A 72,089-nucleotide genomic window follows, 5' to 3' on the forward strand; every position below is an offset into this window, starting at 1 on the left:
GAGGTCCTGCTTGCCATAGGGAGGGTTAGTGGAGAAGTCTCACCTCCTTAGCCTCACGGGGGTAGGGCTTCCACTTTGGCAGAAGGGACGAATTCCCTCGATTCGTCACACTTCACACCATAATTCTGCATACCAAAAGGGCCTTTCATTATATTGACAAGGGAAGGGGATGGGCTAATGTGTACAGAGGGAGCTCAGATGACCTGCAGGAAGATTCCACCATCTTGTTGCTCTCTCTTCATCTCGCTTCCTTCCTGTCTCCTCCACTTCCTTTAACACAAAGCACTTTTGGTGTGATGTCAGAAGGCAAAGTCCACTTATTCCATAAGCAGGGTTGGACCCTTAAAGCAGGCTTGCCTTGGTCCATTCACCTGTGGACATTTACCTTTAAAAGAAAGTTCTTCCACTCTTTTTCAGATTCACTTTGGAACAAACACCTGAGGAAGACTCTATTGAACTTCATCTGGGAAAGCTGACTTTCCAACGTCCTCCAGCAGTGAGGTGAATACGGAGTGTCCAAGGCAGAGACAAGCTATGTTCCCGACCCATCCCCAGGGCACATTGGGGTGGCATGCTGCTGGAACAAGAACTGCAGCTCAGCCAGCCACACTACTGCACATCATGGTGAAGGACTCCTAAACGTGTGGGCCTGGCCTCCTTTGCTGACCGAATGTTAAGTTGAAATTAGACAAGGCTAGTTACTGCACTTGATAAATCTAAGTTGTTCTGTGGTCCAGACTATCGGTGCTACCTACACCTTGTTTTACAGTGATAAATCGCTTTGTCTAGACGCAACACTGACCTGGTGTTATATGTTGTTCTCTCTCCCTTTCCTTTAGGGAATCAGCGCCCTACTTTAAAGCAGCGCTCCTTACACCTCAGACTACTGTATAAGTTTGTAGTGTGGTAAGCCTCACCGTGTTAATTATAAACAAAGGTTGAGAAGTATGCTTGACTTTGTTCTGAGCCCTACACAACCCACTTTGATGGTGTGTCCACTTCTCTTTTTTCTCCCCCCCCCCTTTTTCCATAAGGTTATAACTAAGTATAACAAGAAGGAAACCCTCGAGGGCTGCAACTCCAGGCCAAACCAAGTTTCTCTTTAAGGAACCAACATTATACAACTGCGTTTAATCTTATACTGTTCATCTTTCTGAAGCTATACCCCTGAAGAATTTCCCTGCACAAGATCCACAGATTTAGGGAAAGAAACATGTCGGGATGAAGAAACCGTGTGATTAAGGCACGGCCGTAATAGAGCATTAACAGCTTGTATTTATTAAAAATGTATTGAACAATCCGAACTTACCTAAGGATGAAGTACTAGGCAGCTAAATGTTAAACGTATATAGCTTTACTAGTAGCGTTGTTTGCTTTTTTCAGAATTGTTTGTAGGTTCTTAATGTGATTTTATGTAAATGTACTTTTTTACCCATTGTGTATGTGTTGATGAACTGTGTTAGTGTTAACATTCAGGTGGAGGACGTTTGTGGTGAACCCAGTGTTACCAGCTTATTGCTGAATTTATCACTTGTTTTTTTTCTCCTCTTTTTCCTTTTTCTAATTTGTGTCATACTTGATGTGGTGTTTCACGTAGGTAATGTATGTTAGACAATATTTTTCTATTAAATTTAAAAAAAAAGTTGTACATTGCAACCCCTTCAGGTTGTATATGTTTTTTTTAAAAATAAACTGCAATATGGTACAAATAAAATAAATATATATATTTTCTCAATTTGTAATGGTCCAGAATTGTTTTTTGGTTTGAACTGTGGAGTTGCACACCCTCTAGGGGCTATAGTGAGCATTTTTCTCACTAGAAAAGGAGACAAAGTGAGGTGCAGGATCTTTTTAGTAAATATTTTTCTAGTGTGTTAGGGGCACGGTCCTGACCTCATTCTAAAAAAAAACAGTCCTCATCCAGTTTTTAGGCTCCTTTGCTGGCAACCAGAGAATAAGGACTGAACTTGTCACTGGGATCCCACAGAGGGACTCATAACATCCTGAGAGCCAATTCAGCCAGGATCCCTGCTTTACATCGCATCGAACCAGTCAAACTGCTTGCAAACTGCGTTCAGTGCATTTTGAACCTCAGTACCTGCTGGTGCTGCCATTGGCACTTGATTGAACCTTCCAACCACTGTGCTTTCAATCTTGAACCAGCTGAATGCCACATCATCTCCTTGCAGGGCCCATCTCCTGCTTGGCTCAAATCAGCTGCTCATAGTCGGAACGAGCTCAAACCACTGGAGTGTCACTCATTGGCTCGAAGCCATTACTCAATGACTCGTCCTGGCTCGATCTCGAACTCCCACTTTACTGAACCACGCACCTGAGCGACAGGATCACCACTTAGAAATATTGCCAACCTTCAACTCGAACTGCAAGAACATCATGCATCGACTCCACCTGGGGGTTACCATGCTTCTCAAACTGGCTCAAACACAAACAGATCCTGGTGGGTACTCTGAACCCCATTGCCAAACACCACCCTAGAACCGCTCTGAGCTACTGCATTTTAACCGGCCTGATACCCGCTTGCTGCTTGGGCCAACAAGATCTGCCATACCTGACCTGAGCTGGATCCCCTAGCACAACAGCTTGAAGCCTGGTTCAACGTTGTCGAATCACCAAGATGGTACTATTGGCCCATAACATCCCTATGGTCCATTTTGGGCCCTAGAGACTGGTTATGTCACTTTGCACCTTTCTCCTCTAAAGGCATATCTTTCCAAAGAACATTGTGGTTATTGAATTGCCTTTCACCCTTGTATACTAGCCCAGAGTGCTGCATTTTCATTCTCTGTTGTATCTGTGTTCTATCAACAGGGGTGGGTTTGGAACATTTCTTCTATTTCATTGTCTTGCATGTGGTGGATTTAATAAAAGTATATTTATTTGTATAGTACCTTGATTGGACATTCCCTCAGGGCTTTAAGTGGGCTGGGGCTAGCCGGGGCTCATTAATATACTCTGGTAGGCCCAGCGGATGACGCTGGAGGCTAAGGCCTTGTTTTCTAAAGCCTGAAGCTCTTGCTGGAGAGGTTCAGGCTTTAGAAAAAAGTAATTTTCTTCCATAATCGTGGCTCCAGCGCACGCCAGGCACCCCTATAGCTAAGGGATAGGCGGGGGCAAGTGCCACCATTATGGAAGAAAAGGCGAGAAAAATGCCTTTTTTTCTAAAGCCTAAAAGTCATACTCCAGCACAAGGGCTTCAGGAAAAAAGGCCTTAGCTTCTAGCATCCTCACCTTTCCTTCCTTAATGGTGATGCCAGTCATCTCTTAAACTAAGAGTTACAGCGATCACTGTTGATCACTGCATCTCTCCATTAAATGTATGCCTGCCGAGGGGTTGGTGCCACCATTAAGGAAGACCAGGTTTGGCGCCGGCCCCAGCCAGGCATCCTTTTAGCTAAGAGATGTAGCGATCATCATGAATGCTGCAAGGGGATGCCTGGCGGGGGTTGGTGGCACTTATCTAAGTAGTCTGCTGCCTATTAGGCTATGCCCCCTTTTGGGCCACTCCCCCTTACAACTCTCCTGTCACCATTTCACATGCTACTTTGAAGCACTGCATTCCCTTTATTTTGGAATTTTGCACTTTGCCGTTTGGGTTGCCACTGAATCGCATTCACACCACTAGAGAGTAAAGCCTTCCCTCAGCCCACTTTACCACTAAAGGTAAAGGAGGTATCTCTCTTAACTGGACCTGTTTTACCTTTGATTGGTTTCACATTTTGTTTGTAGAAGTGTGAAGGCTGAATAAGTGGTTTCACTTCTACTCATCTTTGTACTCCGGCAGAGCAGAAGTCATTTTGTCACAGGAAGAATGAGGTGCAGCTGTCATGCTCCGCTCCCTTCAGTCTCGTTTGCGCCACTTTGGGGGCTAATTTGGAGTTTATTACCTATTGGGTTTTCCTTCCAACACTTACAAGACAGTGCTGTAGTGATTTAGGAGCTCTAAATCCATATTTTACCTCCTTTCCAGATCCATGGCAGGTTTTTGGCAGGCACAATACTGCTTTAATCAAAAGACTATGGCTCCCAGAATGCCTGGCCCACTGCTTCATCTTCACAATTGCAGGACAAGGTTATGTGGAGGATAAGGAGCACCTGAGGCTGATCCGTACTTGCAAACAGCGTTTGATCATGAGACAGCTTTAAATGGCTCAGTTTACTTCAGTCTAGTGCAGTTCATCGTTGCAGTGTTCTTGTTTGGGGACGGTCTCTTGTTTCTTGTTTCTGGTTTTTATTCTTAGTTTTTAGTTCCTAGTTCCTCGTGTCTTGGTCCTGGAGGCCTAGATTTTTAATTTAATGTGATTATTAGTATTTTCGGTTTCCTGGTTTTCTTTCTAGCTTCCTCTGTTTTGCAGTAAGCACTTTGCAATGCTTTCCTGTGCAGTTCAGTTTGTCTGTGTCATATATTTATTTGGCCTTGTTCTGTTCGGCAGTCATACTTGATCTTTTAGACACCCCTCATTGAGAGACTTACTGTTTTGTGTACCCTTTGCCTTTCCTTCCCAGGGTGGGGCTGCGGCTAGCGGAGGTTTTGGCTTATTTTGTTTTCCCTGCTCCGTTTCCTTGACTTCCTCCTGAAGTCTGTTCCCGGTTTCCCTTACACTTCTCTCTTGGTTCACTATTGATTATTTTGTGTGGTGTGCTGTTGTGTCCAGCTCCTGCATGAATACTTAGGCTTTTCTCACTATCCTGTAAGCACTATATTTACCTGTCCTTTGTCAGGAGTCTTATGTATTAAGTTACCGTCCCTTTGCTGTTAAAGTCTTGCTTGCTCCCTGTTTGATCAGCAGGGTTCATAGTTCTCACTGTTATTCCAGGGGGTGATCCTCTTCTGTGTCACTATTGTCTTTACTTTACCTAATATAATACCATCAAGGGTCTTGGTTCACAGATCCTGTCATCGCTTGCTCTCTATGGGGGCTTATCGTTGACCTTCAACAACAATTGTGGGTGAGTTGCTTGCTGACTTTCCTTGTAATCATAAGGAGCTTCAAAGCGCTTACCCCAAATCCCTTTTCATCATCATCAATCCACTTTATTCGGATTATAAAAAATCCATCAAACTACAAACACGAGTAATAAAAGAACACATGCAGAATAAAACAAGGTAAAAATAGAATTATTGTAAAACATGAAAGTAAACTCACACAGCAAAAATTGAATTCATTATTATCCCTCTCAGTTCAGGAGAATTAACCTACGAGATAAAAATCATAGCCGGTCTACATTGTGTACAGTGCATGTCGCGCAAAATCAATTATATCATGCTTCTCCTTATCAAGGTGTATGCTGGATAAAAAATACATGAGGTCTTCAAATTCTGCATTACATAACAAACAACTTGAGTCATTTACAGCCTCCGATTGCTCCGGGCACCACCTCCCAGTAGCTGAGTGGCAAGAAGTTAAATATTTTCCTCGTTATCAGTGCACGCTCATTTTTAAGATTAGGCCACAGTAAGTAATTAGAAATTGTGTTCGTGGACAAAATAGCATATGAATGGTTGGAAGGCGTTAGTAATTCTACTTGTTCCCGATCTGACTTCAGTTGAAGGTCAAGATTCCGTAAAAAACCTTTTTCTGTGAGGAGAAGTAATGTTTCATGGATTAAAAAAAACAAGTGGCTGCATTTACAGAGTCCAGGCATCTATTGATTTAAGAGACCCAAGGAATTAACAAATAATTTGACTCTGACTGTAAAATATGGTTAAGGAGCAAATGGGTCAGACTTGCTTAGGTGTCCAACCAGACTCTAAACCAGAGTTTAACCGGCTCCATCAGAATCACATCTTCAATATATGGCATAAACAAATCCATGTGGGCAGAGAAAATGGGGGACACATTTGGTACATCCAATAAACGTTTTAAAAGTTGGTCTTCAATTTGAAGACATTTTACTCCAGACACAGCCTACAATCCTGTACCGTATCTGGCAACTGCGTTGGCATTGGATGAGTGCGTTCTCTGCATTGGACTCAATGGTTGAGATTTATAACATTTAGTAAAACACAAACCACCCACCACCCCGACCCCCGATCCCTAACACATGCCTGTGACATTTTGATTTTTTGATGATCAATATAAAAAGGCCCCATTCAACCTTGGGTTGAACGTAAAGCGAAAAAAATTGTAACTTGCACAGAGCTTGATTGGGTCAACACCTGCTGTACAAAAACGGCAATTTAAAGTGTTTTTGGCCACATTGGCAATCCATGATTGCCGATCTTGACGGGCCATAAATTTAAGCTGTTATTAGACTCCCTAGTGATCGTGGTGTTCTTGCGAGCTACACTATCGTCCACATACTATAAGACCGGTAAAGGCATACCACCTAATGTCGGGATGTCAGGATTCTACTCACCAGGTAAATGTAAAGGTTTTTAACATACAATGAGAACAATAAAGGTGCATGGATACAGCCCTGTCGCACGCCAGCACCAAACCGGAAATCATGATGTACAATGGCCTTGACAAGGTCCTCGGGACAACCCATACAAACTAAAATAGACCACAGTTTGATCCTGTTGGCCCTATGAAATGCAGATTTAACATCCATGAAGCCTATATCCAATTTCTCTTTTTTGAGAAAAATAGCTTTAGGCATTGAGAGGTACAGATTAAGTGCCTGGTCATAGGTTCCTAAACCTTCCCCAAAACCTAACAGTAGGTGCCATAATACTAGTGGCTTCTATCCGGTATGAGGGGTCAGATATGCAAGAGTTTTCTCAATGTTTGCCATTTATTAAAATGAAAAGGGGGGCGTAAAATGCCTATCTTTCCCTATACTAACAAGGATGTCCCTACCTAGCAAACTTAACTAGATAAAGATGACCTAGTGTCCAAAAAGTCTCTGACCCTCACACTAATACATACAACAAACGTATACAAGGATTATTTGGCTGTGTTCAATTCAACAACATAATATAATCGTTCAAACCTATAGATTTTAGAAAGTACTCCTTGTGACCAAGGTTGGACTCCCTACCCCTTGATCAATTCAGATATACCCTTGGAAAAGTTTTGATTCACCTATGTTTGGTTCAGTTCAACACAAAACGTCTTTCCACTCCATTACGTCCTTCCGCTTGGCTCCAAAGTAAATGTCTCTTTTACAAACACTTGTTAAAAAATCAAGCAATTGTTATCCTCCACAGTATCCTTCTTGGTAAAGAAAATGTCTCTCTCACAAAACACAAGTTCATAACTCAAGGCAATTGTTTGTCCTCATGGTGCAAAGCAATTATTAGTGTATCACGCTTATTCTTCAAATTGAATATTTTTGTTAGGATAGCGCAGCAACTACCTTTAGTGATGCAACAGTTTGCAAAAATGATAATAGAGTAAAAAAGGTCTTTCCAGCACATCTTTTTGGCCACAAGCACACTTCTTCAAAACATCTTCTTCTTTGCTGGTAGACTCACCTGTCAGGACTAACTACTACTGATCCCTTTCCTGGTTTACTCGCCTGCCAGGAAGAAAACCTCTACAACTACAATTGGTCTTAGTGGCAATATTTGTCCCAAGGTTCTCCGAACCAGTATCCCATGTGAGGAGAGCTGAACAATGGCTACCTCTTCTTATAGTCTGACTCATGGCAATGTGGGTTACAGGTTTCCCCAAGTTGGTATCCCGTGAAAAGGGGAATTTCTCTTGTCGCCTCTTTACTTTATTTGTTTGGTATTCTATTCAAAATTATTGGTTACCTCCAAATGTCCTGCTCGTAGCGCCCCCGTGTCACCTTTAACTTCAGGCCAATTCGCCGGTATCCTTTATGCTGCTGCGGCAGACCTTCTGCGTTCTGTCCACTGTGTTGCCAGCTCCTGTGTAACTTCAGCAGTCTGCCCTACTCTTCTCTGGAGCCCTGCCAGCTGCATTGGGCCTACACGTCCTCCCACACATCAAAGCACCACACGTTGGGTTGGGAGCATGTTTCCCGTATGGCTGGGCTTCTACTCCTGTTGCCATCCATGATGCCGCTTCCTGCGTGCACTCTGCAATATCGTACACCTTCTCTTCTCGCGTCTGCATCAGCTGGTGCTCTTCCTTCTGTGGCAATCCCAGAATTCTGGACTGCTTTTGCCTCTACTACTCCTTCCGCATCTCTCCTAAAGGAGTCACCACTTCCCCCTGAAATCCATCTCCTCTCATGTGATCCTCCCTCATGACACCACACCCAGAGTTAGGATCAGGTAGTGGCTGCCTTCCCCAGGCCACATGATTAGCATTTAGATTTATAAAGTCACTTTTTATATGATGTCAATATATATCCTATTGCAGGTACTTTGATCATGCGGGTCATTGCCATACCTCTTATTTTGTGTTATAGGCGCTCCACATTCAGGATTTGGAACACATCCTCCTCAACCATTGCTGGGGACGACACAATTCTCACCTACTCCACACTTAAGGTATTTTTAGCAGGCAATATGGTTGTATTTTGGTTTGGAAGCACACTTTGAATTGTAATTTTCCACTCTTGGGACGTGTAATGAGCATGTTGATGTGCACTGGCCACTTTGGCGGCTCCTATAATCAGGGTACACTGGACTAGCAGCCTTTAAGTTCCTTTAGACTTGGCAGTACAACTCTTGATTGACCTTTGTTTATTCTTCTATTTATGTTCTATTTATGTACGTGACTTTAACGTGATTATAGTTGAAAGGACTGAAACGCTCTCTGTTCATGTATTTTTTACAGTTTAAACCTGCTTGGCTCAAGAAGAAGGGATATTGTTCCCGAAACGCGTCAGCCACTACTCAATTGTATACATGGACTACCATTACTTATCACTTTGTTGACAGTTATCTTAGCTCTTTTTCGGTTCAGAATCTAAGTGTGAACTGATTGTTCATTGCAAATTAAAAACCTGTTTGGTTTCTTTTTACAAAAACTTACAAGTGATTTTTCTCATTATTTATGTAACTCTAAATACAATGGAATGATTAAGTTGAATTTATTTGACATTGATGAACCATCATTTGATGGATTTTGAAAAGAGTGCAGGGGACGGGAGGGCTCCTACCTTTGGATCCTCGTTTCTTACCTCACTTACACGTTATAGTGATTCTGTGCCAGGATCACTTTTCCTCCCCCGCACCTGGAAAGAATATCTACATTGTTACACATTTAGAAAGTTTAATTTATAATTGAAACACTTGGTGTGCACCTACTTATCCCCTTTTTCTGCAGTTTATTGTGGGATCCATCAGACCCAGATACAAAGGTTACCTACAGCCACATAGAAAGTTCAGGGTAGTAAGACTGACTAATATGACCAGAATCCCGACCAGGTTGACCCCTCAAGCCAGGGGGTGCATTCTATATTGGGAGGAGGAAGTCGCACCAGACCGATTTCCAGGTGGAGATACGGCAGGAGACCTACGGAAGAATTGCCAGAAATTCTAGATTGGCCGATAAGCATCCCATTGACGTAGGAGCTGGAGTTGTTGATCGAGATTACCACAGAGAAGGGAAGGTAATCATTTTCAACTTGGCAAACCTGTTATATATTCCCCGGCCAACCCATAGCACAGTTCATATGCAAAAATCATCCCAGAAATAGAGGTGGAAACACTGGAGGCGATTGAATGAACGGATGCTGGGTTTGGTTAGAGGATAAAGGCACAAGAAGAGAAAACCCTGTCCAGTGAATCCCATATCTTGGATTTGAGGAGTTCACAAAAACACAAAGGAAGGATCTGTTGCAAGAACAAGCTCAGAAGAACTTAGAGTCAGAAGCTGAGAGCCAAACTTTAAAGAGACAACATATCATCGATAAGAGGGGATTTCATATTGAGTCACTGTAAATCCAAGAGGTGAGTTTTGGGATTTGACCTTTTTAAATCTGGCAGCAGGGCACCTGGAATTAGAAAAGACTCAGAAGACTTTCTTCAGATTCTACTGGCCTGGGGTGTACACCATAGTTAAGCAGTCAGTCCTGTTACAGTGGTCCAATCTTCCAAAAGACATCCCCGGATGATGACTCAGAATTCTGCTGCAACTATTACTGATACGAGAAGTTGCCTTCTTCAGAATCCGCTTGAACATATTCGGACCTTTGGAGCTCTAAACATCTGGCAAAGGGTGCATCTCGGTAATTTCTGACTATGCAAGCAGATATCCCAAAGACTTCCTTTTGAGTAGTAACACCAGTAAGGCCATCCTCAAGGTCATCATACCTTACTTCACCTGTGTAGACTTTTCAGCTGAAATCTTAACTGACGAACACAGCACTTTTATGTCTCAAAACAAATGGAAGACATGAAGATGCTGTTGAATATCAAAACCCCCCAGACCAATGCCCTTGGGGAATGGTTTAATCAAATCTTGCTGCATACTCAAATAAGGCTGATTGAAGAAGATTGGAGAATCTAGGACAACCTGATCCCCTGGGCTCTGTTCGCAATCTATCACACAAAATCCCAGGGATGTGTTGGATATCATGTGGGAAGAATCGGAAGGACTGGATAGCTGACAGTGATCACCCAATGGTGAAAAATACACAGGAGTATTTGAAGAAAGTGCAAAGACTGCCCAGGCACAGCAAGAAAATACTTATAACAAATAGGCTAAGTTATGTACTTTCCAAGTGAGGGGCAAGGTTATGCCATTACAAAAGAAACTACTGCCTAGGTGGCCCTGCCAATATGTTGTCACTAAAGTGGGTATCTCATCTACCAGGTACAGCAAATCGATTGCGGAAAACCCCCACAATTATATCATGTGAACCAACTGATGGCATAGGAAACCCCCCAGCTATCCTCAACTTGTAAGCCAATAACATCGGTGAAACATACTTACCAATCGAAAGTTCATGGAGTCAGTAGGCCCATTGGCCTTTCCACAACCAGCAATTCAGAACTCAGTGGATTAATACAGAGATTTACGGATATGTTTCCCATTAAGTCTGGACGAGCGAAGGAAATTGTACAAAAAATCGAGACAAGCCCAAGAAGGGTGATATCGCTAAACCCTAACGACTAACCGAAGCAAGAAAGCAAATAATGAAAGAACTAAAAAAGATGCTCGACCTTGGTGTAATCAAGAGATCTTACATCAAATGGTCCACACCGATAGTCCTTGTTCTCAAGCCTGAAAATATGCAGAGATTCTGCATTGATTTCAGGCGGCTTAATGAAATCTCATGGTTTGATGCTTATCTGATGCCTCTGATAGATATGCTGGTGGATACATTAGGGAAGATGAAATTCATTTCTATCCTAGACCTGACTAAGAGATACTGGCAAGTGACTCTGGAAGAATGCGTCAAACCACACACCACCTTCTCCACTCCAGAGGACCTCTCTGACTATACTGTATTGCTGTTTGGTCATCAAGGAGTGCAACCTACCATTCAGAGACTAACGATCAAGTGTTTGCCCGATGCCAGTCATTTACTGGAACCTATCTGGATGACATTGTTGTTTGCAGTACAAGTTGGGAAGACCATCTCAAGTACCTAACTGCTTTATGTAATCCGGTACTGAAGGTCCATCTCACTGCCAATAAAGCCAAATATCACCTGTGCCAATTCAGTGTATAAAATACTTGGAGTTTCAAGTCGGAAACACTCAAGTACTGCCACAACAAGTCAAAGTAAAGGGCATACAAAAAGCAGCAAGACCAATTACTGAAAGGAATGTCCATGCCTTCTTTGGCAGGATAGGTTACTACTCTAGGTTTATCTTGAATTTTTCTAAAACGCCAGACCCTTAACCGACAAACTTGTAAAGAGCCACACTAACATCAGATGGGATACAGGTGCCCAGGAATCCTTCAACCAACTGAAGAATACTCTCTGCAAACACACAAGCTGATCATGCCCGACATTACCAAGGAGTTCATCTTACATACAGACACTGCCTCCATTGGCCTGGGGGCTGTGGTATCACAGTTGCAGGAAGGGGAAGAGAACCCTGTAATGTTCATCAGCAGAAAGCTCTATCCCAGTGAGAGGAACTTTGCTGTGGTCGAGCTGTAATGACTAGCTCTAAAATGGGCCATGTTCAGTTTACGGTACTACCTCAGAGACTAACAGTTTAAAATCATCACAGGCCATGCTCATTAGTCTGGATGGCCTGAAATGGACACCAACCCTGTGTCCTGAGCAGGCTTTTGGCTGTGCAGCCATATTCCTTTCGAGTCGAGAATAGGGCTGGCTCCAAACAGGTATATTTGGACTTCCTATCAAGCTATCCTCGGGTCATTATTAGCCAGGAACAATAGCAGAACTTGGGAGAAAGGAGGGTGTGTGTGTGAGATAAGGTCAGTAATCTTGTCACCGGGATCGGTGATATCCTCGTCCGAGAACGTAGAATCCGATTCTCCACCCTCCCCTAACTCCTCACCTTCATCTCTTCTTCCTGTACCCTTCTTTCCTTTACTTCTTGGTCGCTCCTTTTTTTTGTGTAGGTAAGGGCGCCCACGGAAGGAAGCCACTGTGACACCCAAGAAGGCTACCCGGTGCCTCCTCCCGAGAATGCCGGGAAGGGGAAAAAGCCAAGTGGCACAAAAAACCCCTGAGCGACCTGCGTGACTCTCCTAACGAATGAGCTGGTATGCTGGGAGAATGCAGTCGGCTGAAGCTGAACTCCGTGGTAGATAGGTAGGTGCTCCGGAGGAAGGTAGTCAGTACGTAGTAAGGAATACCACAAGGGGAACCAAGTCCATGGGTGTAGCACACAGAGATAAGGCAGTCCAAATACAGGCCAAGATCCGGTACACGGGAAGTCACAGGGGAAAGTATCCGAACAGTAGAATCAGCAATCCAAGAAAACAGGCCGAGGTCTGGTACACAAGGAGGCAGGCAGAAGGAAAACAAGAAGGGGAAATAAGGTAAAAGAACGGGAAACAGAGATGAGCCGGGAGAAAGAAGGGTAGCGAGAGGGGAGGAAGGAAGTAGCAGAAGAAGGAGGGCAGAAGGCAAACAAGGAGTAAGAGGACCGGGACCCGAAAGATCGGAAAAACTGCAACAAGGGTGAGCGAGGGAACAGCAGGCAAAAGGCAGACAGCACTAACGGAGGGAACCGGAAGCTGCTGTATTTAAACTCCGGGCCGCGTCAGCGCGCATACGCACGGGCAATGCTGCAGGTGGGCGTGACGGGCTGCCAGCGTGTGCGGCAGAATAATGTCCGCGCCGCCAGCGGTTCCACAGGCGCCAAGTGCCGCGCGGCATGACAGTATGCCCCCTCCCAAGGGGCCCTCCCCCTGGTTTACCTGGATGGTAAAAGTGAAACTTGCGCAATAGGGTAGGGGCAGAAATATGGGAGATGGATTCCCAGGAATTCTCAGAGGAGGGGAAGCCTTTCCATTGTACAAGATATTCTAGTTTGCCTCTACGATACCTGGAGTCGCATATTTGAGCTACCTCATATTCTTCCGGAGTGGAATCCTGAGGAACAGTGACTCTCTCTGCTCGACGCCTCCAGGTATCAACATGAAAGGGCTTAAGCTGAGAAGCATGGAAGACAGGATGAACTCTGATCAGGCTGGCAGGGAGTTTAAGACGGAAGTACAATCTTGTAAGGCCCTAAAAACTTCGGGGATAGCTTGGATGGATGGGCCCAACGAGGTAAGTATCTTGTAGAAAGCATTACTCTAGAACCAACCTCCCAACCTGGTACGGGTTGGCGATGTTTGTTGGCTTGGGACCTATAGCGTTCCTGCGCTGACTGAAGGCTTTCCCTAGCCTTCTTGTGTATCTCTCTAAGGAGGGTGAGTGAGGAGTCTACAGATGGTAAATCGGTAGAAAGACAGGAGACAGGAAGAATAGACTGAGGATGGTAGCCATAATTACAGAAAAATGGACTGACCCCTAGAGCTGAGTGCACAGAATTGTTGTAGGAGAATTCGGCCAGAGCCAATAACGAGTGCCAGTTGTCTTGTTGGGAGTTAGTAAAACACCTTAAGTATTGTTCAAGAGTTCCATTTAGCCGTTCAGTTTGTCCATTGGACTGGGGGTGAAAACCCGATGTGAGAGCTCTTTCAATCCCCAGCCGCTCGCAGAGAGCCTTCCAAAAATGAGAGGTGTACTGACTTCCCCTGTCAGAGATGATCTTAGAGGGCACACCGTGCAATCTAAAGACGTCTTGGAGAAATACTTCTGCCATGTTAGCTGCAGTGGGAACTCCGGGCAAAGGCGAAAAGTGAGCCATTTTAGTAAACTAATCAACCACCACCATTATACATGTGCACCCCTGTGAGATGGGTAGATCCACAATGAAATCAGTAGAGTTTGTGCTCCAGGGGCCGTCAGGTACAGCACATGGTTCGAGTAATCCAATAGGTCGTTGACGAGGGGATTTACTTCAGAGGCAGATAATACAAGATTGAACGTAACGATCCATGTCCTCCCTCATTCTAGGCCAGTAGAAGTGACGACGAAGGAATTCCAGAGTACCTGTTCCACCCCGATGGCCAGCAAGTTTTGAGTCGTGACACCAGTTCAAAGCCATCTTGCGAAAGGCAGGCGTGGGTAGGTAGAGTCTACCCTTGACCAGGTATAGACCATCTCTAATCTCGTACGCCAAGTCTTTGGGATGTCTCTCAACTTCAAAGCGCCCTCCCGATTCTTCTTTTACCTGACTGAGGAACGTAGAAACCATTCCGATACTCCTGGGTTGGGGGAACATGTGTTCAGGAGGAGACTCAGAATCGGGTAAGTAATCGCAACGACGTGAAAGGGAATCAGCCAACACATTCAGCTTTCCTGGGATATAAGTGATGTGAAAATTGAATTGGGCGAAGAAGTGAGCCCATCGGGCCTGTCGGGTGTTGTATCACTCGAATTGCCTCAGGACTTGCAGGTTCTTGTGATCTGTCCGGATAGTGAATGGATACCTGCCTCCCTGAAGGAGATGCCGCCATTCCACACAAGCCAATTTCATTGCTAGTAATTCTCGTTCAATGACAGAGTAGTTTCTTTGACTGGCTTTAAGAGTCTTCGAGAAGTATGCAACTGGATGCTCTACTCCCCGAACCTCTTGGAGAAGGACAGCTCCTATGGCAGCTGCAGAGGCGTCGGTCTCCAGGATGAAGGGCAGCTCCTGGTCAGGCTGTTGCAGTATGGGTGCAGCACAAAAGGCGTTCTTAAGATCCCCAAAGCTGTCCTCGGCCTCAGCCGACCATCTGAACGGCTCAGAAGATTTCTTGAGAAGAGAAGTGATGGGCAGGATCTTCTGGGAGAAATTGGGTATGAACCTACGATAAAAGTTCGCCAGACCCAGGAATCTTTGAATTTCTTTCACTGAAGAGGGTGAAGGCCATTCTAGGATAGAAGACACCTTGTGGGGGTCCATTGAGATACCCTGACTGGACAAGATATAACCCAGATAAGGTATGGATGAAGCGGAGAACACACATTTAGCAAGTTTGACGGATAAGTGGTTGTTCTTAAGCCTATGGAAAACTTCCTTGACATGTTCCTCGTGTTCTTTGGGATTGTTGGAAAATACTAGTATATCGTCAAGATACACTAGAGTGGTTTGGCACAACAAATCGGAGAACAGTCTGTCCATAAACCGTTGAAAAACATAAGGGGCATTCACCAACCCAAATGGCATGACCTGATACTCAAAGAGCCCGAACGGAGTCCTGAAGGCAGTCTTCCATTCATCTCCTTTCTGTACTCGGAGAAGGTGGTAGGCGTTCCTTAAATCAAGCTTGGTAAAAATTGTTGCACCGTGGACTGCTTGTAAGATCTCAGTTATCAAGGGCATCGGATAACGATCCTTAACAGTGACTTTATTTAAGCCTCGATAATCAATGCAAGGTCTTAAGTCCTTCGAATCTTTTTTGGAAACTAAAAACAAGGAAGCTCCAGCAGGAGATTTTGAAGGTCGGATCAGCCCATTAGCCATGTTACCGTCCAGATAACCTCTGAGAAATTGCTTTTCCTCCAGTGACAGAGGAAACATTCTGCCAAATGGTACCAGAGCTCCCGGAGTTAGTTCGATGCAACAGTCCTCGGGCCGGTGTGGAGGTAGTTCAATAGGTATCTTTTCTGTCACAACTTCTGTGAACTCCCTTAGGTAATGGGGCAAGCAATGGACAGACTTGGTCTCACAACTATTAGAAGTCTTGACAGTTTCGAATCTTGGCTCGGGTAAACACTCAGATCTACAGAATGAAGACTGAAAATGTAATAGATTTTTAGACCAGTCAATGCTGGGGTTGTGCTTGCGTAGCCAGCAGATTCCCAGAATGATGGGGAAGTGCGCGGCTCTGATGATGTCAAACATAATCCTTTCTGTGTGCTGTTGTATCAACAAGGTGAGTTCCTCGGTGGTGTGGGTGATCATGCCTGAGCTCAAAGGCTCTCCATCCACTCCTTCAACCTTCTGGTCTTCCTGTTTGGCAATTCTTTTAAGACCTTTTTGTTTGGCCCAGTGAGTGTCAATGAAATTGCCGGCAGCACCACAATCCAATAGAGCTAATGTGGTCACCTCGATAGACTCTAATTTGAGGGTAACTGTGAGCACCATAAGACGAGAGTCCTCAGGGATTTCGGGAGATGACACAGATAGAGGAGCGTAAGGACTTGGACCAGCCCCCCGGTAGTGAGTCCCAACACTTACCGAGGGCAAGCGTTTCCCGACCTTCTGGGTGGTACCTCCGGACAGTCTCGTAACATATGAGTGGAAGCCCCGCAGTACATGCACAGGCAGCCGTCCCTGCGCCGTTTGCGTTCCTCAGGGGTGAGCGGAGCACAAGCTGTCCCAATTTGCATGGGCTCCTCTTTGGAGGAGCGTGAGAAGGGTACTGAAGGAGACGGGTGTGTTTCCAAGAGAGGGGGAGCATTTGTCTTGGTCTTTCTTCTTTCCATGCGTCGTTCGGTCAGGCGGAAATCGATCCTGAGGGTAGCCGTAAGGAGTTCAGCAAAGGATACGGGTCTTTCTATCCTGGCTAGCTCATTTTTTAAGTCTTCTCTCAGACCCCGCCGAAAGATTGCATATTGAGCCTGCTCCTGCCACCCAGCTTCAGCTGCCACCTGTTTGAATGTTGTAATGTAGGTTAGCAGATCCGAATTCCCTTGACGGATGTCAAGCAGATCTTCTGAAGCCAAGAAGGTGCTTTCGGTACGTAGAAAGGTTTGCTGCATCAAAACCTTGAAAGCATCATAATCCTGTAAGACTGGATCTGGCAGGTTCACCAACGGAGTGGCCCATGCCAGGGCATTACCTGACATGTGTGTTATCATAAACCCCACCTTGGCATGGTCCGAGGAAAAGGTCTGAGGGCGGAATGAGAAGTGTAAATGGCATGCATCCAAAAACTCTTTTACCCTCTTTGGAGTGCCATCAAACTTGCCCGACACAAGGGGGAGCGGTGGTAGATCGGTGGAAGGTTGTTCTCTCTCCGTCATCCGTTGCTGTAGGGTTGCATTGGAAGCCTTGAGATTCTGCATTTCCACATTTAAGCTCTGGACTGCTGCTACAAGTTCCTGTACTTGCTGTGGCGTAGCCATTTCAACTTCAATTTGGTGTTGCAAACTGTCACCGGGATCGGTGATATCCTCGTCAGAGAACGTAGAATCCGATTCTCCACCCTCCCCTAACTCCTCACCTTCATCTCTTCTTCCTGTACCCTTCTTTCCTTTACTTCTTGGTCGCTCCTTTTTTTTGTGTAGGTAAGGGCGCCCACGGAAGGAAGCCACCGTGACACCCAAGAAGGCTACCCGGTGCCTCCTCCCGAGAATGCCGGGAAGGGGAAAAAGCCAAGTGGCACAAAAATCCCCTGAGCGACCTGCGTGACTCTCCTAACGAATGAGCTGGTATGCTGGGAGAATGCAGTCGGCTGAAGCTGAACTCTGTGGTAGATAGGTAGGCGCTCCGGAGGAAGGTAGTCAGTACGTAGTAAGGAATACCACAAGGGGAACCAAGTCCATGGGTGTAGCACACAGAGATAAGGCAGTCCAAATACAGGCCAAGATCCGGTACACGGGAAGTCACAGGGGAAAGTATCCGAACAGTAGAATCAGCAATCCAAGAAAACAGGCCGAAGTCTGGTACACAAGGAGGCAGGCAGAAGGAAAACAGGAAGGGGAAATAAGGTAAAAGAATGGGAAACAGAGATGAGCCGGGAGAAAGAAGGGTAGCGAAAGGGGAGGAAGGAAGTAGCAGAAGAAGGAGGGCAGAAGGCAAACAAGGAGTAAGAGGACCGGGACCCGAAAGATCGGAAAAACTTCAACAAGGGCGAGCGAGGGAACAGCATGCAAAAGGCAGACAGCACTAACGGAGGGAACCGGAAGCGTTGCAACGCGTACGCAACCCCGAAGCTGCTGTATTTAAACTCCGGGCAGCGTCAGCGCGCATACGCACGGGCAGTGCTGCAGGTGGGCGTGACGGGCTACCAGCGTGTGCGGCGGAATAATGTCTGCGCCGCCAGCGGTTCCACAGGCGCCAACTGCCGCGCGGCATGACCAATCTGCCCTTGTCAAGAGGAGATGGGAACCCCTCTCTGCCTGGGGTGGGAGGCCTAACAGGTTGGAAGCCAGGGCCGATTCTACACCAGTGAAGGATGTCAGTTGAGAGAGCCCCATTTCCTGTCCCCCCCAAGTGCATTTATGTACATGAACGGTACCACTTTGTATCATCCCATGTCAATAATGTTCTTATAATTCCAGGCAACCACAGACATCAGAAGCCTGGGCGGACCACGCATGAAAATTTAACCCATCAGAGCCTCCAGGCAGACTATTCTAGATGTCTGTGTTCTCCGAGAGAGAACAAGGAGAAGAGCCACCAAGCAAAGAGCCACCAAGCAAAGCAGCAGAGGATCCGCCCACCAGCGAGGAATGCAGTGCTGCACCAGATTTCATCAGCGCATGCTGCCCTTGGCTGCAACCATGCTGCCCCACAAGAGAGACTCTTACAATGTAGCTGCACAGTGGCTCTTTGAAAAATCCAAAGCTCTGCAAGAACTTACCTTGGACTTGGCTGTGGCACTGGTCCCTGATACAAACAGCAACATTTCCCAATTTAAAGTGTCATCATTCTGACACAATGGACCTGCACAGCAAAAGGAGTGGAGCTTATCCCCATCGTTATGCATTTCAATACTTGTAACTCTTCATGTGCGGGGAAGCTAGGGTAAGATTGATTAGGGGTAGAATGTTATGCGAGAAAAAGGGAAGGATACAAAAGTGGAAACAGGAAGGTGTGGGGTATTCTGGTGAAGTCAGTGGATGATGGCCGATCAAGAGACCATCAGGAGGGAGGACTGTGAACTGTAGAGTGGAGGCATTTTGGAGAAATTGGTGAGGTATTTGTTGGTGAGAGCAAGTAGTATGAGGTGGTGAGTGTGCCTGCAAGGTGGCTGAGTGAGACTAGCACATGAAGTGTAGATTGAGTGGAAGATGATTGAGAAAGTGAAAGGAGGGTGAGTGAGAAGAAGGTGGGGTGGAATAGTTGTGTAGTGAGGGGAGTGTAGTAGTACTGTGGATAGTAGTAGGGGTGAGAATAGGGAAAGAGTAGTATGGTGTGGAGAGGGGAGCATAGTATAGTGTGGAGAGGGGAGCGTAGTATGGTGGTAGAAGAGGGAGTAGGAGGGAGTAATATTGCAGGATGGGGGTAGAGAGTCACAGGTAGAGGAACATCAGACCATGAAAGAAAGAAGACTGAGTGGGGCGTGAGTGTCTCAAAGGCAGAGCCCTACAAACCCCTTAGAATTAACCTGAACTGTACAATAGGTATAGCATAGGAAGTCCTGGACAGTGATTGGGGTCAAATACCTGGATGTTATCTTTCAGGTACCTTGTCTCAGGAGTGATGTGCCTGCGAAATCACTTCAAGAGAGCTGATTCATTGTGTGTCCAGGTTTTCTCCAACATTTATGTAGTAAGAAGATCCCAACCTCTTTCCTCCCTGAGGATAGGGTACTTGGGAAAGGGCAGGAGCTGGTTCCTCCACACCATGGGCTCACCTGACACTGAGCCGGGAGGTGGATGATATGAAGCAACTGTACCCGAAGGAAGCCACCCTGACGGTACCAGGATAGTTGTACAGAGCAGGACAGAATTGATTCAGGGCAGGAAGGGGATGGGCAAAAACACTGGGATGAGGAGGAGGATGAAACCAGCAGAAATACAGTTGGCAAGGATGGAGCAGAAACGCCAGTGCTGGATAAGGGTAGAAAGAGGGAACCAGCAGCAACGACACAGAAGAGGGAAAACAAGGGCAAGAGGAAGCAGGGAAAATGTCAAGTGGGGGGCTAGCAGCAAAGAGCATGGACATGGCATGTGCCAATCAGGATACTGACTTTAAGAGGCACGAGAAGCGGTGTTGTTTGCTGCTTTATAGTACGATCTGCATACGTGCCATGGCTCCCTGATACATCCGGTTTGTTGTTTCCCCATGCTGACTCCCGTTGTGAAGGCGACATGCCGTGACAGTCTTATGACATGTAGTGATCAAGAAAGTGACCATGTGTAATATATCCAGGATGTCCGCCGAGGCTCCCAGAGTCCATGTGCTCAAGACGATGCAGCAAGGTGTTTAAAGGCTAGGCAACATCACAGTGGATGCACACGCAAGCCTGGAGCGACAGGGCAGAAGACTTTGCCTCTGGGGGTTGTCAGCAGACTGCAGGCTTCCAGGGATACTGCAGGTGAAAGTGACATACTAAGGTGGTGCATGAACTAGCGAAGCAGGTTCCCAGGTACAATCTGATGCTGTGCAACCCTTCCAATCACTCATATAGTACAACCGTCCCCTAAGGAATTGTGAATCACAGATGGGAATGGACCTCGTATTCTGGGACACCCACTACATCCAACGGAGTTGGTCGTGAAGGACGTCTAACATAGGGATCTGGCACAAAGGGCTTCAGTAATGAGATGTGAATGACCTGATATGCTCGCCAAGCAGCAGATGACACTGATTTATATGCCACTGGAGAAATTTTGCGAACAACTGGAAAGGGCCAAAAAACGTGAGTGCAAATTTGGTAGGCAGGTTGCCGAGTGGGAGGTTCTTAGAGGACAGCCATACACGAGCACCAATGTGAAAAGTAAGTTCTGGGGTACAAGGTTTATCGGCTTGTTTTTTAAGCCACTCTTTGGTATCTTGAAGTACGGAAAGCATTTGTTGATGCATCGTTTGGATCTGACATGCCATGGCATCTGCTTTAGAAACAGTACTGCTGGTTATGGTTTCCATAGGTACAACTTTCAAGTGTGGACCAGATGTGGTTTATAGATGAATGCCATGAATTATTGTAGGCTATCTCAGCCATGTCCAAACAAGAGGCCCAATTGTCCTATGTGGCATTGGAATAGCAATGAAGTAATTGCTCAAGTGTCTGGTTGGTCCTTTAGGTCTGGCCATTAGCTTGGGGATGGTGTCCCAGACTAAGCCCACAATGAATCTTCAGATGTCTACATAACTGAGCCTCAGAATCGAGCAATGAATTGCGAGCCATGATCCAAAATAATCTTGTCAGGTAAACCATGTAACCAGTAGATGTCATGGAGAAAAGCTTCAGCCATCTGGACGGCGGTAGATAATCCTGTCATGGGTACAACATGGGCTAATTTGGAAAAGCAATACACCACAACCATTAAGCAAGTTTTGTTATTAGATTTGAAAGATCAACTATAGCAATATTATGCTATCGGTTGAAGTAGATCTACAGTTCTCTGTCTTGAGGTTTTAGACTGAGCACATACCGGACATGAAGCAACATAAGAAGCCACTTGCTTGGGTAATCCTGGCCACCAGAAATAATGGGAAACCGACAGTTGAGTGGCTTTGATGCCCCTATACCCGGCTATCTGAGTATCATGCAGACCCTGAATGGCCACTTGTCATCGTTCGGAAGTTGGCAAGTACAACCTATGGATGTCGAAGAATGGGTGCCATCATGAAAGCTCGCTTCAAAGAATGAAAAGCTTCCTCGACTGGTTTATCCCAGTGAAAGGGCTGATTGGCTTGCAACAGTCTAGTGATATTTAAAGAAATCTGAGCAAAATTGACTATTAAATCCCGGTAGTAGTTTGCTAACCCCAGGCATCTTTGAGTTGCCTTCCGATCACATGGGCTTTGCCAGTTCTTGATTGCTTGGTTCTTTGTAGTTTTTTTAATTGTATATATTTCCATCAAAAACCAATTGCAATTCCTTTCTATATAAATTGCATAAAAATAGGAAGAGATATCTCAATATAACAATAATCTACAATATTTACACACAAACATTTTGGCAAAGTCTTCCATATCAAGGAAAAGAGTTTTCTCAATTTGACAATAAATTACAATTTACAAAAGTTTCCAAACTACAAACAATACCGAATACACTCCGCTCAATTGCAATTGTACTTGTAAAGTGTTTTCTTAGCATAACCATGTATTGCAAAATATATAAAACAGCTATAGGTTATACCAATGTTAGGACAAATGTAATTTATTTCATTCGTTTTCATCACGTTCAGGCGAAACCTCATTATACGGTTCCATACATTTTTATTCAGATATTTTCTGAGGTAGTTCTCCATATCTCCCGGGCCCTTTTGGCGTGAAACCACTTGGGCATAAAGTTGAAAGCCCAAGGCTTCCAACCTGTTCTCTTCCCAGTCCACCCTCTTAATTATTTTCTTTGCCTTAACTGGGTTTGACATCAGAGTATTAACCGATAACCCTAATTTCTTCAGGACCATCTCGCAGACCTCTCGTAAGTCCTTACAAAACCAACTTTGTCAGTGTCTACCAACAAGTTATACAGAGTTCCATCTGGACTAATGTAACATTTTCTTAACAAAGCCAGTGTTTTCCATATATTGATACTAGCAATAGACTGAAGGCCTAGCTCATACCGGATGATCTGCAGAGCGATGCCCTTCGGCAGATTGTACAAGACCGACCTCTGAATCATACGTTCAATTAATTTAAATTCCATTATAAACCAGTTTGGGAAAAATTAGAGACCATAACATATGGCGGGCAACACTTTGAGGCTATAATATTCACGGCATGGTGAAAACGAGAATGTTCCTAACTTTCTATCCACGTGACGCAATTGTCTTATCATCCCAGCCGCTTTTGCCTTCAAATAGTTTCTAAAACATATTGTATTGTGGTTCGCTAGGACTGGATATCCTAAGTATTGCATATTATCTTTGATAGAAGTTACTTTTTTTTCGCAATAACATTGATACTTCGAGAGTGTTAATCAACGTCCTTTACAGATTCTGATTATCACCGTTTTGGATGGATTGATTTTAAGCTCAATCGAATTCATATACTCACCAAAAGCATCAATCTTTGCAAACCAATAGGTTTTGAGTCTTCCAAAATAAAGTCATCGGCGTATGCCGCCCAAATGATTTTCAGGGACACAATTTTGGGGGGAACACATCTGCCACATAAAGATTATACAAGGTAGGGCCCAAAATACACCCATAACATAAACCCTTATATGTATTGAAGACCCGAGACACCAAACCTTCTGAGTTTAGTAGATTTCCTTTGAGAAGGAAGAGCTGATAGTTGGACTTCTTGGCAATGTCCTTATTGTAAGGGAGGAAGGAAAGAGAGGAGATGAAGATGACTCCAAGGTTTCTGGCTTCAGTTGAAGGGGCTGGGGGAGAGCCCAAGGAGGAAGGCCCGAGTGAAGGGAAGAAGGAGGGAGCAGGGGTCCCAATGGGAAGTATCTCAGTTTTACAGGCGTTGAGGCAGAGATCATTAGAGGTGCACCAGGAATGGATGGCAGATAGGGAGTCAGGGATGAGGCAGGGTGCAAGTGGGTCAGCAGCGAGTCTGAAGAAGAGCTGTGTGTCATCTGCGTAACACTGGAAGTTGGAGGGGAAAGATGAGATGAGGCGTGCAAGGAGAGCAAGGTACATGTTAAATAGCCAGGAGGAGAGTATAGACCGCTGAGGAACACCACAGGTGGAGATGAAAGTAGGAGAGGAGAAGTGGCCCAGGATGAATTGGGAAGAGTGGTTAGTGGGGAAAGAGGACAGCCAATCCATTGCCCATTCCGAGATACCAAGTGTATCGTGGAGCCTTTGTGTGAGGATCGAATCTGGATGGTATCTGATGGGCGTGAGACAGTAACAAGAAAGTGCTGTTTTTTCAAACGTTTGAGAGTGTGTCGGATGAGCTGGAGGACGGAGCTGCTGGGGAAGGGAGAACTGAGATGTATAGAGATGGCCTGTGCCAGAAGGAGTTTGGTGATGAACTAGCAAAAGTCAGCACCACAGGGGATGGTGAGGTTGGCATCATGGAAGGAGACACAGACAACAGATTCAATGTGTAACAAAAGGCTTTTATTAAAGAAAATGTCAGGATGGTGTAAGGGGAGTCCCCTACCTAAAGAAACTAAGGATAGTCTGTGTCAGTGAGTTCAACTGAAAAGTCTGTCTGTGTCCAAAACATATGCTTGCCCTCACAACTAAGACAAAACCATGTGAAGGGATGTGAAGCATAAACTAAACAGTGTTCCAAAAGTAAAGTTCTGAGTTATTTCCAGCTCCGGCTTAATCTTCAACTTGCTTTCCCACCATGTCAACACGTTCATCACAATATTCAAATGACCTTCTCTTGAACTTAAAGTGTAAAGTTCCACACCTTTATAAATGTCAGGATACCCTTCCCCAAATTCAGTGTAATTCCAGGGTAGTGAGTCTCAGGGTTCCCTTCCCTAAGTTCAATATCAAAAAGATGATAAAAAAGAAGTATCTTGAAGCATGGTCTTTAAACTGATTTTCAGCCATTCTTCACAGCTCAGAGTTCCCTTCCCCAAGTCAGTTACATTATATTCTCATGTGCCTTTCACATACCGGGTTTCCTTTTATTTGAAACTCAACGGCTGTGTTCTTGCAGCGTCTTTTCCCTGCTGGGTCAGGGCCTCGCCATTGGCCCAGCAGATGCTCCTGGGCTCCCTTCTTTGCCCAGTGGAATGAGCATTTCTCCCGAACCCCTTCACAAGGGATCCCCACACCTTCTGGCTCCCTTCTCTGGACTTCTCCGGCTACCTGGAGACATGGTTCCCTTGCTGGTTATATTCTCACGGCCTTACTTTGCAGACTCTCTGCGTCTCGTTCTCCACTGACTGGTCCTGGGTAACTCTGGCATCTCAGCTGCTCTCCCAACTCGTTTGCCTTCCTTCCAGTGACTACTCCTTTATTCTCTCCTGAGACTTTTTCATAGGTTGCAGTTGGGTACACTGGATTTCAATTGCCTGAACCTATTAGTGGGACATGACTGTTCAGTGTACTGGTGTGCCTCTTTAATCATCTTCTTCGTCCAAGTACCAAAGTGGTGGGACTAAGTGGTGTTCATTACTCTCAGTGGCTTCTTCCTCGTCTCATTACCAGAGTGGAGAAAGGGTGCGATTTTCATTCCTCTAAGTTGCTTCTTCATCATCTCATTACTGTCATGTACCCCAAGATGGGAATAAAGGGGATATGCTCTACAGTGACCCCTAATGGCCGGGGGAGGGTTTGCTGGTTATTACAAGGACAAGGGGGAATACTGTGTTTTGTCCCAAAGTACCTCATCTCCACTCCTTCTCCTCCTCTTCTGAACACGCCTGAGGTGATAATATCTCCTGTCCATCTCAGAACCAAGAGGACATGAAGAACAATATCCCATAACTACCTCTGGTATAGGGGTTTCTTCCTGACAGGAGAGTGTGGAATACTGCGTATTACCTACGTCATCACCCCTCCAATCCCCAAGGACCCTCCATCAGGTGGTCCACCCTCGCTTGTCCTGCCCCAGGGGCAGTATCCAAAAGCGATGGCCTTTCTCTGGCCACCTGTATAGAGGATCCAAGGGGAGTAGATGTGAGAACGCCCTCAGGTTTCTCACAGGAGACAAAAATTGAAGGTCATGTTGGACATGAAGGGAGCATGTCACCTGGTCAAGGTAAGAAGAGAAGGAGATACCCCCTGAGAAGCACCAGGTGTTTGCCAGAGCGCCTGTGTGATTATGTTGTAGATGAATAAATGGGCACTCATGTGGAGAGGGTGGGGTATGCTCCGGTGTTAGTTGCACCAGGTGTTATTATGTTTGCTTTGTTTATTGTTATGGAAAATGAGGAGTGTTACGGTTCCTTTAAGAATGATTGCGCTGCAAGGTCAGGGTCTGCAACGAATAGAGGAATGTCATGCTCCATGCTGATGGCAATGCACGAGCGGACTCCAGGAGTCAACACCTGGCTTCTTGTTTCTAGCACACAACAAAAGGGATTAGCATGGTCATGGGCAGTCAATGGGTGAGCAAATAACCAAACAGGACTTACAAGCTGTGTCTCCCTTCTCATATGTCATTGTTAAGATGCATAGTTCCATGGCGCAAGGGAGAGTGTGCTGTGTGCCATGGAACACAGGGATAGAACGTTGGGCGTGGGGAGAGTGTCATTAGGGTAGTACAACACGGACAGTGGCGACTGCCATCGAGGCTGATGTACGGGCCCTAATAAAGGAGTCTGTGCACATACAACTAGTACGTTTTCCTTACCGGTACATTGTGGCAACGAGGCACCACATCGTGCGTGGGCCCGTGAAGTCGGAGGCAGGTTGGGGAGTGTGTGCTGGCAGATAAGTGACTTGGTCGGACAGAAGAGGTACAGAAGGTCCCATCTGCATGTGATTGAAGTAAGCTGGAGGGGGTGCTGCTGGCTGGGATTACTGTTGTGAGGAAAATGTTACGTGAGAAGAAGGAAAGGTCTGAGGGGTGTGCAATGCGTACACGAGGACGCCTATAGACCATAGAAGTAATTTCATTGGCTTGAACACAAGTACATTTGTCACCACTGCAATTCAACAGTCAAATAACACAAAATATATATATTCTGCAGATCATTATATATATTTTGTTTTAAGAATGATAGGGGGAGAAAGTGCGGTACCCACTCTTTTGGCGCCGCCGTTTAAATCAACCCACACCCACAGTATTTTTCAAATGCAACACGTTAACATTACCTGCCAACGTGCTGCATTTGAAAAGAATGATGCTTTTGAATTTGGCGTGAGGGAGTTTAGACGTGGCTGCAATGTCAGCCACGTTCAAACGTCCCTCACGCCAAATTGACGGCGCCGAAAAAAAGGCTTCTGGGAGCGTCGAACTGGCCACCGCGCCAAGCAAAACCGGTCTGCGCTGAAACGCCAGCGCCGAGATTAACTGTGGAATTGTGTCACAATGGCCAGCCATGAGCAAGCCCAGCTGCTGGCAACACCTGGCAAGCGCGCGATGTCGATCGGGGCGTTTGAGACCTATTTAATGATAATGATGTGTTATTTATATAGCGCATTAAACCAAAGCGCTTTACAGAGCACATATTTACATACAATATCACGCAACCGAAATTGGAACTCATTTATCGACCTCAGAAGGATGAAAGGCTGAGTTGGCCTTGCTGGGATTCAAACCCGTGCCCTGCAGATCACGCTCAGATCGCAGCAGCAAGCGCTCAGCCCACTGAGCTATCTTACCGCCTATATTTAGCAGCCCGAGCTGATTTGTTAATAAATGCACTTGGTTTGGAAGGGCAAACTGTTTTTTCCTCACTTGCTCAGGGTGCAATAGATGATGGGGACAGACGGTATTGATAAGAGGAGGCTGTCCTCGGGCTCCAGAGACATTATGCAATGCAGACAGATGGCATAATAGAAAGACACCAGTTTTATATTCGCCAATAAGATGCTGACGAATCAATTGGGGAATATGTGGCTGCGCTGCAGATATTGGCTGCCCATTTGGCCAGTTAGTTCATCAGCACAGAAGAGACATTGGACCATGCAATAAACATGGTGAAAAGTATGGAAGTGTCTGCTAGCGGGGTGAAAGTCATGGACAGACAAAGCGGAGACTCTCCATTATGTTCATATGTGAATGAGAAAGCGGTAGGGATGCCAGCAAACAGAGGGGGGGGTGGGCGAGAGTAGAGGTGGCACAGGTGTCGCACGCAACACTAGGACATGCTGCCGATGTGTGGGATCATTAAACACACAGTGTCCAGCCGGATGTGACCAGCAGTGGGCAAGGAATGTAGCGTATGTAAGTAAACACAGTGGCCATTTTGCAAAGACATGCCGCTTGGCCTGGGGAGGCCGTGTGCATTTTGCGGCTGAGGATGAAATGGACGACACTCGGAATGCAGAGATCATAGTGCTACTGGTTGGATCAGCGCAAGCACTAAAGTAAAATGGAAGATTACCGCAGTGTGATGTCAAGATTTGTGGCAGATCTGGAAATCCGGTAGCAGACTCCTTCACCACAGTGAGCATAATCTCTCAAGAGACCTCCAGTCATTTGTTTAGTGACATGAGACTGTCGAGAGCACGTATTGGAGTGAACTGAAAGATTGTCCAGAGGACGTTATTTCTTGATAGGATATCCACATTTATTTAGCATGATACATAATTTGTAGGAAATGAATCAATCATAAATTAGTCAAACCATTAAATTTCATTTACGTTGCAGGAGAGCATAGAAATACATAAAAAGCCATACCATTTCACTCCATTCACAGTGAGCCATTCACTCATTAAACCACATTCAGTGCCAAACATTCTTCCACTAACCACTAAAACAAAAATGATGGGACATTGTGTAGTGAAGCATCCTAGTTATCACTACAAAATAACCCTATTTCGTATACATTCAATGTTAAAGATCACAATAATTGTGCAACATGTGATCTGCTGCTGGGGTGGATCAAATCAATGTAGTCCAACTGATAACATCCCCAATTTTTCTTCTCAAAGCACGTATTGGCCATGATCAGTTTGACGCCGAAAGGATAACCTTGAAAGGATATTTTCACTGAGAATTGGAATGTATAGAATGATTCACTGAAGATAAAATCTATGTGGCCAGCAAAGGGATAATTGGCTGGGTTGGGGAGCATTGGCCCGGTTGAAGATGGTCCTGGGCGCTTACAGTGATGAGCAAGTGTTATCTGTGACACAGTGGTGTGATTTGGAAAAGGTCTTGCAGGATCGCAAAGCTTTTTTTGAAGACAGGCTCGGCAGTCTAAAGGGTTATGTACACCGTATTAGATTGAAGCAAGGGGCAGTGCCAACATGGCAAGGAGTCCATTTGGACCGCGTGGTGACGGAGCAGATAATTGAACCTATCGAGCCATCAATGTGGTTATCACCAATAGTGGTGGCCAGGAAGAAAAGTGGAGACCTGAGGGGACTGAAGGCGCCAATCTGTGTGGACTGTCAACAGTTGCCAAAGCTAGAAGATGTACTAACTAAAGTGGCAAATGCTATAGGTTTTTCAAGACTTGACTTGAGAGTGGCATTACTCCCTGACCCGAGGCCGCAGGCTGCTTTTGTAACACCTGAAGGGGCGTTTCAGTCCCAGCGGATGCCATTTGGACTGGTGTTGGCTTCATCAGTGTTTCAGCGAGTGATGCATGAGATGTTCAAGGGCATGAAAGGGGTGGTAGCGTTCCAAGGCGGTTTACTAGTGTATGGACTAAATGAGGAAGAGCATAACAGGATTTTGTGTGAAGCGTTATCCGGGCTGAAGCAAAGGGGGATGATGTCACAAAAGGCAAAGTGTGTATTTTTGAAAGCGTCAGTGGAATATCTGAGTCATAAGATCTCAGCTGAAGGGCTGAAACCAAGAGAAGGATTAGTTAGAGCCATTAAGGAGACACCAAGGCCACAAGATAAAGAAGAGCTGTTGTCATGAATGGGGTTAATCGAGTATATGCACGTTTTCTTTCTGGTTATGCCACATTGGTAGAGCCTTTGAGAGAGTTGTTAACAGGAGTGTTGCTAGGTCTGGAAAAGGTAATGTCTGGACTGGCGGGACTCGGGGCTAGCTATAGCCTTTTGGTTGTAGCCTCTGAGCTTCTATACAGGGCTACAATCAAAAGACCCGGGGCTATAGCACCCTCAGCCCCCCCCAACCCCTAGCAACGCCTCTGGCTGTTACGCATAGTGGAGAAGAATGAGTGGAATGAGCTGAGAGAGGAAAGTGTTCTCAGAATTAAGGAGTGCATTGTGCAGCACCATTATTGAAGGTCTTCCGAGAAGGGACACCCTGTGCTGTAACAGTAGATGCAAATGCGTGTGGTTTGGGTGCTGTGTTGGGGCAAATGGTTTCAGGAGAGGAGTATACAGTGGTGTTTGCCTCAGACATGTTGCCAGATACTGGATGTCAATATTCAGTGATAGAGCAAGAGGCTCTTGCATGCGTGTGGGCCGGGCAACATTTTGAGTCTTCTAAACCTGGCTTCAAACATGGACACATTTGTGTTACTGCACTGCACCAGAGTTTCCTTATCTGTATTTATCTGCCAAAATACAGAAAATGTACCAACAGACTAAATGCCGTACATAAGCATCATAAATAGGGCTGGATAGCTACACGAGTAAATCATAGGTCAATGACCAGAGGGCCGACTTAGCCTGATAAATCAATGCCATTTAAAATGGTGTAATAACACTTGATATTGCACTGCTTAGAAGCTGGATGAGTCGGACATGAAGGTCTTTATAAGAACCCAATGGTCCTCATTACAAGTTTTCCGGTCCGGAATTAACGGTGCCGGTAGAACCGTACTGGCCCTGTTTTACAGACCGGCAAACTATGAGTTCTGTGGGCGGGTGCAGTCCTACCGCCAGGTCTGACCTGGAGGGTGGAACAGCACCCGCCCGCAGAGATGCACGGAAACACTGGCACCATTATGACATGGTGCCGATGTTTCCACGTTCCCCATTCCCGTGGAGTCCTATGGGAAGGGGGATTTACAGAATTGCCGGCGATGGATTTACCGGACCACCGGGGCTGTAATGCCCCGGTAATTCCAGGAAGTCCGGCCCGGTAATTCCAGGAAGTCCGGCCCGGTAATTTACTATGTTTCCAGCGGCATCCTGCCAGTTTTACCAGCATGGCTACCGCCGGACTCATAATGAGCCCCAATATACATTTAGAATTTAAATGAGAGTATTATGGAAAGAACTAGGGTTACTTGTGTACTCTATTGGAAATACAATGGGGTGCAGATTGGCAATATTCTACATGGTGTACTGGTGAGAAACATTCCATGGCTAGCAATAAAGCCATGTGTAAATACCCAAGTAACTTATGTGATGATAAGCATTCCCCAGCCACATTCTACTGGCTCCCACCTCATTCAGGGAAGAGGCTGAATGGACCGTAGAAGTCAAATGGAGCATAACTACCTTGGCACGCATGCCAGACATGAATGAGTGACTGGCTCTGTGCCTCTGCCTATGACAAAATCCCCAACTCAGCGGAATATAGTCATGCAGTGTGGTGTTAGTATAGGGTGTGCTTCATGTGCAGTGGGTATATGTTGATCAAATTCACAGTTTTCATTTGGGTATGCATGGGCAGCCACTATTTAATGCATCTGCTAGAAGTCGTTGTTACCAATTTCTACCATGTCTAGATGGTGTCATTTGTTGTTTGACAGAGGTTGTTGAAAGCGTTGCCCAACATCCACAAAAGAGTGGACGTATTAGCCACTTTTATTTTATTTGAGCACAGGATGTTTTTTATGAAACTGCGTCGACCCAGGGTGTTTCAGTCCTTATAGTGGTGATTCGCACATCCAGGCGATCATTTTATTAGGTATTCTAGTGGGCCTTCATCAGAACAATTACTTGATTGTGGAACCTTAGTCTTTCACCTAACCCTTTCTGTTGGATCTGGAGGTTACTCAGACACTGGGGAAATAATTTCTTGAGATGGATAAGTATTCCATACGACCACGGGAGTTCTCCCAGTCTTATATCTTCCTCACTTAATGAGATGAAGCCTTTACAATGTTGCAATTCTGCTTGTTGAAAGAATCTTGTCATGTGGGAGCCGGTCTTGTCTGCTAACACTCTCTATCCATGGTCACTGCCTCTGCCTGCCACCTTCTTCGGTTCAGACCCCGCCGCAGTGTCTGGCTACCCTGCTGGCCTGGTGGCCTGGGGTGGCCTGGTTTGAATCCTGACTCCCACACCTGATCACACTGAGTAGTCCTGAGCAAATCACTTTACCTCCCTGCACCCAAACCCCCCACCCGCCCCTACAAATATTAAGCTTGGAAACTACCTCACTGATAGTATAGAAATATGGAGATAAATAAACTGTAATTAACTTAACCAGAACGTCCCCATGTTAGAACCAGGGCAGCTCCATTGTAAAGTACTTTGGGCATATGGTTATAGCAATGTTCTTTCTGAGGGATTCCTATTAAACAATCTTGTTCTGCAAACGAAATGATCTAAACCCTGTAACCTTTGTAGTAAAATTCTAGTTTTACATTTCCCATTTGACCTTAATTTGTGATCCTGGGCGAATAACTTGGCCTCCTTATGCCCCAATCCATCTGACATGTATCTGACAAATCCTGTAGCATTTACATATGAACTCAATGCGATTAAGGCACTAGTACATTGATAGAAAATTAAATTCTAAGACAAATGCCATTTTTTGGTCAATCAGTATGCAAGCCTTGTATGGCCATGGATCCTCTTGTCATTCAAGATTCAAACAGCCACACCAGGGGTATCCCGCTGTCCCCTCTGCCTCCCAGTGCCTGATGGACCCTCCTTACGCCCCTTCACTGGTCAACTTACCTGAGCCTCACATGGACTTGTCCACTTGCCTTCTCCAAACCAGCTGCCTGCTCGATCCCCTGATGCCCCCTCTGACCTTTCCCGTATTCACAACCGGGTCACCGCTGGCTATCCTGTCACCACTATGTTACATTAACTCAGTGCTAGAAATCTAGTCACATATCTCACCGTGAAAAAGGACGTAACTGTCTCTAATGTTGCCGTCTTTCCCTAGGCATTGGTGGTGGACCGGTTATCCAAGGAAAGGATGGTGAGAGAGAACATTTCCCTACTGCTCTTTCTGGCAATCGTATAAAGACTGGGCATGCCATAACCATTTACATGAATCACATTAAAAGAGATGCTAGGATGTATATGTGCTCCCTTTATTTCTTTCACTCTTACGCATTTACCTCTTAAAAGGGCACTCGACCAGTAGATGAGCTATTATTATATTGCCCAGTCAGTACCACCTATGTGGACCTTGTCCCACTCAATACAATGAGGGGGTTCTGTGATATCTATCCCACAAAGCTATTCTAGATCACAGTATGGGCATAATTTTCCCATATCTAGGAACGGTGTGGACCGGTTTCAGCAGTGTTAGCTGAATTACCGCTTTCTTCAGGACTGGAAAACCTTGGGTTGCTTAGTTGGTTCTCCTAAGGCTGCTGCCTTGCCTTTTACACTACCCCTCAGGTCAGGCGAAATCTGCAGGGAAGATAAAAGAAGAAGAAATTGTGTTCTTCATTAATATAATTTGTCCTCTGATACAGACTTCCAAATGGCCTTGACTTTCAAATGATCCACTCTATATAGAATTATTGTAATTAATAATGGAGATGTACCGCCTGTAATGCCTTCAGGTTTCTTGAATCAAGGGTTATATTCCCTTTCATATCCAATGTGTATCAATAGACAGAGATTTATCAGCCAACCTAGTGACAAAAAGATCAGCGATCAGAATGACCTACAAGGCAATACCCCATTGTGGGCAGTACCCAACATGCCATCACTGTTCATTTTCATTGCCAGCACTAGGCAAGTGCAGCATGTGCAGCTGCATGGGGCCTCGAGATCAGTTATTTATTTATTTATTTTTACATTTGTATAGCGCGCGCAAACCCTCAGGTATCAGGGCGCTTGAGAAAAAGAAACAGTTACATGAGGCCCATTGGCAACCACTTCTTGGCTAAGTTGCTAACAAAAGGTATTATAGTAATTCAGATATACAGACATGCATGTAAAATAAGAACACATTTTCTTTCATAGCTACAAAAAAAGGTGCAGTTTGGTGCGTCTTGACAGAGATTTATGCAAATAGCCAGGTTTTGAGTGCTCTGCGGAAGTCTCAGTAGGATTCTTCTGCTCTTAGTGTCATGGGGACCGGCACAGAGGCCGAGCCTCTTTCTCTTTTTGAGAAAGAGGCTCGGGCTCTGTGAATCTCCACTGCTGTAGTCAGTGGTTGATCCAGCTATAATTCGGCCGAGACGTTGCAATCCTGGAGGTGGTGCAGCAATTTTCCCTGATTGGGGCCATGTGCTGCTTTGCAGGGCACAAGTAAAGATGCATATGGGTGGACAGTGTAACTTTTTTCAGCGGGCGGACGCTAATTGCACTTTAAAAAACTAACTTTCAATACGGGAAAGGCACACTTTTGTCCTTTTCCCCTCACCAAAGCTTGTTAAGTCATCTCTGATGGGAAATATTATATTGTAAGGTCATTTTATTAATGACAATATAAGCTTTTTACAGATATAGACCGCTCCCTGCTGCAGAAAAGGATGCTTTTGTGCTTTCAAAAATGTGGCCAATTTCTTTTTTTCCAGAACAGACTTGTTCCATTAGACAACAAGACCTTGTGGTTGTCCAAGGTTGTAGGTCTCTTTCTCTAATGGGAACTAGATACTTCTCTGTGAATACGCTATTTCCCATTAGACAAGAAGATCTCTGCGTCTCCTTGGGTTAGGGATCAATTTCTCTAATGAGAAATATCTGCTTAATTGTGAATAGGCTACTTCCCATTAGACAAGAGGACCTTTCGGCTTCCCCGGGTTGGAGGTCCGTTTCTCTAATGGGAAATAGCTGCTTCATTGTGAATATGCTAGTTCCCATTAGATGAGAGGACCTTTCTGTTTCCCCCGGTTGGACGTCCGTTTCTCTACTAGGAAATAGCTGCATCACAGGGAATAAGTTAGATCCCATTAGGCGAAAGAACCTTTCTGCTTCCCCAGGTTGGAGGTCCATTTCTCTAATGGGAAATAGCTGCTTCATTGCAAAGAGGCTAGCTCCCATTACATGAGAGGACCTGCTTCATTGTGAATAGGCTAGTTCCCATCAAACAAGAGGGCCTTTCTGCTTTCCCAGGTTGGAAGTCTGTTTCTCTAATGGGAAATAGCTTCCTCACTGCAAATAGGCTAGTTCCCAGGAGACAAGAGGACTTCTGTGTCTCATTGTTTAGTGTTCCTTTTCTCTAATGGGAAAGAGCTGCTTCATTGTGCATATGCTAGTTCTCATTAGGCAAGAGGACCTTTCTGCTTCCCCAGGTTTGAGATTCATTTCTTGAATGGGAAGTAGCTGCTTCATTGTGAATAGGCTAGTTCCCATTAGACAGGTGGACCCTTACTGCTTCCTCAGTTTGGAGGTATGTTTCTCTAATGGGAAATAGCTGCTTCCTTGTGAATAGGCTAGTTCCCATTAGACAAGAGGATCTTACTCCTTCCCCAGGTCGGAGGTCAGTTTGTTTAATGGGAAACATCTGCTTCATTGTGAATAGGCTAGTTCCAATTAGACGAGATGACCTGTGCACCTCCTTGGTTTAGGGGTCAGTTTCTCTAATGGGCAATAGCTGCTTCATTGTGAATAGAATAGTTCCCATTAGACTAGAGGCCCACTCGCCTCTTTGGGTTAGGGGCCAGTTTCTCTAGTGGGAAATAGCTGCTTCATTGTGAATAGGTTAGTTCCCATTAGACAAGAGGACCTTGCTGCTTCCCCAGGTTGGAAGTCTGTTTCTCTAATGGGAAATAGCTGCTTCATTGTGAATAACCCAGTTCCCATTAGAGGAGAGGACCTTTCTGCTTCCCCAGGTTGGAGGTCCATTTCTCGAATCGGAAATAGCTGCCTCACTGCGAATAGGCTAGTTCCCATTAGACGAGAGGACCTCTGTGTCTCCTTGTTTAGGGATCCTTTTCTCTAATGGGAAATAGCTGCTTCATTGTGTATAGGCTAGTTCCCATTAGACGAGAGGACATTTCTGCTTCCCCAAGTTAGAGATCCATTTCTTGAATGGGAAGTAGCTGCTGCATTGTGAATAGGCTAGTTCCCATTAGACGGGAGGACCATTCTGCTTCCCCAGGTTGGAGGTCTGTTTCTCATATGGGAAATAGCTGCTTCATTGTGAATAGGCTAGTTCCCATTAGATGAGAGGACCTTTCTGTTTCCCCAGGTTGGAGGTCTGTTCCTCTAATGGGTAATAGCTGCTTCATTGTGAATAGGCTAGTTTCCCTTAGAAGAGGGGACATTTCTGCTTCTCCAGGTTGGAGGTCTGTTTCTCTAGTGGAAAATAGCTGCTTCATTGTGAATAACCTAGTTCCCCATTAGAGGAGAGGACCTTTCTGTTTCCCCAGGTTGGAAGTTTGTTCCTCTAATGTGAAATAGCTGCTTCATTGTGAATAGGCTAGTTCCCATTAGAAAAGAGGACCTTTCTGCTTCCCCAGGTTGGCAGTCTGTTTCTCTAATGGGAAATATCTGCCTCCCTAGGAATAGGCCAATTCCCATTAGACAAAAGGACTTTTCTGCTTCCCCAGGTGAGAGGCCTGTTTCTCTAATGGGAAAGAGCTGCCTCACCGCAAATAGGCTAGTTTCCATTAGACAAGAGGACCTCTGCATCACCTTGGGTGAGGGGTCAGTTTCTCTAATTGGCAATAACTGCTTCATTTTGAATAGGCTAGTTCCCATCAGAATAGAGGACCACTCATCTCCTTGAGTTAGGGGCCAGTTTCTCGAATGGGAAATAGCTGCTTCATTTTGAATAGGTACGTTCCGATTAGACGACAGTTGTTGAGCGATTCCAGTTTTTTTCTGGCCTCTTTGTAAGGACCTCAGCCAAAACCCTGGTCTAAGGCAGAGCCTCAGGGATTGGCAGTTCCAGAAACTCCATGATGTCCCCCACTTTCTTGTCGAGTACACAGATTGACTGAGGCATGTCATCATGTCCCTCTTCCTCAATGTCAGCAGAGTCTGGCAGTTCAGTGGGCAGTTGTTCTTGGGGATCCAAAGGCCTTGTTGGGTTTGGCTGTCCAGTGTGGAATGGCTGTCCGGAAGGGCCTGCTGTAGGTGGATTTGTGGGCATTTGCGGTAGTCTCCCCCTTTGTGTTGCCATATACAGCTTCCTTATGAGCACTGACCAGTGTACCAATGATTCAAAGCCGCAAGGCGCCCATTTATGAGTCGTGCTGCGAGGTACGGAGGTGGCCGGTACTGTTGCTGGAAAGGTAATATTCTCTTGCACTGAAACTTGTGGAGAATATGGCCCCTTTGCCATTGAGCGTCCTTCCACGGCTGAAACATGCCTCCTGCACGGTTACCGCATCCTCTTTACATGCATGCGCAATTCCGTCTTAGCAGAATTAGGGGAATCCTCTGGCTTCACTCTGAGCCACTCCACCAACAGGAGACAGGTGTCAGTCTTGCCTGTTTGGTTTGGGTCTCCGCACACCTAAACCACCCAAGGCTCCCAACGAGCCCTCTCGTGTGCACATAGGGCAGACAAATGTATTTTTTGCGTTACTTGTTCCTTTCTGCGGCATCTATGCAGGTAGCTGAATCTGCATCAACCTTGACTCTGCAAAGGGTGTGTCCTCCCCTCCTGGGATCCAGCTAGTGTCAGCAGTGGCTGGCATGCCAGTGACAGCTAGAATTGTCTTAACTCCTGTACCTGTGCTGCTTAGTTCAGAGTCAGAACGTTGGGCTCGCGTGCAGAGGAGCATGCCACCCCCACCCCCCGTGTACATACTCCTCAGCACAGGCCTGGTGTGGGCATCTGCCTGTGCAGTCAGGAGTTTTCTTCCTCCCGTCTTGGCGACTCACGGGTGCACCAAGTAAAGATATGCTGCAAGCCTCTTCCAGGAGCATAGTCTGGTATAGTGGTGCCGGGGGCATAGGCTAATGTTGGGGAGCAGGGATGATCATCCCTGGCCCCCAAGAGGTTTCAGATGAGGCAGAGGCATAAGAGCGTGTTATAGATGCTTGGGGAGGTTGTAGGGGGAGGCTGGTAGAAGTCACAGTATGGGTAGCTTATTATATGTTTGGGTATAGATTGCACTAGGAGTGAAATGCCAATTCAGAAAACAACAGCCATTTTAAAATTGAGGCCTAGCACCGCACTGCACCCTCAGCAGTAGGCCTGGGCCCAGAATATAGAAATAAGCGTGTGCATGTGGGTTCGGGTTGCAACGTAGGCAGCAGTGAGAAAGACCAAATCTGCAGAGATTCATGAACCTCTGATTGTTTCAAACAATTAGTATTTGTATCCCAGAAGGAATGCACCCTGCAAGGCCATGAGGGATCAGAGAGGTCCCTGTGGAAAGTTATTCCACAAGAAGGAGGGCACGAGCCTCTGACCTTCGCCATTTCAAAGTTATAGTGCCCAGACACCCCCGTCCCAAGACACCAGCATTCCAGTTTATCAGCCAACCCCAGACCATCAACCATAAAACTATTAGATCACCAATTTATCAGGAAGATGACAGCGAAAAGGCGGTTTCACCACATCCTGGATCCCTGTGATTTGTGCTGCAAGGTGCCAGGGGGTAAAAGTAACAAACCTAGAACCAGTGTGGGAAGAGTTGGGAAGGCGCTGACGTGTCTGGGATCGAGCTGTAGTTTGCAATTTATCATGACTTTAAAAGTATCCTCTGCACTCATGTCTGCAGTACCAGGTGCACATTAGGCCACAGATAGGGAATTGGTAATTGCCAATTATGAGCTTCGAGTCTAACATACAAAGAAGAACCCCACGTGGAAGAAGACAAACGGGAGTAGCTGGGACCAATGGACTGGCATCCCTTTTGGACCCTATAGGTATGGGTCGCACCAATCAGCCACCTGTATTTGTAACCTATATAATCTATGTCACTTATTATGAAGTGGGCCTTATTCTAAATGTGCCGGTTCGGAAACAACAGTGCTGGTAAGCTTACCGGCACCGTTGTTTCCGGACTGGCAAACTACAGGTTTGCCTGCCGCAGCCGCTGTGCCTGTCAGATTTAACCCTGCCGGGCACAGCGGTCACGGCAGGCAAAGCCATCATGGAAGCACTGGCCCTGTTAACAACAGTGCCGGTCCTTGCGTGTCCCCACTCCCATAGAGTCCTGTGGGACTCTACTGGAATGGGGACTTACAATTTTCCGTCGCCTTACTTTCCGCAACCCGCTGGTATCACCGGCACGGTTACCGCCGGACCCGTAATGAGTCCCAGTCTGCCTTTATAACTTGTTGATTATGCTGTTTTTGTCAGTGTGCTCCATGTTAGCAGAGTTCTTTGCTGGCATGTATTTGTTTTGGGTGTTATTAAACCTTGTTCTCCTTGCAAAAGGAATCCTGGGTATTTTTTACTAGCGGGTTGTATTTTTTCTAAGTGTGTGTGTTGGAGGTCTGCTAAAGAAATTGGTGACCCCAACGTGAGACCCAGATTTTTCCATGACAGATGGAAGATTCCTGGCTGCGCATGTGGAAGGGCAGAGCCCACCTGCACCGACCAGATCCAAGCGCGCAACCGGTAGTGGTATACAGGACCAGTTTTTACAGAATTCCTGTCTGCTCTTTGAAGCAGGCGCAGCTTCTAGAATGGTGCAGGCAGTCAATGGGAGCCTGTGACAGAGGAGCACGGGTGAACACGCACATGTGAGTACGCCTTCTGTGGGTGAGAACAATGGGGGAAGACTTTGAGAGAGGACTGGGACTGGGGAACCAGGGAAGAAGTATGTGGGTGCGAGAGTGAATTGAGAAAGCGAAGGCAAGAGGGTATTGTTGAGTGGTGTGTTGAGTGAGAGATCACATGGCAGTTTTATGTTTATTATTATTATTATTATTATTATTATTATTATTATTATTATTATTATTGTTGTTATTATTATTATTATTATTAGAGTGCATGAATTCCTGTACCCAATATATTCCGACAGGGGGACAAGATGAAGAAGTGGTTGTTGTTTTAACTTATTATTTTAACTTGTTGTTTTAGTGTTTTTTAATTCTCGTGTTGTGGTAGGAGGATGCCAAGGGAGGGTCTCTGAGAGGAGAGGGTGGGTGTTGTGTTTGCAGAGGATGATTATGGGTATGGAGTGAGGAAGAAAGAAAAGGGAGGGCGTTGCAAATTGGGGGCGACTGGGGGCAGGTGTGAACGACTAATAGGATTGTGCCAGACAGAATTGTGTTGTTTATTCATTTTTACTTTTTTTCATATTGTTAATATATTTTTATCTTTTTTGTGCTTAGAGCTGGTTTTCCATGTGGGTAGTTACACCGTTAGAGTACATGTGCAGTGTGTTGCCATTGTATAAGGATGACATTGAGACATACCTTAAGCAGTGGGTGGCAGAGACACAGGGGGGGATGTTTTGGCATGGCCGGAGCAGGGTACAAACAATAGAGGGATATTGGAACACATATAGATTTTCTGCTGCTAAAAAGAAGGGTAAAAAGCTTCAGAGGAGTAAAGAGATTTTGGAATTATGGAAAATGGTGAAGAATTTAAAAGACAGTGATGCGTGTAAATCCCAGAAGGGTGATTTTATTGTATTTAATTTTATTTATAAAGCGCAAAAAACCAGGCCCAGGGGCAACCGGGCGCATACTCTTAAACATGTTACAAAAAGCAGTAGTTACAGAAGTTACAAAAATATACAGCCAGTGATGGCCCGATTCCAAATACGTCAGCATCACTTGAGGGCAGACCATTACCTCTGCCCCCAGTGGGATGCTATCCCACCCTTCCCACCACTGGATACACTAATCCCACCTATGTGCCCCACCAGCCACAGCACCACCCCATACCACACTAATACTAATCCTGCTATACCAGTAAACGCTGAGAATAAGGGGGACTGGAAAACACAGAACGAGTTTGAGGAGGCATTGCAGGCGGTAAAAGCAGAGTTGACACGGTTGAGGACCCTTAGAGAGGAGGGAATAAGCAGGGGTGCAGAATAGACAAGTGGAGGGCATGAGACATTTTATTTAGGTTGAGGAGCGAGGAGCCGGAAGTATAGATTACGTGGTGGTGAGGTCAGATGGAGATACAAATAGGGAACTGCAGGAGGAAGGGTGGGATACAATGGATGAGCTAGTGGATGAAGAGGAAGTGCCAGCAGTTACCCCGAAAGAAGAGAGTTTGTGGGGCCTGCAGCTGAGGAACAGATTTGTCCAGACAGCGGTAGTACGGAAAAGAGCGAGTGACAGCAGGAGAGTGAAACGGGGATTAGGTACCCAGTTGCCATTACTGCATAAAGATCCCGGACACGCGCAGTATGATCCATGAGCCCAGATGGACAAAAACAACCTCATTAAAGCGCTCCCTGCCCTCACTGCAGGGGCTGCGAAGTGGATATATGCATTTGAAAAAACAGACAGCTGGTATCCCCTTGGCAGTGGGAGACATAAAAAGCTTGCTTGTTGCAATTATAGGAGAGCAGGTGGAGGACGTTTGGGTTAAAGACGGCTATCCAGGAGTACACATAGACAATGATACTCATGATGGGGCCCACTTCAATGATATCAGAGCGCAGGTGTGGCTCGCACTGTGGTGGGCATACCCCGACACACCAGATAGGCAGTCCATAATGCAATATACCATGGGGGATGGTGAGGACCCCGCCTAATACATTTTAAAAGTGCAAGAGATGTGGCAGGAAGAGACAGTGGTAAGTGGTACTGGTTGTTTCTGTTTTTTTTATTTGTTATCTAGAGCGGATTGCCCAAGGAAGTACAGAAATCTCTCCACAAGATAATACGTATAAAAGCAAAGGGGGGCTGAAATACAGACCATAATTGTGCACCATTGTAAATGGATTAAAGAGCGAGAGTAGGAAATGGCAAAGAGGATGCAGGCTGAGCAAGCGAAACTGGTGCAGAAAAAAATGGATGAAACTGTCAGTTGAAAGAGCAGTCGTGGCAGTGACCCAAATGGATTCCGCAGAGCAGGCAGTGCAGCGAGCGAACGCAAGAAATGGAGGGCAATGGAATGGTGGGACCCAACCACAGTACTCAGAGCGGTATCAGGGGGGACAACAACAAGGAAGAGGGGGGTTTCAAGGAGGACAAGGAGGCAGAGGTGGCTTTGGGGGAACGGGGCTGAGGGGAGGAGCAGGACCAGTCCAGTGTTGGGGATGTGGTAAGGTGGGTCATTTCGTAAGGGAGTGCAGAAGTAGGGGTGGGCCCGGATATAACCCCTATGCCCCTGCATTTCCAGCCCCTCAGCAGCAATGCTTCCAAGCACCGCCCATGCCTACATCAATACCATATGAAATACACCAGGCTTACACATAGTTACCGCCACAGCCCCCCCACGCTCAGATTCCTGCCCCACGCGGCCACTTGCCACAATCAGCACCATCGGCCTGATCACATGTTACCGAAGTGCCCAACAGTAACACTGTTCCGAGTGGGACAGCAACACATTATCGGGAAGTGACTGTAATAGGGGGGAACCCCTTCACGTTACCAGGTACAAATACATATCCTGATTATAACAGCCCACAGAAAAGGCTTGTGTTCCCAGTCCTGTCCATGACTACCCTCCCAGACAAGGAAACCTGGTGGGCGCGGAGATAGGAAACACACAATTCATTTTCATGGTTGACACTGGTGCCACCGGTGCCACTAAATTACGAATCAGTGAAGGCAAATTCCCATTATTGGGTGAAACACTCGACATGCAGCAGTTCTCTGGGGTTGTGACAATGGTTCCTTATACAGTAGAATTGCTCATCATAATTGGGGGCTGAGTACTGCATGCCCCATTGCTCTATTCAGAGACCTCCCCAGTAAATCTGTTAGGTCGGGATCTCTTTAGTTAATTGAATATGACCATCTCCTTTACAGATCAGGGAATAGCGTCTGCCACCCCGGAGATGTGTGACGCGAGAGCCATGATGTGAATACAGGCCATTGGAAAGGAGGTGGTGGTCCATGACATTCCTTTGAACCCTGATATGTTTGTGTACGCAATGATAGTGCTACTTGACACCGGTGAAGCCCCGTGAAGTCCCGCTTTGCCCGCTGCTCTGCTGCATTCTCCATTTGGATTTGGATTTGTTTTCTTGGATTTCGTCGGACTCCTTTGACCACAAGGTGAAGACCGTGGTCACATTGACTTGCTGCATATGGACTTGGGGATATATATATCCACATATTATATTATACGTGTGTTAATTGTTGGTTTTATTTACTTATAGGCATTTTGTCTGACTAGTGTGGGCGTGCCTATAAAATAGAACTCGCGCGCGCACCGCGCGCGCGCACCGGTGAAGCCCCGTGAAGTCCCGCTTTGCCGCTTCGCCGCGGCGGCGCGAGCAAAGCGAGGGGCCTCTCTGAGAAGTGAGTAATTTTATTGTGACAATATTGTTAGGTGGTTGCACCTAGCACTATATACTTCTCAAGACCACAAAAATCTTGTAATTCTTGTGGTTTATCACAACTCCGCTCACTTTGCACTGAAGCATTGGCATGAAACGTAACATTTATAACTTGCGCACTGGGATGCCGCCCTTGCCTAAACTATTCGCCAAAACAAGTGGTGTGAACCCGAATACGAATATAACTACAGGTGTTATTACCACGCGTGTGAATGACTCGGGCGTGAAAAAACCCCAAATGGTTTCTGTACCATTGCAAGCGAGCGAATTACATGTTCAGGCCGTCCCCTGTGTCTCGACTCCGCGAGCTACAGGGGCCGGGCCTGTGGCTCCCCTTGTTTCCAAAATTAAAAAACGAGTAACCTCTCGTGACACTACCACATCTGGACAAAAAAATGTTTCAAATCTGAAAGATATTAGATTTTTTTACCCGGACTGTGTACATTCTAAATCCACCTCACAGTCCTCTCAAATTGTCAAACAAGAGGGCCCCAAAATCTCCAATCAAACACAAGAAGTGTGTGGCTCTACTGTGCATGTCTCACTCTCTGACAGCACAGTGTTAAGAAATGACTCTGTGGCTTACTACCCTCCCTCGAAACATAGCTTTGAGGTCACGAAATGCTCAGAGGAAATGGTGTGTATATCTGTCTCCCCCTGAGTCTGACCTTTTGCTAAATCAAACATTGGGAGGTCTGTCCTTTTCACCTAAACTATTTTCGGCTGGGGGTTGCACTAGATCAAATTTAACCTCTTCTTTTATTCATCCCACTCCACGGAAATTTTCCCCAGTGAATCAAATTCCGCCTTGCTCAAACATCTCTAAAGTGTTGGAACTGACTCTGGGTGCTATGAACTTAACAATGCAAACCTTGACGACTCTATTTAATACATTGAATTCCAAACTAGATGTACAAAGCACGCAATTACTATCAGTGCTGGCTTGGCAAGCCAAACAGGAAATAATCTGGGCTAGTCAAGGCTTGAATTTAAAGGCAAATCCTTGGAACCCAGGGCCGACAGTTGATCAGTGTTTATCGCCCATTATGTTTTCGCCGGCGGTGGATCTAACTTCAGCTCCTAACACTGTGGTTGGTCCACCTGTGGTGGATTTAACTTCAGCTCCTAATCTTGTGGTTGATTTAACCTCTGTTCTTAACTCTGTACCGCTAATAATGTCACATAGTTCAGTGGCAAATGTGAGCTTGGATCAACAAGGAGCTGATCCTTTGTCCCCAATCACTGTGGACAATTCTGGAATTCTGTGCTCACTTCCTTATATTGGTCAAATCATTAGAGAGGCAACTACAGAAGTTATTGAGGATGTTGAAGACCTGACTTCAACTGAACCCCCTCAAGCCCCATTCAAAATATTTTGTAAAAAATCCTCCATCTTGGGCTCTAAGACTTGTCTGACCAATAAGGAACCAACCATAAAAACGAAAACTAAGCAGTCTGCTCTATCTAAAAAAGCTAAGAACATTAAAAATACAGAAATACCTACCTCAGCAAGCTCTAAATCATTTTTTAGTAGGCTTACTTTGCCGAAAAAACAGGCCCAGAAAACTTCCTGTGTTATTACCAAAAAATATGCGCATCTGAATCAGCTGCGTAAACTCAAGCTCGATTGTGCTGATAAAAATCTCGTTGCTGCTGAACCCTATGCGCCATTAGATCATCTAGTGCAGGCTGTTCAAAATTACGAACTTGCTGAAAAGCAGCAAGCTCATGCTGAAATCCAACCGTTACAATCTGAACAGCCAGTTGGGTCAAAATTCGAGTCTTCCTCTAATACAATAAATACAGAATGTGTGAAACCTCAGGGCGCTATCAGGGAAATCACTAATAGTTGCACCTTGACGCAACCTCCTACACCTTCACTGTCTCCTTCTGCTGGCTGTGAGCAACAGATGCTAGCAAGAAGACGATTGGAAATTAGAAATGAAGTTGATGCCTATATGAGTGCTTTCACAACTTTATCGACTCTCAAAGCTCCCATACTTGAATCTGTAGTATCAACAACTTCTACCCCTCAGGTACCTGAACGTATTGTTACGTTTAAATGTGCGGATGATAAAACGACATCGTCAGTGGATTTACCGCTTCCAAGTCAGGAAGCAGAAATTGCTTTGCTAATAAATTCCTTAATATCTAAAACAAAACAACCTGGTCCTACTAATTCAATTTTAGTCCCTAATAAACCTTTGATAAAATCCATATTGAAAACAAAAACAGATAAAGAATCCAATATTGCTCTAGTGTTGGGCTGTCGACCTGCTCCATTTCCGCAGTATGTACTTAATAGACACAGCATCCTACAGGTGTTTTCTGATATTCCTATGCTACAAGATATTGGATCGGCTGACATTGTTCAGGTGGAGTTTCTCAATGATAATGTAGTGAGTACAGCTTGTATCTGGCTGACGTCCCGTGTTATTAGGAATCTGATATGGGACGCCAAAGCTCAATTACTAGAGCTTGGATTCATATTACTATTAGGACCTTTGACTCCAACTAATGGCCCTCTTTGTGTAGAATCCTGGATAAAGTCGACGTCTAATGAACTTAACAAGGCACAAAGATATATTGAGAATAACACCGCTGTAGTCACTTCGAACCAATGCTGTTGTAATTGTGATTCCAGAAGCTAACTTCCATGCAAGGTCAATAAAGCTCGGACCATAACTCTAGTGTCTTGGAATACTCGCGGCTATCGTCATTTAATTAACAATATACAAGACCCTTTTTCAAAGTATAATGTGATCCTTTTGCAAGAAACCTGGCTTTTATTTGCCCCTTTATGGGATAACCATGGTTTACACTTTCTACCAGCAATTAAAGGTGTGATGGGTCGGCCTATGTCTGGCCTTTTGACTGCCGCGAAACTATCCTCACAAATAAGAATAATTTTCTCATTTGCTCCAAATTCCTTTTCACAATTGACAATTATATCGTTAGCAAAGACCTTGTATGCGATTATTAACTTGTACTGGAACCCCAAAGGCATTGAGATGCGAAATTTTTTACTTGATATATCCACCATGTTAGATTTCATCATATTAGCACCTAATATCAAGCACACTATTGTTGCTGGAGATCTAAATTTACACTGTCTACAGGGCAATACATTGCAAGGAAACATCAGGCAAAGGTTGTGGGAGAACTTAATGCTCTCCAGAGGGTTTTGTATGCTGAATGGAAGCAAATTCGATATTGGTGGAATGGCCTATACGTGGCAGCAGGGATGGAAAAAAAAAGCCTCAATTGACTATATTTATGTTGACGATAGGCTGTTCTCTAAAATCAAATCCTTCAAAATTGAGCATAACTCGAATAGTGACCATTGCATTCTTTCTATGGAATGGGCAGTTGGTGTTTCTCTTTTAAAGATTCCTTCTATAACTGACCGGGGGCATATGACGGTATCCAATTCTTTAAACCGTCTAAATTGGAATGAAACCAGCCTTGGGAAATTTGATGATTCTTTGCGCACAGCCTTTTGTCACTCACGAAACAGCTCCCAAGTCAACTTAGTTCCTTACTATGACCTTATGCAACACTTCTCCAATACTATAATGTGCAAGCCTAGGGCGTCTAAGCACATACATATGTTCGATCTGGAAACCAGAAACAAAAAAACTGAGTATCGACTTCTAAAAAGGGAGGCACTAAAATTATCTTTGTGTAGGAGGTTTGAAGTACTCAATAAAGTTAAGATCACATATAGAAACTGGCGGCGACAGCATCGTAGTAAACTGTTTCAGCGTGATGGTGAGCAAATGCTGATGTTGACTCGTAACAGCAATGTGACGCAAATTTGGAAAGTAATAACTAACACCTTATCTCCGATCCAAATATTATCACAAACGCAGGGTGTGCCGGAAGCAACCTGGCTTAGCTATTTCTCCAAAATGTATGCGCTTCCGCCTAACTCCGTAAAATTAGACAACACATTGCCTCAAAAATCGTTTCATATTAACATTTCCAAAGCCGACATATTTCATTTTATCAATAAAATTTGCCCTTCTAGAGCTCCTGGACCTGATGGCTTGTCGAACAAAACTTTCAAGCAACATCCAGTCTTGTGGACATCGATCTTATATCAGATATTTGTTAACATTAATATCACTCAGGAAATCCCTTTGTCATGGAAACATTCTCTCATTGTACCGATCCATAAAAAAGGTGATCGCTCTCTTCCGGAGAATTATAGACCGATTGCATTATTAGATGCGCCTGGTAAATTATACAGCCACATTATTTTGCAAGAACTAACCAGATGGTCAGCGGTCTCCTTTAAAAGAGATCCTTTTCAAACTGGGTTTGTGGCGGGACTAGGAACCTCTGTAAACTTGATAATGCTGAACATGATCAAATCTAAATATGCCCACTTAAATCAACCATTATATATGGCTTTTGTGGACTTTCGGTCAGCTTTTGATTCGGTAGACAGAGCACTATTATTCCAAAAGTTGCAAAACTATGGCTGCCCATCATCAGTGCTAACAATAATTAAGATGTTACACTCCAATACATCCATGCAAGTTAGGTTGTCCATTGAAGGTATTCTTTCGGCAAATATTGATACTCTAAGGGGCCTTAAGCAAGGGTGCATCTTAGCATCTACTTTATTTAATCTCTTCTTGCTAGACATCGGTAGTTCCTTTGAAGAAGCAGTCTCAGACGCTCCTAAACTAGGCACGCAAAAAATCATATGGCTGCTTTATGCCGACGACCTGGTTTTAATATCGCAAACACCGCGAGGTCTTCAGAACTTGTTAATTAAACTGGAGACGTATGTTGACAAGAATAATCTCACAATTAATGTCAGCAAAACACAAATAGTGATCTGCCAAAAGAGAAAAGACAAAAAAATGGGCAATTATCAATGGGTTTTGAAGAACTCGCCCTTAAAACTTGTCCCCAGTTATAAATATCTGGGCCTACCTTTTTCCGGTACTGTGAAAAATCAAATTTATCTTGACACATTAAGAGCAAAAATCTTGATGTTAACATCACAGGCAAGAATAATTTTGTACAGATTTGGCAAATTCACTACAACTCATATAGTTACATTTTATAATCAGAAAGTTGTCCCGATTGTTTCTTATGGAGCAGAAACCTTCCAGCCACGGCGAAGGGACGTTTGGGATTTACTGGAGGGTAAATTCTGGAAGGCAATCTTTTCCTTACCTAAGTGCACTCCGATGTGCCTTCTAAGGTACGAGTTGGGACTAATTTCATTGTCTGCGGTAGTGGCGTGGAAAATGTGTAATTTTTACCGGAAATGTCTTCTTGGTTTTGAAAAGCCAAATATTTTGAGAACGTTAGCAACTTATATGCGCTCATCGCATGATGCCTTCCCCAAGGAGTGGGTAAAGAGCATTTTGGGATGGTTGGTGGAAGCTGACGTTTCAATTGAGCTGCTGTTAAGTAACCCTGATAAAGCAAAGAAAAAAATGTATTGGCATGATTGGATCACAACTTATCAATCATGCTCTAACTATGCGGACTATGACTTGAATCTGTTTCCACCAAAAAAGTATAAGCAAATGGCTTGTTGCCTTCTGAAGTGCCCATCAAATTTTGTCCACGTTGAAATGTTGAGAACACGTCTAAATTTGCATTTAACAAATCAAATCCTTGCTAGACGAGGTATAATCTCTAAAGAATACCGATTTTGTCGATTTTGCCAAAATAAAAAACAAACAGAAACCCTGACACATTTAGTAGTAAATTGTCCTGTTTTAAATGGATTGCGTGAACGCTTTTTTAGTAATTTATTGCAACTAACTTGTGATCGTTCTGAATCTGAAATCTGGACCATTTTAATCACGAGTAATCGAACTGCAATCCACATTGCACTTACACAGTTTATAAAAACAATCCTGCCATACAACCATGTAGTATGAGTGGCCTGTTGTTAAATGTGGATTTTTTTTTTTTTTTCTTTTATCTCGGTTGATTTCTTGTTCTTAAATTCCTCTATGACTATGATGATTCTTTGCAATTTATGTTTGTTAACTGGTCACACAATCAGTGGCTGAAGGCTGTGACATTAAGAGGATTGATAAATTTGAAGAATTTTCCTTTTTTCCTTTTTTTATTCTTATCTATTTATTATTATGACTATTTTTCTTTCATTTCCTTTTCAATGTAAATATTTGTAAAACAGCAAATGTATTTGCTACACATTGTATTTGTTATATGTCAAGAAATGTATTGTAATCTAAAAGTTTTTCTTTTTGAAAGGTTGATTTAATCAGCCAATCAAATAAAAAAAAAAAAAAAAGACACAGTGCCCCAAACTGGAAAGATGTGTTGGCGGGTGCCATCTGATTGAATCTTTGGACCAGCTGTGTCACCAGAGCTTTTTGCAGGAATGGTGATTTCACTGGATTCGGAGGGGTTGTTGGTGTCAGAAAAGAGGATTGTGGTCATTGGGATGGATTCAGATGGACATCAGTTGTGAATTGTATTGTGCATACCACCAACCATCCCCTTAAAGGAAGTGACAGATGAGGCACTCTTTGAAGACAGGGATGATGAGGGCAAAATTGAGTTGGCTATTTGAATACCCTGTGACATAATGGTGCAATATCGCAAAAGTACAATGTCCCATGATGGTCTCCATTGCAGCACCCTCCTTTCTGGAGATCGATTTAGCACACATCCCTGAGAAGTTATGGATGACTAATTACCATGATGCAGGGAGTGACCCCCATACGGATAACACTCAAATCAGACGCAGTGGTACCTCGAGTGAAGCAGTACCCGTTGTCCAGAGAAGTAGAAGAGGGAATAGGAGACACCAAGGCATTATTGTACCCTCTAATTCACCTTGCAATATGGTGATCTACCTGATAAAAAAGGCAAAAGGGTCCAGTTTGAGGAATATCAGGATCTCTGCCTCTGAACGATATTGCACAATCAGAATTTCCGGTTGTTGCTAACCTTGTAACAATTTTGTGGAGCATCCCAAAGCAAGCGGCACATTTCACTGTTGTTGACTTGAAAAACGCCTTCTTCTCTTTACACTTACATCCTCATTACCTCACAACGTTTACACATGGGGGAATGTGGTACGAACACACAGGACTGCCTCAGGGGTACTGTGAGTCCCCCAGTATATTCAACAGGATCTTACATGCAGATGTAGGGAACATACAGGTACCCAGCACCATTATACAATATGTAGATTACTTGCTAGTGTGCAGTGATGATGAACAACAGTGTAGGAGAGACTCAATCATGCTCCTTCAGTTGCCAGCACACAAGGGGTACAAAGTGGACAAGGCTAAGTTACAGTATTGCCTTCATGAAATGCTTTTCCTAGGACAATTAATATCTGTGCACTGTACGAAAATAACCCCAGAGCGTGCTGCATCTGTACGCAGCACTGCCCAGCCAAAGACAGTCAAAGAAATGCAAATGTTTCTCGGGTTACGCAATTTTTGCAGAGCGTGCATCCTTGACTGTGCTGCGTACAACAGGACCCTATTGCAAGGCCTTAAAAAGAGGCACAAAAAACAGACAACAAAATAACATGGATGGTAAGCATGCATACAAGCTTTGATGACCTGAGGAGGTAATTTCTACTGCCACAGTGCCAGCAACCCCAGATTACACTCAAGAGTTCTATCTGTTTTCACATTCCAATGGCAGTTTATGACAGCCATACTCACTCAGAAAAGCACTATGGGCCATAGGCCATTGGCCTATTACAGTGGAGTGCTAGATTCAGTGATGCAGGGCCAGTTCCCTTGCGAACAGGCACTTGCCGCTGCTGCATTCGCAATAGAGAAAAGTTCCTTAATCACCATGGGGTGCTCCAAAACATTCTATGTGGAGCATGCAGTGTTCACCATATTAGAGAGTTCTAAATCTACATTGACTACACAGCGGGCTTCCGCAAATGAGATAATTTTATCCAGCCCAAATATTCACATAGTGCGATGCAGGACAGTGAACCCAGCTACGTTTTTGACTGAAATATGTACGGAGGAAGATCTTACTAAACATGACTGTGTGATTTTTGAGGTGGGGGGAACGACATACCTAAAGCAAAGGACAGCCCACTTGAGGGGGGAGAAGTACCTTTTGTTTATGGTACAGCAGATATTGAACAAGGGACATGCCTAGGGCATACAGGTGCAGCAACTGTCCGCCTAGTGGATTGCGAGTACAAAACACTGGTGCGGAAAAGGTTACACGTGCATTACTCAGCCTAAGCAACAGAGCTCATTGCGCTCATTGAAATGCTTGCAGCGTCCCATGGGGTGTTGTGTAACTATCTATTCTGATTCTGCCTATGTGACCACTACAGTCTACTCTGTTCTCGCAAGGTGGAAACAAAGGGGGTTCAGGAGAGCTGACGACTCCCCTGTTCAACATGCAGCGTTACTAGACAAGTTAATTGATGCCATTTCGCAGCCCTCCATGACAAGGGTGGCCAAGTGTGACGCCCATACCAATAATACAGATGAGATTTCACTCAGTAACGTCGCCGCAGATGCAGTGGTCACACAGGCCGCATATCTCCCTATGCCAGGTATTTCCAAATATCCAGTGATAGAACGCGGACGAGAGCAATTGCCATCACCGTACAACTCATTATCAATCGCACAAATTATTGAATTACAGGCCTGTGCCCCACAGGAAGAGAAGGAGCTGTGACAAAAGAGAGGGTGTAAACAGGCCCCTAAAGACTTATTATAGTGGCAGGAAACAACAGGCAACGCAGTTATGCTGCATGAGCTGCTGCTGGTCATTTTCGACCAGCTGCACCATCCATCTCATATGTTGAAACAACATATTTATTCAGATATACAGGTGTAGAGGAGCAAGTAGACACATTCTCCCTAGATAACGCCCCCTAACCACCACCCTATTGGAATGACAGACAAGGAGCCACAATTGGAAACCCATTTACAAGTTTATGCGACATGTCCATATCACGTCGGCTATATGAAAAACAATATTCACTCAGGCAACCATTCAGAAGATACCCTCACGTTGAAACAGTGGAGGAAACTTATGAAGAAGGAGTTGTCAGAAAGCAGCGATGAATAAAATGGTGCGTGACATTGATGCATGTTAAGTCTAATAACAGCAAAACTGTCATGGTCATTGAACCAAGAATGCAAACATTAAAGGGCCACATACACAAGGGGCCCGGATGGACACAGTCCTGGCGCCTTTGGTGCCAGGCTCATGAATGACAGTAAGCAAGAACATTTATTTGGGACAAGAATGCTTTTATTTTGGACCTTACACCTCATTTCGGGTGCAAGGTGCATTTAACATGGGAACTTCTATTACTCTTGGGTGGGGCTTCTGCTGCTATTGGGTTGCCTTGCACGTGCTGACTCCCTAGGAGTGCAGGGTGTGGCAGGCAAGCCATGGCTAGTGGGCGTGCCCACAATCGCAGCTATATAAGATCCCTGAGGCAGACGCTTTGCGTTTTCTGCACTTCCATGCAGCGTAACTCTCACCGCCGCCTGTGATTAAAACTTACCTTTTGAAAACCTGCTTCCTGCTTTCATACTTACCATCTGGGGAACCTGCTCTTATCTGTGTATGTCTTCATTCATTGATCCTGACCTTCTTCTTCAAACCTTCCGAAACGCTGACACTTCTTCTTGGCACCGCAGTTCATCGTCAAGCCTTCCGGAACGCTGACATCTTCATCCTGGCCCCGCAGCACATCTTCAAAACTTCTGGGACGCTGAAATCTTCATCTTGGCACCGCAGCACGATGCGCTTCGTCAGTGACAGCAGCACCTGCAAGTAAAAACGAAAGACAAGGTTAGACATTTAAAAGACATTTGTTTAAGGTTGCGCTACCACCAAACCTTGCGCTTTGCCTTAAACCATCACTCACCTGTTGTCGGACATTGCGGTTTCATCCATCTTCGTCCTGCCCACGATCCGCGCCCCCACAGCTGCTTTTGGGCCACATTTCCATATATTGGGAAGAAAACAGAAGAGAAAACCTTATTCAGGAATTAATAGCAATATTGAGAGCAATAATACCAAGACAAAAAATGAAACGAGGCAAAAAGAAAACAGAAAGAGAAAGAGACAAGAGGAGAAGCATAGTCGCAGCTGGACTGGACTATTACTTACCAGGGATCAGTGATGGAACTAGATCCCATCGACAAGCGCCCCTGCCAGAAGTAGCAGGACGGGGAGCTTACCATCAATAATGAACAGGTGAGCCGTATGCCCACAGAAATCGCACCTTGGGTAGAAGGGTTTGAGAGGTACAATAGTCTCCGATCAGCGCACTCATGTTTTCTCATATCCACGCAGGAGCAGTGTCACCAATTGCTGCCGCTCACATCTTATCCGCAGAGGGAAAGATCTGATGCGGGTGATCTAACTCCTGGGAGGGTTGCAACCGTGCCCCAAAGCCTCCGCAGAGACCAGGTCAGCGTAACAAAAACAATGTTCCAACAAAGATGTATGAATCTATGCTGAAACAATATAAAAATGCTTAAGAATGACGATGAAACTGAAGCATTAAGAGAAATATGTTCTCCATGATGCAATACGGGTGAACACAAAGAAGAATGAAGTGACCCCCTGGTCAACAATTGTACATACGCTGAAACACAAGGCAGAAAGAATACATAGAAGCTTACTTATGAGAGGCAACGTTTAGGAATACTATCAGAACAAGATGGATGACGGCTCATTTCAATCAACCGAGTTACCTCAAAATGCGATCCCAGAGTTTTAATGTGGAAAGACGATGAAAAAGCAGTTTTCCTTGTGAAATAAAGGAGTACTTTGGCTTTGAACCAAGGAAGCAATTTCAAGAGATGAAGGAAAAGCTTGAATGGAGTCTATGAGCATACCTTGCACAAGGACATATGTTTCAAAGATTAGGAGGAACAGGAACATTTACTGATGCCAAATATTGGATGATTAAAAGGCATTCAGTCGATATGGGATGGAGTAAGTCTATAAAGGCTAAAAAGAGAACTGCACCCAGCAAAAGTTGAATAAAATGAGGAAAAAACCACAATCGATATGGACAATTTCATGGTCTTGCAACACGTGATGAAGAGCTCACAAACAAGGCCTATACATAGGCCTGGAGCTAAGAAAGCAGTGTACCTACACTCCCTTGAATGTCCCGAGACAGTGCAGACTGGCAAGGTCAACCTTCAAACAGAAGACACTGCATGAGGCCTACCGATGAGAGGGTGGCCTAATTGGGAAACAAAGGGAGAGCTGACTTATCTCCAACCACCTGAGTTTCGCTTAGAAGTACGTGCTGTTAACAAGCCAAATGTCCTGCTTTACTTCTTGAGATTAAAGCAGTATTTTACCATCTCCTTTAAGTCTGTCCGGTTATTGGGTCTGAAGTATTTTCTTGGTAATGCCATCTAGCACAACTGATGCTTCAAGGTGCTAGAGCACATTTGGTAGCAGTGCGGATGGTTCTGGTCTTATTGACCTAGAACTCAGACCCAGACCTAGGTTCCCAAGGTTCCCAGACCTAGTTTCCCGGGTGCTCGACGACTCCCGCCATAAGTCAGACGAGCATTAAGTTCCCTTGGGTGAGTGGTGCCATACACTAAAGTCACGTGATCATATATGATTGACCAGTCCCCCTTTTAGGAAATTCCTGTTCAGTCTCTGCAGGTCCCCCACGGACAAAAGTTGAACTGGTTGATTACAGGAGAGTCGATGCCGGGGGACTCGACCTGAGGACCAGACGTAAGTAGACCATAGTAGTTGGTAAAAGCATATGGGGAGGGATTGTAATTTTGTCATGTTGTAAACAAAAAACATAGAGAGTAACTGGATTTTTGGGGATTATATAAAGAAGAGAGATAAGAATATCTTGAATTCACAGGCTCAAGAGAGACAGAAAGGACACACGCCATATAGTTCGAATAGTGCGAATGATGGTTACACGAACTGCACATGAGAGTTACAGTAATTTGGGGCAAATGCAGCTAATGGAACTCCAAGGGGAGACACCACAGGAAGAAAAGAACCTGTGGAGACGTTGAGGGTGTTCTTTAAACCCCTCTGGCAGATTGTGGTGACAAGACAGCACTGGTAAACCAGTATTGCCTGTAGCCCTATTAAAAATAGCACTGGAGCAGCTACATTATCCAGCACATATGACAAAAGAGAATCTAGCAGCAACGCTCGTGGAAGACTGGTTCATACCGAATTTAGCTGAGCATGTTGCATTCTTTATGGTAAACTGTATAATCTGCCAGCAATTCACGGCTGGACACACATTAAAAGTAATGAGAGGAGTCATCCCCAGGCCAAATGGGCCTTTTCAGCACTTGCATGTCAACTACGTCGACATGATTCAAGTGTGTAACGGTTACAGATACTTAATTGTTGTGGTGTGTCCATTCTTAAGATGGATTTAGGAAGGTCCATGTACACAACCAGACTCTACCTGTGCGGCCACATTTTTAGTGTGAGAGGTGTTCCCCAGGTGGGGGGGTGTGTAAAGTCATGAGATCAGATAATGGAGCTCATTTTGAAAATGAGACATTTGAACAGATTAGCTTGTTGCTTGGTATAAAGCACAAGTTCTCGTCGGCGTATCATCCGCAAGGTAATGGAATCTGTGAGAAGCTCAATGGCTTGCTAAAGGAAAGGATAGCCAAGTTGAAGCTTACTCTAAGGAAGGGATGGTTGCACTGCCTTCCACTGGCACTGTATGCACTTCGGAACCAACCCGGTTCCGACCATCATCTTACGCCACACGAGATAACCACAGGAAGCAGAATGAGAACTCCCTTGACACCCCGAGATAGAGGTAGATGTGATGCCCAGTCAACAGGAGAAATTTTAGGGTCTGAAATGCAAAACTATCTGAACTGCATGACTTCATGCCTTACTTTAATTTCAGACGAGCTGCAGCGACGACGAAAAGGGTGCAGAGCAGCACAGAACACAGAAGGAGATACTACAACCGACCAAGTTCAAGGTTTACGTGTTCCATCCGTCTTCCCTGGAGACGCCGTCCTTGTGAAGAATCATACAAGGACAAAGTGGGACGACCCAAGATTCAATGGTCCCTTCACCGTGGAGGACTGTGCTCCATCCGCAGTAAAACTACAAGGCAGGAGAGCTTGGATTTTTTTCGGCGATATCAAGCCCTACATCGGAGAAGGCCCCCTGTCTGCACCCCAACGAGAGGAATCGATGAGCGACGGGGAAGAACCATAGCACGTGCAGACGAGATCCATGACGAGGAAGAAGGACGCATGACCAGCTAGGCAAGACGAAGAACCTTTTGCAAGTTGTGGCTTAAATTGGACACTTCCTCTAAGCAAAAAAGGGGATAAGGACATAAAAACTGACACTCTGTGCATCCTAGTTGCAGGGTGAAGAAGAAAATTGCACATATAAGCCACAACATAGCCTGCAAACTTTGAATTTTGGACTGAGGCACATTTAAGCCTTCATGAGAAAAGAATATGCCTAATTTTGACCGAGGACACTTACATTGGAAGCAAATACAGTATCCCGACTCATTCCATACCGAGACCCTATTCGGAATCACTTATGATGTCCCGCAGTAGCAACATCGGCAAGGATGTGATCACCTATTTTGATCTAGTGTGAGGATCATACCCGTCATTGGTAGGGAGGCTCACCTATGGCACTGACTTTCTTCAAGATCCTGAAAACGAAAAGACAATAAGACAACTGCTTACTGTCATTGCCGAACAATTTCTCCTACTTCCTGAGTACAGTGAAAAAGAACCAAATATCTCAAACACAGGCGGAAATCAATGAGTTTATCAACACATTGTTCATTCGTATAATCGAAGATTGTCCAACTCTTATCGGAGGAACAACAGATACACTCAGGTTTCTTCGAGACCCAGCAAATACAGAACATTTAAGCCAACTTTTAAATAAAATAGTGATCCTAGTCGCACTCCATGTGACCGGACAGTGCAGACACTGTTTACATTAACGAGAAAGTATACAGCAAGACAGGACGGATGTCCCTATCACTAGAAGACAGCAGATTGGCTCACAATGTCCTTTTTCGCCTAGTCACTGATTTTCCAGAGCTAGGGCCTCATCACAAGGTTGGCGGTAACCTTTAAATCCGGCGGTAGCGCTATTACCACCGGATTTAAGGGTCCGCCAAATCAGGGCTTTGGCAGATTTCTCCCCAGCTCTGAGCTGGGGGGAAATCCACCGAAGATTCGCGCTCATACCGCCGGCGGCAAATCCACCGGCGGTATGAGCGCGAAATTTACCCATTGAGCCCAATGGGAAATGGGGCATTCCCGAATGGGCTCAATGGGGAATGGGGACTTCCAATACCGCCAAACCCGTGATCCGGCGCTAATAGCACCGGGGGTTTGGCGGTAGGGCAGATAGCGCCACCGCTATAAGCACCGGCGTTACCGCCCACCTCGTGATGAGGCCCCTAGTGGGGAGACTGATCGATGTTGACGTCCTCACATTCATCAGAGATCCAGCTAATGTTGCACAGATGGGCATTCTCTTGCATGGAATCACGTTACAAATAGAGCTCTCGAACCATCAACAGAACTATCTTAGGAGATTCTAAAAAAGCTTTCCGCCGAGGGACAGATCGAGGAAGCAGTGTCCAGAACTTCACTTATTGTATTTGTTGTTATTTTCCCCTATTTCTTCATACTGATCAGAGTACAATATGTCCTCAGGACTGAAGCAAATCCGAGGAGTGGACTGGGAGCTTACTTACTTCGAACATGCACAGTAAAGTGACTCACTGAAGTGTTATTTAATTTGATTTTTTCCCATAGTCTAGCAAAGGAACTATATCCTGAGATAAGTGAGATAAGAGACTATTCGTCACCCAAAGAAGGGGGACACTTATGGGGCACCGGACACTTTTAAACACAGAAACAATAAAAATTGTCATTGGATGAATGATCGAGATGGGGGTCCAGAGCAGCAATTTAGTCCTCCCTCAGGAGGAGAGGCACACACGGTTCTCTGGAAGTAAATGCTGCCGCCTGACATACAGGGGCATAATGTATTTGTGTATCATATGCATCATTGTTTTACTGTCATTACGTTCCAATTCCAGTGCACCCACCTAATGATGCACGTATGAAACCCACAAATCACCCAGACCTTACATAGTCATTCCAGTCCCTAGAAGATCTGATGGAGGAATGAATGAACTTGAAATGGATGTGATTAGCAATGACACACACACACACCTTTGGTCACAAACAAACAAAAAAGCCGGAGACAGGGTCCGCACGGAATGAATGAAGTAAAATCACTGACAACTACACGCACGCAAACACTGAATGCACATGAAACAGGCCTAGTGTCAATGACAGCAGAACCACAAACCAAAACAGTAGAGAAGAAGAGCCTGCCTGCCATAAGAAACTCCACAGCAGATGTTGTGATAAAACAAGAAGAGTTAAGAGGAAAACCAACAGAAGCAGTCATATCAGAAACTCTTAAGAAAACAAGAGCCAACTCAAAGAAACTCTCTGCGCGGACACAACTGATAGTAGACTCATTATTTCCATTCATAGCCAGAGCGAGGAAAATAGAAGAGGTACTGAAGAATAAAACTGCAGAGACTGCATTGCCAAGCATATATATTCCAACACAAGTAACAAGTACCAGTTCCACAGTACAACCATATACTAGACCAATGCCAGTATGGATACAAACATTCCTAGCCAGAAAGAAGGAACTACATGAGGAACAAGAGAGAGCTGCCAGAATTAGGTCAACTCAAATGGTGCAGATGAGGAAGCCTGCACCATGGACCGGGATACCTGAAAATCCCCCAGCAAGTAAAAGCCATACAGATGCATTTAGGGATGTAGTTATTGCAAACTACATGGAAACCTTTAAGAATCAAGAGAAGCATGCATGGAGATGACAATGAACTAAATGACTACCTGGATAGCACAGCACACCTGGGAAATAACATTTGGTACCAGCACATGAAGGAAGTTGGAAGACGAAATTCCGAAGGGGAATACTTTGTTTGTGCACTCCTACCATACAGCATGGGGAAGTCCAAGATCTTCGTGGCTGTAGAAATTGATGTCCAGACAGCACACTGTCTTTCACATGTAGCCATGTGCAAAACTAGAGGCCAGTTTATGGGAAGTGACGCGTCCCTAATATGGGCAACTGAAACAGCTTCTCCCGATGAAGATGATTATGTCCAAGACATTAAGACCAGAAACAGAGCTCATACTAGGAATCATGTGATTAGGTACGAGAAACCGGGAGTTAAAAGAGCAGAAATAAGATGGGAAGTGAACCCAAGACTAAACGTCCAAGGAAAAACTCCAGAAGAGGCTTGAAAATGGAAGAACAGAGCAGAGATGCAGATTTGGGGAACAGTGCTTTCACCAGACCGATGGGAAAAAGGATTGGTGATTTGCAGAACATGGGTGATCACTGGACTCTACAAAGAAACTGTTGACATTGTGCAGAATGGCTGCAAGCCATTATGGCCAAAACTTGCAAAACCGCTGACATGGGTTCGAAGACAGAGGAGGGCCCTTACAGATAGTGCCACTAGAAAGCCCAAAACTATGTTTCAGAAATAACGGCACAAGAAAGATGGGAGAGAATCATAACTGTGGACGAGTTTTTGACGCTCCAGGAATGGTGGATGGAACTGCAGTAATTATGGATCATTATTGGTCGTGTGGATCCAAAGCATACATCAGACTGTCAAGAGACTGGGGAGGCATATGCAATATAGTGAATGTCCATGTTCCAGCATTAGTGATCCCAAAAAGTGACCTGAATATTAACAGTTTCCCGAAAGCCGATGCTCACCTGTGGAAGAAGAGATCTGTGGAACTGCTGATGCGAATGAAGAGAGAAAACTATTTCTCTGCTAAATCACAAGAAGCATTTCATGAAATCCCATATGAACACAGGCTATTCAGACTCACCTCATCAGTGTTCACAACAATTTTTATGCCAAGAATCCAAGTTGGAGTAAATACTATATGGTTGCAGATAACCAGATGGGAGTTACTGCAGACGATCAACACGACCATAAAAGGATTCAATGCAATTAAAGAAGAGTTAAGAGCCAATCGACTGATGACTCTCCAGAACAGATCTGTCCTTGACATGATCACAGCCATGGATGGAGGAGTTTGTGCAAAAATTGGAGAATCATGTTGCACAATTATACCGTCTCACGACGAGGAAAATGGAACTTTAACAGAAGCCATAGGTATGCTGACGAAGCTATAGAACCAGATGATCGGGAAAACTGACGAAGTTGATGATGATAGCTGGTTTGGATCATTATTCACATGGGTCCTACAATGGATGGCAGACATATTCAAGTTTTTGGGAGCCCTGCTAGTGATGATATTACTAGGATTTTGTGTTATCAAGATAATAATCTCTCAGTGCCAGAAAACTGTGAAAAAAGCCATAGGGATGAAAATAATGATTGATGTGAAGCCAGGATGGAAGCCCAAAGACCTGACTGATGAAGAAATAAGATACTTTGTGAACGCCAGTAGGCATTCACCTGAAGGAACAAAGTTTCTCTATCCCCAGAAGCACAGAAATTATGTGGGAAGATGGGTTTACTGTAGCCCAAATGGACAGTGTCAACTAATGACATGGAACAAAGAAGGACAGCAGGAAGCCTGAAGGAAGTAATAAAAATATGGACTCCAAAGAGACACTTCTTCAAACCATCATGTATAGACCCAGAAGATGAAGAAGGAATGAACCCAGGCGATGGAGTGAAGATAAATATAGAAGAATCAAGCGAATTAGATCCAAAGAAGGAAGTGAAAGTGGTCAATGAATCGCCCAGAGGGGAGAGTGTAGAGGAGGTCCCAGATAAAGCCTGCACTCCAATTGCCAATTTTGAAGTACCAGGAACGTTCACACCAAAATATGTGATGTATTTGTTACACTCACCTGGTATCCACAGGGACGCCACCCAGCTGGGTTACTCGATGGTATGCTTCTCAGCTTTGCCCTGATGTGGTCTGCAGGGAAGGTTCTGCCTGAAAATACAGGAGGACTGTGTTCAAGACTGACTGGCTGGGGTAAGTATCCTCCCTCCACCCCGTATGCTTTCAGTCCCTCTGGCGCCCTCTCCTCACCTAGTGGTAGAATTAGACGTTCTCTCCATCCTGCCTTCTTTGCAGGGGCTCGTTGTCTTTCATGGGCGAGTGTGGTCCAGTTACTTCACTGACACCGGCCCATTTGATATTGTTCAGGTAGGTCTTATTGCTGTTCCTTAGTTTTGTTGCTATCCTGCATGACTTTCTTTGTTTAAAATGTCTCTTTTTCTCCCTTAGGTATGCGGAGCTTCAGCGCGGCGAACTGGCTTGGTTGAGCCCCGCTGGTAAATGATGGCACATTAAGAGCACTATGATGCGGTAAGTAAGCGCTATGCGCAGCACTGCAAAGTCTTGCCTTTGCTAACCTGTGTTTTCCTTCCTTGTAGGTCGCGGTGTTCTTCAGCGCAAGTGGAATGTCTGGAGTGGTGCCAGCCGAGAGGCGACCAGCCAGGTAAGCCTTTTGAGCAGTTCGTAATTTGTAAATGTCTCTACAGCTTTCTTTAATGTTGCCTCTATCTTCTTCTTTCAGGTCGTTCTGTCCGGGAGGCGTGCAGATTCGAGGAAGCTGTTCTCAGTAGCTGCGAGTGTTTAAAGATGAAGACTGCAGGTAAGATGCTGCTGCTAATGATGTTGCTTTTGTCTCCTTGCAGGTTCTGCTTCTCCGAGGTTCGAGGGAATAGCTGGACGCGGTGAGCGTCACGTTGCAAGCTGCAAAGTAACACGAAGCATGTTCTGCAGTCAGGATGTGGTTTATATAGCCCAGGTAAAGTAGTATCAGGGAAAGTAGTTCCAGGCCTGCCACACCCAAAACACTAGACCGCATAGCTTGGTTCTTAGGAACCAAGCTATGTGGATGCCTCCATGTTGGCTGACAATACAATAAAGTAGTTCCCAAGCGCATTGTTGTTCATGGTGTATGAGCCTGGCGCCGTGGGTGCCAGGATTGGCCCCATGAGGGCTTTTGAAGAGGATGCCAGGCTCTAGAGGCCCGAGTCCTGACTCCACCTGGCCAATGGGTTTGCCAGAGGGGGTTTTGGGCGTGGGTCATGACAGCACTCCCCCCTAAGGCCCCTCCCATGGTGTTCCTTCTGTCTGGCCCAGGTTTAGTTGGGAAGTTCTGATGGAATATCCTAATTAGACGTGGTGCGTGGATATTCTCACTGGGCTCCCAGGATCTATCTTGTGGTCCAAATCCTTTCCAATCGACGAGATGATACAGCTTGGTCCTAGAGTATTTAGAGTCCAAGATATATTTGACTTCGAATTCTGGTTCTCCGTCAACAAGTATGGGCTTAGGTGGTGTCCCAATCCGTGTGCCGGGTTGCATTGGTTTCAGGAGGGACACATGCAATACCGGGTGGATGTGTAGATTAGATGGTAAATCCAGTTTTACGGCTGCTGGGTTGATAATTGCCTTAATGGTATAGGGTCCTAAGAATCTGGGATGAAAGGTCTGGGTTCCCTTGATGGGTACGAATTTAGCGGCTAACCAAACTTTGTCTCCTACTTCATAATCAGGGGCCTTTTTCCGGTGTTGGTCGGCGAATCTCTTTTGTTTTTCTTTGGCATGAATAAGGTGTTCCTTTGCCCTTTTGAAATCTGAGTAATGGTTGTGTGTAGAGTCTTTACCGCTGCCATTTCCAAGCTGGCTGGAAGGTCTAGTTCAGAAGTACGTGGATTTCTGCCATAAAGGGTATAGAAGGGCGTTTGTCCCGTGCTTGAATGCAAAGAATTGTTATATGCATATTCAGCTATCCATAGTAGGTCTTTCCAATTCCTTTGTTCGTGGTGCAGCATGCACCGTAAATATTGCTTGAGTGTCTGATTGGTTCTCTCGGTTTGGCCGTCCGTTTGGGGATGGTGACTGGTAGATAGCTGAACGTCGATCTGCGCCATTGCACAACATTTTTTCCAGAAGTTTGAAACAAACTGGCTGCCTCGATCAGAGACCAGAACCGAAGGGAAGCCATGTAGCTTAACCACGCCCTTCAGGAACACTTTTGCTAAAGTGGCTATGTCTGGGAGGCCTTTGAGAGGAATAAAATGGGCCATCTTCGAGAATAAGTCCACAACTACAAGGATGGTGTTGAACCCTTGGCTTGGAGGTAGATCAGTGATGAAGTCAAAGGAAAGAGTGTGTCATGGAACTGGAGGAATGTCCAATGGTTGTAGGAGACCAGATGGTTTTTGTTTCTGTGATTTATTTTGTGCACAGACACCGCAGGGCTGAATATACTGAATGATGTCTTTACGCCAGGTAGGCCACTAAAAGTTCTCTTTCACCTTAGCTAGGGTTTTGGCGATCCCAGGATGCCCTTCGATCAGTGAATCGTGATAGTTTGAAATAATATGCTGTTGTAATTCCTTCTTCGGTACATATAGGCGATCCCTAAAAAAGGGTAGATGGTCCTTGATGGTATATTGTTCTCCTTGAGTTTGCTATGCGAGGTAGGCATCAGGATTCATTGTCCGTTGGATTTCTTTTCGTAGTTCTGCTTTTGTTAAGGCTGTTGTGATACCCAAGAGTTTGCCTTCAGGTATAATAGGTACTGGGTCTGGAGTTGTATATACTATTTCATCTATGCCCAATGCGAGATAAGGCATCCGCCTTTCCGTTTCTGACTCCTGGTCAAAATGTGATTACATAATCATATTCGGCGAAGAAAAGGGCCCACCGTAATTGGCGCGAGGACTTGGCTTTGGGTGTTTTGAGATATTGCAGGTTACAGTGGTCTGTGATGACTGTAATGGTGTGTCTGGCCCTCAGAAGGTAGTGCCTCCAGGCTTTAAAGGCGGATTTGATAGTCAGGAGTTCCTTGTCCATGATGGCATAATTAATCTCTGAAAGTGAGAACTTTTTTTGACCAAAAGGCCAAAGGATGTAGCTTGCCGGTTTCCAGGTCTCTCTGTGAAAGGACAGCCCGCATTGCGAGACTGGACGCATCAGTTTCAACGACATAAGGGAGGTCTGGACGAGGATGTCGCAGGATTGGAGCGGAGGTAAACCTTTGTTTAAGTTCCTGAAATGCTTCTTCTGCTTCTTCAGTCCAAGCAAACATTTTATTGTTTTTTCGTAATAGTACTGTGATTGGGTGCACAACCTGAGAGAAGTCTGGGATGAACCGGCAGTAGAAGTTTGCAAAGCCCAGCATGCTTTGTACCCCTTTCAGAGACGTCGGTGAAGGCCATTTCAAAATGGCATCTACCTTGTGCAGGTCCATTCTGATGCCTCCTGGAGTAAGGATAAAACCAAGAAATTCTACTTCGGTGGCGTGAAAAAAGCATTTTTCAAGCTTTGCAAACAATTGATGTTGACGGAGCTTGGTGCGGACTGAACGAACGTGCCTGAAATGATCTTGTTCTGAGGCTGAGTATACTAAGATGTCGTCTATGTACACTAAGGCGCACATATCAATTAACTCCCTTAAGACGTCATTCATGAAATACTAGAATGGCGCAGGAGCGTTGCATAACCCGAAGGCATGACTTGATATTCAAACAAGCCATACTTAGTACGGAAGGCGGTTTTCCATTCATCTCCTTTTCTGACTAGGACCAGGTGGTACACTCCTCGAAGGTCCAATTTGGTATAAATCTGGGCATCTTTAACTTGGTCTAGCATCTCAGGGATAAGTGGCAAGGGGTAGCGGTTCTTCACGGTGATCTGGTTCAATGTGCGGTAGTCAATACAGGTTCTCAAGTCTCCTTCCTTTTTTGGTACGAAGAACAAAGGACTGGCTGCGGGGGACTTCGAAGGACGGATAAATCTGTTTGCAAGGTACTGGTCTAAATAGGAATTCAAATGAAGGTTTTCTGGTTCTGTGAGAGTGTAGATCCTGCCGCAAGGGATTTGTGCAACAGGAACTAGGTCGATCTGATAGTCATAGGGCCTGTGTAGCGGCAATGTATTGGCTTGGTCCTTTCGGAAAACATCCTTGAAATCACGGTATTCACTTGGCAAGGTATTAGTTGCTCCCAGGGTTGATACTCTCACTCCGGGAGTCATGGGGATACAGACGTCGGGTTTCTCCTCTTGGTAATAGCAGGCAGGGGAGCAGTCAATGGGGAAGGTTAATTTTCGTGCCCGCCAGTCTATCAAAGGGTTGTGAGCAACCAACCATGGCATCCCTAGTATTAGCCTGAACGGAGGTGCCTTGATGAGATCGAATGAAATAGACTCCCAATGTCCGTCCTGGCACAGCAAGCTGTTGTTGTCTTCTTTTGTCCCTCTCTTGTTTTGTTAATGGAGGCCGTATCCCTCCAATCTGCATGGGTTCTACAGCATTTTCAGGTACACGGGTTTGTTTTCCCTTAGTCGAACATACACGGTCCGAGGGTCCGTCTTAGACCGGTCTGCCTTTCGGTCCTGCAACCGGTGGTCTAGATGCATGACCAGATTTATGAATTCTGCACAGTCTCTGGGTGGATCAACCACCTGGGCTAAGACATCCTTTAATTCACCTCGTAAGCCTCGATGGAATAATGTGGTTCTTTTGTTTTCTGGCCACCTAGCTTCGGCAACCAGTCTGTTGAAGGTAGCAATCTACGTTAACAAGTCCTGATTCCCCTGTCGGAGGGACAAGAGTTAATTGTCTACTGCTTGTTCCTGGGTATGGCGAGCAAAACGTTTTTCCATTTCTCTCTGGAACCCCCCAAAGTCATGTAATAGGGGATCGTCATGGGTTACCAACGGCACCGACCAATGTGCTGCACTACCACTCAGGTATGATAAAACAAAAGCTACCCGAGCTGGTCGTTTGGAAATGCTCCAGGCCTACAAAGAAAATGAAGGCGGCACTGATTGATGAATACCGCATACTTCCATGGGTCGACTGAGAACCTTTCTGGTGGTGCCAGGGGCACTGTTCCAGGTAACGTGATCTGTACCGGAGTGGGTGGTATGGCGGGGTTTTGCATCGTTGGATTGCTTCCAGGTAGAGGCGTCTGTCCTGCCTGTGATTGCAAGTATTGCCTGCTAATCTCTTCAGTGCGTTCTTTGGTCACTATTAGGTCTCTCCGGAGGGCATTAGTCTATTGTCGGGCAGAATGAACCTCACTACAAAGCTCTCCTAGTAATTGGCCCAATTGGTCCATTTCTGATGTCTCCATGGCGGCCAGGTGGATTTGTTATGGTAGGCTTCGCGTTCTGTTACGCTCACCTGGTATCCACAGGGACGCCACCCAGCCGGGTTACTCGCTGGTATTCTTCTCAGCTTTGCCCTGATGTGGTCTGCGGGGAAGGTTCTGCCTGAAAATTCAGGAGGACTGCGTTCAAGACTGACCGACTGGGGTAAGTATCCTCCCTCCACCCCCGTATGATTTCAGTCTCTCTAGCGCCCTCTCCTCACCTTGTGGTAGAATTAGGCGTGCTCTCCGTCCTGCCTTCTTTGCAGGGGCACGTTGTCTTTCATGGGTGAGTGCGGTCCAGTTACTTCACTGACGCCGGCCCGTTTGATATTGTTAAGGCAGGTCTTATTGCTGTTCTTTAGTTTTGTTGCTATCCTTTCTTTGTTTAAAATGTCTCTTTTTTTCTCCCTTAGGTATGCAGAGCTTCAGCGCGGCGAACTGGCTTGGTTGAGCCCAGCTGGTAAATGATGGCGCATTAAGAGCGCTATGATGCGGTAAGTAAGCGCTATACGCAGCGCTGTGAAGTCTTGCCTTTGCTAACGTGTGTTTTCCTTCCTTGTAGGTCGAGGTGTTCTTCAGCATGAGTGGAATGTCCGGAGTGGTGCCAGCCGAGAGACGACCAGCCAGGTAAGCCTTTTGAGCAGTTTGTTATTTGTAAATGTCTCTACTGCTTTCTTTAAGGTTGCCTCTATCTTCCTCTTTCAGGTCATTCTGTCCGGGAGGGGTGCAGATTCGAGGAAGCTGTTCTCAGTAGCTGCAAGTGTTTAAAGATGAATACTGCAGGTAAGATGATGCTGCTAATGATGTTCCTTTTGTCTCCTTGCAGGTTCTGCTTCTCTGAGGTTCGAGGGAATAGCTGGACACAGTGAGCGTCACGTTGCAAGCTGTAAAGTAACGCGAAGCGTGTTGTCTTGCTCGGGTGTGGTTTAAATAGCCCCAACAAAATAGTCCAGGTAAAGTAGTCCCTAGGCTACCACACCCAAAACACTAGACCGCATAGCTTGGTTCTTAGGGACCAAACTATGTGGATGCCTCCATGTTGGCTGACAATACAATAAAGTAGTTCCCAAGCACATTGTTTTTCATGGTGTATGAGCCTGGCACCATAGGCGCCAGGACTGGCCCCATGAGGGCTTTTGAAGAGGATGCCAGGCTCTAGAGGCCCGAGACCTGACTCCACCTGGCCAATGGGTTCGCCAGAGGGGTTTTTGGCAGAGGGTCGTGACAGTATGATGAACAAATAAACCAGCAGAGAGCCACAGTAGGGCTCTGCCCTGTACCTATTAGAAGAGCAACACCTATTGAAGTACCAGTACCCAGAAAACCATGGACAGTAAGGTATCCATTAAGGAAACCCGTCCCGGAAGAAACCAAAAAGGTCTTGATGGAAGAAGAATGGTGACGTCACGAGGACCCGGACTGACGTACAAATAGAAGAAATGATGACCCGAGAATGACACACAGAGACAAAACGCCATGAATAAGGATATCATGAACCTAGAAGGGGAGAACGATGCCGAAATACAAAGAAGCTTAAGCTGTAAACAGGATGAATATATTCAACCATCTAACACCTGTACATATGCTTGGAACCGCAAGAGAGCAAAGAAAACAGTGCAGCATGCTATGCTAAGTAGAAGAATAGCGCGGCAAGGGCCATTTTACATACAATGCTTAAATACAAAGAAACTTAAGCTGTAAACAGGATGAAGATATTCAACCATCTAACACCTGTACATATGCTTGGAACTGCAAGAAAACAAAGAAAACAGTGCAGCTTGCTATGCTAAGTAGAAGAATAGCGCGGCAAGCGCCATTTTACATACATCTACCTCAAATGAAGCACAGTATTATAAGTGCAATTCCACTTTGCAAACGAAGCAGAACCAACCCAGGTTACTAAAGGGCGAATGATCAGAGATTCATATTCTAGCGAAACGAGAAGAGACGGCTGAATCGAAACTCGGCAGATGCAACTCGTGCCAGGAGAGCCAAGGGCATACCAATAGAATGAACAAACAGTAGCTACATATAATTGAAACTTAAAAACAGAATATCCTGTCTTTGAAAAGTCGAGCTAAGGAGGCGTAGGTAGGTGACAAGCTAAATAAGAATCAAATACACAAATTGAGAGAAACGAGACAAATTCACAGTGTGGGTAGCACATTACCAGCTGAGCGAGAAGGAGCACGGGTTCACACCTACGCTTGGCATCCGTCCAGGCAGAGATATCAGAACTTTTCCAGACAGAAGATGCAGTTTCGAGGCCACCCACAGTGAAATAATTGACACATAGTTGATGAAGCGATGATTGATTGTAACCTTAATTGGAGAAAGGTCGGGTAGCTGAGGGGCAACCTGCACCTGGCTGACCGTTCTGCGTGCTGCTAAACGAAGTGGAAGAATATGGATGGATTGGTGCCAACCCAATCACAATGGACCAAATAATCTAGGGTCCTATAGTTAGTAGAACCAATGGGACGTTGTACTTTTAGTGATGTCTACAGTAGTCATTTTTGAAGGAAGTGCTTAGACGCCCACCTGACAGTATTTATCCAATCCCCCCACACCGTTACCATATACAGATATAGTACCTATATTAAAGTTACCTTTTCCTAACCAATAGAATTGCATGTTAAACTTTTGAGTTTTACACGTCAATTATGATGAGTTTTGTGTATAAATGTCACTGCTTGTATGAAGTTCGTTGGAGTTGAAGCGAGACGGACTATCGCATCACTGCTGATTTCCATGACTCCCGTTTTTTGTACTTCTCATTAAATGGACTCCCTTTGCCAAACCATTGAGTAGTCCTTATTTATTGGTGTTGGAGTAATACATCTGCACCCCCATGTATCTCAAAGTTGCAGCTATCTCATCTTAAAGTACTTCGGAGAAAACCTCGGCTCTATGTGCCGGCCGGGGGTCTCCGGAGTACAGCGTCCCCTCCTCCCCGGAACACATGTCGCTCACACACTCTCAAAGGTCTCATCAGTAGGAAGACGAGGTGGACAAGGCGGAGAGTGTGTTGGACGACATTGGTGTGTGGGTTGGAATGGTTGAGGTTCACGCAGGGCCTGGGGGCGTGGAGGGGGAGGAAATCTGTGCAGACACAGAACAAACGCTCCGGCTCCCGGAGCGAAGCTTTGGTGCTCATCATGTAGTTTCGACACAGGGTGAGCCCTATGCTAATTCAGCTGGAACCACTGCAGAACTGAAAGCATTAGAAGGCACCCTGGGTATCAGACTCGGCGCATCAGATTACGCTATGCAAATTGAAATTCATGAGAACCCGGAAATCGGAGATCTAAAGTCTCCTCCTACAAAGCTAAGCTTTATCCAAGCTCTAGCAGCTGATGAACTAAACCCTCCAGTTTTCAAAAGTATTGAAATTGGCACACTAGCGGACACACTATTAACATCTCCCAACACTGATTGCTCTTTGACTGATGGTCATAAGTTCAAGACCCAGACATTTAAAAACAAGATAACAATCCTGCACAAGAGGAAAGCCTAATAAAGATTGTGACTGTTACCCCAAGAAAGCTGACGGCAGTGGTGATACCTGCAAAAGTAAGGGAGAAAAAATTTCAAATAAAAATGCATCAACAAAACGACATAAAACTGGCTTTAAAAAAAAAAAGCTTGCAGAAGAGGAAAAATACGATTGCCACTTTGTCAAAGTTACCAGGAATACATTCGCTAACTGCTTTCTTCGGCAAACTGGGCAAACCAAACCTCGACAAAACAAATGAATTGTCGGATGCCGAAACTCGGGAAACAGCAGAACATGAGGAAAAGGTGTTATCTCCACATGACGATCAATTAACAACCTTGATTAAAATGTCAACGACTTTCATGAAAATATGGCATTACGGACGCACAACCAGAATATCTATCATAACCAATTAACAACCTTGATTAAAATGTCAACGACTTTCATGAAAATATGGCATTACGGACGCACAACCAGAATATCTATCATAACCAAGATAACCACTTAAAAAGACCATGCAAAAACGACTAATTCCAACAGTCATTCTCTGCTTCAGCAAAAAGCAAGTAGCAAAAATGATGTGCAACATGGTCTGGAAGAAAACCAATGAACATTTACAAGGTCTAATTCCAAAATTGACCAACGAGAGCAAGACGAAGTAAACAATTTGGAATTACTACCTGAACCAACAGCCTATGACCTAATGAGCTACCCAGAGCACAACCCTCAAGCTGAATACTCCTTAGGGGGAAGTCTTGCTATAGTCTCAAAACCTGATCTACGACAAAGCACAACCAACTCGAATCAAATTAATGACGATTCCCTAGCAGAAATTGAAGAATCTGCATTGATGCTGGGGAACAAGGATAGAAAGAATAAGAACACAACGGCGGACCCTAAACAGTGGGAGAAGACCTCATCATCGCCAACCCGTAATCGGAGACTGAGAAAACTCCCCCAAAGGGAGGGGAAAGGGACACCAACTAAAAAAACAGACCTTTTCGCGTTTATGTCGGCAGTGACAATCGCGCTTGCTCCCTTTAGCAAGCTTTATGAAGCATTAAATGACACCTTGAAAGACCACACAACGATAACAGCAATGAAGCAGGATATATCACAGCATTAGACTCCAGGCAAAAAGAGAAAGAAAACAGCTCTCGTCTACTAACTCCCAATACAACAGAAAAAGGAGCAACGAAGATCTAGTAAAAGACTGAATTACAACAGGAACGCAGACAATAAAGAAAATGACACCTCAAGACCACTTGAACGAAATAGAGTGGCTGACTAATTTAGAAAAATGCTGTGTCCCATCCAGAAATCTGGATAGAAACGCTAGATTACAAGATCAATCGGAGACACTCAGGAATGAACCAAACATACTGGAGACAGTCCAAAGAAGGCAAAGAAAACACAATAAAGAAACTCAAAAAGAAAACGGGTATTATGCTCCAAACTGTAGCACAGTCTCAGTGGAGCAATTCCAACTGAAAAGGAAGCGTCACCTGCCTCCAGTTCTTCTTCAAACAAAAAACATCAATATTAATAACAGTCACGATAATACAAATAGAGACTTTGCCATCTTTGCTCAACCACGAATCAGACAACAAGAAGAGATGAGTACAACTTCACCCAAAAAACAACAGAAACCATTGTTGTTAGGGAGTAATAACAGAGAAATAAAGAAAAGAACAAGTGTCCAAAACCAGCGCTGTGAAAAAAAGCAATCGAAACCCAAATTATGGAGGGTGAAGCCGGTAAGCCAACAGGCTATACAAGCGCAGGTCAATCGATTAATCTACAAAAATCGCCAATAACAATAGAAGATTTTGAAGCAAATGATAACCTGATGAACTTTGTCCCAACATTTGATTGAAGACATGGAACATGAATTCCCGACACCTCCTAAGGCTAAGGCACAAACCCTATTCAACCACCAAATGGCCTCAAGAGGTCAAAGAATCACACACGAGATCAAACAGATTCACCCGAATTTCTAACCCTATCAAAGAGATGTCTAAAAGTGACCGAAATAAGATCTCTAACGGGACAAAGAGAACAAAATATAGAACCATATAATGGAACAACAAACGCAACAACCTCGAAGAGATCAGGAAAGAAGTAGCAGTTCCTCAGAACAAGAAAACTCCCAAAGAAACAAAAGGGATGAGAAGAACAAGCACTATGACTTAA

This window comes from Ambystoma mexicanum, chromosome 10 (genome assembly GCF_040938575.1).
Source record: "Ambystoma mexicanum isolate Mex_15411 chromosome 10, UKY_AmexF1_1, whole genome shotgun sequence".
In the NCBI taxonomy this organism is placed as follows: Eukaryota; Metazoa; Chordata; class Amphibia; order Caudata; family Ambystomatidae; genus Ambystoma; species Ambystoma mexicanum.